This window comes from Periophthalmus magnuspinnatus, chromosome 14, assembly GCF_009829125.3.
Source record: "Periophthalmus magnuspinnatus isolate fPerMag1 chromosome 14, fPerMag1.2.pri, whole genome shotgun sequence".
NCBI lineage: Eukaryota > Metazoa > Chordata > Actinopteri > Gobiiformes > Gobiidae > Periophthalmus > Periophthalmus magnuspinnatus.
Window position 1 is genome coordinate 3,162,214 of NC_047139.1, and position 70,013 is coordinate 3,232,226.

The 70,013-nt window shown below is 41.3% G+C and overlaps 10 protein-coding genes and 1 long non-coding RNA gene across 11 annotated transcripts; 8 read left to right on the plus strand and 3 right to left on the minus strand.

Moving 5' to 3' along the window:
- Positions 1-1,862: 1,862 nt before the first annotated feature.
- LOC129456793 (uncharacterized) lies at positions 1,863-2,408 on the plus strand. Its single transcript, XR_008648945.1, has 3 exons — positions 1,863-1,919; positions 1,994-2,139; positions 2,281-2,408. It is a non-coding gene; the product is annotated as an uncharacterized LOC129456793 (long non-coding RNA).
- Positions 2,409-5,577: 3,169 nt separating this feature from the next.
- LOC117381568 (arf-GAP with Rho-GAP domain, ANK repeat and PH domain-containing protein 1) lies at positions 5,578-23,983 on the plus strand. Its single transcript, XM_033978549.2, has 26 exons — positions 5,578-5,792; positions 7,767-7,858; positions 8,517-8,581; positions 9,349-9,735; positions 10,434-10,514; positions 10,588-10,696; positions 10,848-10,940; positions 12,067-12,171; positions 12,424-12,484; positions 13,390-13,510; positions 13,587-13,851; positions 13,935-14,137; positions 14,417-14,499; positions 14,741-14,923; positions 15,178-15,246; positions 15,331-15,430; positions 16,513-16,569; positions 16,638-16,764; positions 17,539-17,638; positions 19,586-19,769; positions 20,542-20,587; positions 20,686-20,951; positions 22,032-22,241; positions 22,492-22,597; positions 22,881-23,022; positions 23,870-23,983. The coding sequence occupies exons 2-26, from the start codon at positions 7,767-7,769 to the stop codon at positions 23,906-23,908; spliced, it is 3,294 nt and encodes a 1,097-aa protein (XP_033834440.1). The 5' UTR covers positions 5,578-5,792; the 3' UTR covers positions 23,909-23,983.
- A 3,666-nt stretch (positions 23,984-27,649) lies between these two features.
- LOC117381376 (histone H1-like) lies at positions 27,650-28,251 on the plus strand. Its single transcript, XM_033978336.2, has one exon. It carries the CDS (start codon positions 27,652-27,654, stop codon positions 28,246-28,248), a length of 597 nt encoding a protein of 198 aa, XP_033834227.1. The 5' UTR covers positions 27,650-27,651; the 3' UTR covers positions 28,249-28,251.
- Positions 28,252-29,176: 925 nt separating this feature from the next.
- Positions 29,177-29,591, plus strand: LOC117381377 (histone H3). The gene has a single exon (XM_033978337.2). It carries the CDS (start codon positions 29,181-29,183, stop codon positions 29,589-29,591), a length of 411 nt encoding a protein of 136 aa, XP_033834228.1. The 5' UTR covers positions 29,177-29,180.
- Positions 29,592-30,172: 581 nt separating this feature from the next.
- Positions 30,173-30,555, plus strand: LOC117381378 (histone H2A-like). Its single transcript, XM_033978339.2, has one exon. The coding sequence runs from the start codon at positions 30,173-30,175 to the stop codon at positions 30,548-30,550; it is 378 nt and encodes a 125-aa protein (XP_033834230.1). The 3' UTR covers positions 30,551-30,555.
- Positions 30,556-31,377: 822 nt separating this feature from the next.
- Positions 31,378-31,772, plus strand: LOC117381380 (histone H2B 1/2-like). Its single transcript, XM_033978341.2, has one exon. It carries the CDS (start codon positions 31,389-31,391, stop codon positions 31,761-31,763), a length of 375 nt encoding a protein of 124 aa, XP_033834232.1. The 5' UTR covers positions 31,378-31,388; the 3' UTR covers positions 31,764-31,772.
- A 7,497-nt stretch (positions 31,773-39,269) lies between these two features.
- Positions 39,270-39,600, plus strand: LOC129456149 (histone H4). Its single transcript, XM_055226661.1, has one exon. It carries the CDS (start codon positions 39,285-39,287, stop codon positions 39,594-39,596), a length of 312 nt encoding a protein of 103 aa, XP_055082636.1. The 5' UTR covers positions 39,270-39,284; the 3' UTR covers positions 39,597-39,600.
- A 4,353-nt stretch (positions 39,601-43,953) lies between these two features.
- Positions 43,954-44,324, minus strand: LOC117381383 (histone H4). The gene has a single exon (XM_033978344.2). The coding sequence runs from the start codon at positions 44,307-44,309 to the stop codon at positions 43,998-44,000; it is 312 nt and encodes a 103-aa protein (XP_033834235.1). The 5' UTR covers positions 44,310-44,324; the 3' UTR covers positions 43,954-43,997.
- Positions 44,325-51,225: 6,901 nt separating this feature from the next.
- On the minus strand, positions 51,226-51,620 carry LOC117381379 (histone H2B 1/2-like). The gene has a single exon (XM_033978340.2). It carries the CDS (start codon positions 51,607-51,609, stop codon positions 51,235-51,237), a length of 375 nt encoding a protein of 124 aa, XP_033834231.1. The 5' UTR covers positions 51,610-51,620; the 3' UTR covers positions 51,226-51,234.
- A 1,050-nt stretch (positions 51,621-52,670) lies between these two features.
- LOC117381381 (histone H4) lies at positions 52,671-53,049 on the minus strand. Its single transcript, XM_033978342.2, has one exon. The coding sequence runs from the start codon at positions 53,047-53,049 to the stop codon at positions 52,738-52,740; it is 312 nt and encodes a 103-aa protein (XP_033834233.1). The 3' UTR covers positions 52,671-52,737.
- A 10,611-nt stretch (positions 53,050-63,660) lies between these two features.
- LOC117381569 (cornifelin homolog B-like) lies at positions 63,661-68,946 on the plus strand. Its single transcript, XM_033978550.2, has 4 exons — positions 63,661-63,720; positions 65,448-65,561; positions 66,871-67,025; positions 68,655-68,946. Exons 2-4 carry the CDS (start codon positions 65,459-65,461, stop codon positions 68,775-68,777), a joined length of 381 nt encoding a protein of 126 aa, XP_033834441.2. The 5' UTR covers positions 63,661-63,720; positions 65,448-65,458; the 3' UTR covers positions 68,778-68,946.
- The last annotated feature ends 1,067 nt before the right edge of the window (positions 68,947-70,013 follow it).

Consider the following 70,013-nt stretch of genomic DNA (forward strand, 5'->3'; position numbering starts at 1 on the left):
AGATCTGGTCTTGACCAGGATCATAACCAGATCTGGTCTTGACCAGGATCATAACCAGATCTGGTCTTGACCAGGATCATAACCAGATCTGGTCTTGACCAGGATCATAACCAGATCTGGTCTTGACCAGGATCATAACCAGATCTGGTCTTGACCAGGATTGTCATTCCTCATTTGAGTCAGAGGTGAATTGCATCAAAAGTGTCTCTGCACATGCTCAGATGTTTCTGCACAAACACTTGTCACTACGGCAACACAAATGGACAAACTGCATGTGATATTCTATTTATTTGTATTATTCTTTAAATCTGTTTATTTGAAGTGATCTGAGCCCTGCGCTGGTGTTAACAGCTCAGTTAACTGTTAAATATAAACCTCATCAAACTGTATTTGTGAACTCAGTTTCACTTAAATGAAGAACTAAGTTTTAACTGACAGAAATATTTCACTTTTTATAAAATAATGAAAACAAAGTCAAGCTAACGACACGACTGACACAAGTCGTCAAATGACTCAGATTAGGGAATGACAAGGATCAGATCGGGAGGTTTTCTTGTGGTGACCTTTGACCTGTGCTTCCCATTTCCTATGAGTGCACCAGAGGCGGAGCAACAGCTGGGGGCGGGGCTTCAACTTCTTCAAGGCTCGGGATTGGTTATTGATATGAGCAGCTTCGGAGTGACAGGTGATTAAAATTTCAATTCATCCACTCACTCATCTGCTCCTGTCTGCTCCTGTGTGCTGCTGCTTTGGGTTTGTGACTAAATGTGGGTTGTGTATTTTTATCTTCATTCAGGCAAAGGAGTCATTTCGACCGCCTTTGTGACGCCTCCCACCTCTGAGACCCCTCCCACCTCTGAGACCCCTCCCACCTCTGAGACCCCTCCCACCTCTGAGACCCCTCCCACCTCTGAGATCCCTCCCACCTCTGAGACCCCTCCCACCTCTGTGAGCCCCAGCTCTTCTCCAGGTGAGTGCCGCTTTATGATATAAACTATAAAAAATGAACACCCAGGTTTCCTTACCTCAGATAATCACGGACCATTTATTTTGTGAATGGCACGAAATTTTGAAATTTAAATGGCAAGGCCCAAAACCCTGGATTTGATTCAAAACTTTAAAATGTTTTTTAAAGAAAATGATGTCTGGGGTCTGCCCTGCTCTGTCAGCTTCCTGCCCGGAGGGTCACATGCTCTGCTCTGACGGCTCAGGCTGCGTTCTGATCGATCGATTCTGTGACGGACACGATGACTGTCCCGATGGATCTGACGAAGACCAGCACACCTGTGGTAAAACATCTGTTACACACCTGTACCTGTCACACACAGACACACACACACCGGCGCATCTGTGGTAATAATTAGTTCTGTGGTAATATAAGTTAGTAACAGTAGTCAGGGCCGGCCCAGACTATATGCAGACTGACCAGCTGCTTGGGGCCCCGAGGCCACCAGAGGGCCCCCAAGAGCCTGTACATTTATTACATTAATATAATATATAATATTTTATTGTGCACAGGGCTTGTGTGTTTACAGCAGCCTAATTTATATATATATATATATATATATATATATATATATATATATATATATATATATATTAAACAATTAGGGTTAGGGTTATTTGTTTTATATCTATAGTAGTAAAATCTCTGCTGCTGCTACATTTGTTTTTGAGTCGGGCAGAGGTGAGGGCAGCTCTGTGTTTACACCGGAGCAAGGACCCCACATAATGTAAATGTAAACTCACTGTCATCAACTGGAACACATTAAATTCCACCAAAAACCTGTCTAGAATTCCTGCCCCCCTGTTCTGTTCTTGTGACTGTGGTAGTTGTGACATTCTGTTCTTTGAGACGGAGGAGGGGAGGGACTTCCTGCGGCTGTTCGAGGGCGTGGGGGCAGACCGGCAACTCATTGGTTCGTGCTTGCCTTACATTTGGACGTCCTCTCACCTGCTCTTCTGATTGGCTCTCGTCATTCTCTCTAATCAGCTGACCTCTCAGGCTCCACCCCTCCAGGAAGAGTGTGGCTCCTGAGCGACCAAACAACAGTGGAGTTTGTGTCAGATGACCTGGGCGAGAGGCGGGGCTTCAGGGCCACATTCAACACTGAAAATTTAATTTAACCGACATCAGCAGTAAGATACATTATCCACATCTTGCAACATACTGACCCTATCCCGCAATATACTGAACCTATCTCGCAATACACTCACCCTATCCTACAATATACTGACTGAAGGATGGGTCAAACGTAGGTTTAACCCTCTGTGTCTCAGACGAGCAGAGGCTGAGCTGTTCCTTTGAGGACGGGTGGTGCTTCTGGAGACAAGACCCAGACCAGGACCAGGACTGGATCAGGACAAGAGGAAACTCCTTTCCCCCTGGGACTGGACCCAGCGTGGACCACACCACAGGATCCAGCTCAGGTCTGAACGAGAACTAAATCAGGATTGAAGTGACAATGAACCAGGACTAAACCAGGACTAAACCAGGTCTTGTATGTTTCAGGGTTTTACATGTCGACTGCAGACTTTCCGGATCCTGAGTCTTCCTTTGAGACCATCCTCTGGCAAATCCTGTCTGTCCTTCTGATAACTGCACTCACTGCATATGCACTACAGCTCTACCCCTGTGCCACCACACATTTCTTGTTTTTCACGTATATTTAATTAAACAGGAAGAACCAGACTCTTTCTCATGAGCGCCCTGTTTTATCATAAGAAAAGTGCATTAGTCTTTTACAGCGCTTTTCCACACGCTCAAAGACACTTGACAAGTTTTTTGCATTTTAATTCACTTCATACTTGGTGAACTATTATTGTAACCACAGCGGCCATGGTGAGGCTGCCAATGTGCGTCATCTGCCCCTCTAACCACCACCAACACTCACACACCACTTTCATACTGGGCAGTGTGGGTGAAGTGCCTTGCCTAAGGACATAACAGGTTTTTTTTTTGCCACTGTGCCACTCACTGTCACCTGGTATGAGATTAGGCTTTAACAAGGAACTTTGGCCACAACAGCATAAAACAGCACAAAACAACTGTATAGTATATTTATGTATTAGCAGAGGCAGGTTTTTATTTATACAACATTATAACTCTTTAACGCCTCATTCGTAGAGTTAGGCTCAGTTTTGTGTTGTATCTGTGCTATAAACTCTGCCATTTAAACCTAAAGATCTGTTCATAAAATAAATACTTTAATAACAAACTGTCAGAAAATCAGTTATTTACAACCAATAGGCACTTTGTCAGAACTTTAACTACTCATCTAGATAAGAGAATAAAACACAGAAGGCGGGTACTAGTTTTACTTGGGGGAGGGGGCAGAGCTTTCTACAGCTCGTCCTGCGCACAACCCGAGCATAGAGGTGTTAACATTTCAATAAGGGGTGGAAATTTACTGAAACAGAAAAGTCAAGAAAGCAGTGTCTGGGGTAGAGTGCAGATGTTAGAAGTCATAAGTCACGTGGTCAGAGCGGTGGTAAAACATGGAGAAATACACTGATAAAATAAGCATAAAATCTAAAATCCTTTACATGAACACTGTCAATTTTTTGTGAAAATGTGACTTTGTATACTCAGCAATAAACCAGAACTAGTCTAAAACTAAACCCACACGAAAGGAGGAGGAGGGGAGGTCTTAATGAGAGGGGCCTTAGTGAAGGAGGGAGAGGATGTTTTAATAAAGTAGGTCTTAGTGAGGAAGAGGGAGGATGAAGGGGGGAGAAAAATGATGAGGAGGGTCGTGTTAATGAGGGAGGAAGAGAGGTGAGGGGGTGTCTTTATGGGGGAGAAGAGGAGAAGCAGATAAGGGGAGGATGAGGGTCTGAATGAGGGAGAGGATGAGGAGGGACAGAGCGAGAGAGGAAAAATCTCCTTAACCCTTCCTCACTATCATCGTCATTTTCACCATCTTCTTTATCATCACACTCTTCATATTCAACATAACTGCATTGTCAGCATCTTCATCTCATCTTCATATCCATCATAATCTGCGTCATCATCTTCCTCTTTGCAGTTTATTCTTGTTTCCATTGAGAAAAAACCTGCACCGATAATTAGAGATAATTGTACCTCATTACAATAAAACTTTTTTTTATTATTTTTTTTTCCACTATGAATATGTAGCATGTGGCTCAGAAAGAGGGTGAATTGATATTTTGGACTTGGATATTGAGTTGGGCTAAATCAGAAGAATTAAGTATCGGCTCACTGGGAGAGCAGTGTAATAAACCAGACTGGAACAGATTTACTTTTGGTGGTTGGTACCATGTATTGCAAGTAAAACATAAAACACACAATATTTACAAAATCTGCAGAATTTCAGTATCAGTCTCAATATTTTACCCTTAGAGTAAGGCAAAGTGCACTTTCACAGTTTAGTTTACACAATACAACAAACAATGCAGCACTCAATATCATCTTCCAAAAATGGAGGCATACAATAGAACAAAAATCAGGTTGCCACTGATATGGGCTTAATTGTCCATAAAATCTCCCTTTTAGTCCATGTGTTAAGGTTGTGAATGCAAATGTTTGAGTCTATGGGAGGGACAGGCTGCAACAGCCTCCTACCAGACCGCAGGGGGCTGTAGAGTCGAATGTGATGTTCCAGTTCTTGGTAGGGCTCCTAACTCGCCATCAAAATATTGTGCCCAACCCGAGCACACCTGGCCTGTATTAAACAGAATTACCTTTTAGCAAAAGAAAAAAAAGCTATCATTTTTAGTATTAGCCGTCTTTAGTTTAGTGTACACAAAATCCATGTAAAATACTGTTTGTATAAATACAATTACAATTTAAATTCACTATATTGACAGTAATGCACCGCGGTATATTAACAGGCATGTATGTCATGCTAATACTTCGTAGCACTGAACAATCAAACAGACTCACCAAATCCCCGTGTTTGCGTCAGAACCCGCGGTCTTTACTCAGCGTCCGTGATAATAGTCGTGGCTCCTGTGAGTTTAAAACATGTAACAGTAGTTTTAGAAGACGGATGGTGTTTAGTTATTGCAAAAGTAGCAGAGACACTTTACCTGTGCAGCTGCCCTGATGCACGTCCTCCAGCTCTGACCGGAGAGGAGCAGCTGCAGTTTATGAAGGGCTATTAGCGCGTGATTGGCTGAGGTGGTCACGTGAGGGGGCTAAGGTTATACGGCGCGTTTACTGATATACGGAAAATGGGAATTTACACAGTTACTATAGGTAAGTGGATTTTACACCTGGGTTACAAATATATCATTACAAATAAGATTAAACAGTGTTTTATTAATATGACCCAGTCAAAGATCATATTAGTCATTTTATTGTAAATGTGTCAAACCAGTGCGGCTTTTGTCTTTGTGACAGTGAAGATCTGGGACATGTCTTTGTCTTTACACAAATAAGAAATGAACTAAAAGGACTGACCTTCTTGAAAAACCTGAATATTATTCACGTGACCCAGCAGACCCCCGCTGTGACGTGTGTTGTCATGTGACCTGAGTCACGTGAGCGGAGTCACGCGGTGGGCGTGTCCGACAGGTTCAGTGGAATGTGCTCAGGCGAGTTTCAACCGCACTGTGTTTACTGTCAATGCAGGAACTAAAGCATCAGAGCAGGATTACACCAGGACTAAACCAGGTATAGACCAGGACTAGCCCGGGTCTAAACCAGGACTAATCCAGGTCTGCCGCAGGTCTTACCCAGGTCTAAACCAGTACTAAACCAGGACTAAGGGAGGGGCTGCAACTGTTGATAAGGAGCTCCGAGTCCGAGACAGAGGAACAGCTCAGAGGTGAGTCCAAACCACAACTTACTCATGTTACAACTCTCATTTAAAGTACACATGTGATATACTACAGAGACATTTATAACTCATAAAGTACACATGTGATATATTACAGACATGTTATAACTCATATGAAGCACACACATGTGATATACTACAGACGTGTTATAACTCATTAAGTACACACGTGATAAACTACGAAACCCTTGCTCATGTTACAACTCTCATTTAAAGTACATGCATGTGATAAAAGACAGAGACATGTAATAGCTCATATAAAGTACACACGTGACATACTACAGACATGTTATAACTCATTTAAAGTACACATGTGATACATGACAGACATGTTGTAGGTTATATAAAGCACACACATGTGATATATTACAGAGACATTTATAACTCATAAAGTACACATGTGATATACTACAGAGACATTTATAACTCATAAAGTACACATGTGATATACTACAGAGACATTTATAACTCATTTAAAGTACACATGTGATATACTACAGACATGTTATAACTCATAAAGTACACATGTGATATACTACAGACATGTTATAACTCATAAAGTACACATGTGATAAACTGCGAAACCACAACTTACTCATGTTACAACTCTCATTTAAAGTACAAGCATGTGATAAACTACAGAGACATGTAATTGCTCATATAAAGTACACACGTGACATACTACAGACATGTTATAACTCATTTAAAGTACAAGCATGTGATAAACCACAGAGAGTGTCTGTATGATATCACTCCCAGGACAACATTGTAAATAAGAAATTGTTCTTAATGTTTTGCCTGGTAAAATAAAGGTTACATAAATAAATAAAAATGTCTCTGTATGTGTGTGTCTGTGTCTTTGTGTGTCTGTGTGTCTCTGTGTGTCTCAGTTTGTGTCTCTGTGTGTCTCTGCGTGTCTCTGTGTGTCTCTGTGTGTATCTCTGTCTGTGTCTCTGTGTGTCTCTGTGTGTTTCTGTGTGTCTCTGTGTGTCTGTGTGTGTGTGTGTGTGTTTATGTGTGTATCTCTGTGTGTCTGTGTGTGTCTCTGTGTGTCTGTGTGTGTCTCTGTGTGTCTGTGTGTGTCTCTGTGTGTATCTCTGTATCTCTGTGTGTCTCAGTGTCTCTGTGTGTCTCTGTGTGTGTCTGTGTGTGTGTCTCTGTGTGTCTCAGTGTCTCTGTGTGTCTCAGTGTCTTTGTGTGTCTCTGTGTCTCAGTGTCTCTGTGTGTCTCTGTGGGTGTCTCTGTGTGTCTCAGTGTCTCTGTGTGTCTCTGTGGGTGTCTCTGTGTGTCTCAGTGTCTGTGTGTCTCAGTGTCTCTGTGGGTGTCTCTGTGTGTCTCTGTGTCTCTGTGTGTCTCAGTGTCTCTGTGTGTCTCAGTGTCTCTGTGTGTCTCTGTGTGTCTCTATGTGCTTTTGTGTTCATAAAAACATCATATTTTCACAGTACTGAAGCGAGTTACGAGGGGCTTTACTCTTTACTTACTTCATTATTATCAACCAGTGCTGTGTCTTGGATATGTACATTTGAATATTTGTGAATATTACTATGAGATATGTGCAACTTTATAATGTATAAATGTATTTAATCTTCATAACACGAGGGTGAGAATAGATAAACACAGAGACATTATGTAGACGTGATATGGCCAAAATAAACAAATCATCACCATCAGGAATACAAATATAAGAAAACACATTTATTTTGTTTAATTTTGTTTGTGTCAACTTTTCTTCACAAATTGCTTCTTGACTTGTGTAAAAATATAATATAATATCTACAAACTTCAGTAAAAATGAGAGTCGTCAGAACCTGTCATTGGCCTTAGCAGCGGCGGATTATAACTCCGTCTACGACGCAGACCTGCCGTGTCATGTCACCTTTGTCTGTTATTATCACAGTGCATGCGTGAAACCGGTTTGTGGCGCCTCTTTTGTGTTTTGTGACGTTATTGTGTCTCCCGCAGATGACGTCCTTTCCCGTTTCTACGCCGGTGCCCAAACCCAGAAGCTGTTATTCCAGGAACAGCTTTAGCTCCGTCCCCTCGGCTGCGGACAGGTAAGGCGCTCACCTGGCTGATGTCACCGCGATGTCACCCTCATCTCTGTAACTTCCTCATGTTAATCATACTTTTATTACTCCTTTTGTCTTTGTTTCCTCTTTCCTCGTTCTGTTGACATTCGTGATGATTTCAGACTTAATTTAAATGTTTTTGTCGCATTGTTTGTGACTCAAACGTCTTAGTTGGATGTTTTGGTGATGTTTTTGTTGTTTTCAGATGGTAGAATGTGATGATATCTTACTCCCAGATGGGGGCAGTAGACAGTTTTCACTATTCATTACTTTGTATTTTACCGCAAAGTATTCAAAGACCGTAGAACTCACTGTGTTACAACAAAAAAAAAACAGCATTTGAACAATATAAATTTCAGCTGCACCCATCTGTAAAAAATATGATTGGCCAATGGAATGTTATGATGTCGTCTGAAACACGGGCATTGTGTTAATGACAGTCACTCCCAGTTTGACCTTTTGAAATCTAAGGGTTAGGATTAGTGTTAGAGGTTAAAGGTTAGTGTGAGGAGTAAAAGGTTAAGCGTTACGTTAGGATCAGGGATTAAGGATTAAGGGTTTTGCCTGGTCTCTTTCTGAGTTTCACTTTTTAACATTTGAAACCGTTAAAACTAAAGTCCAGGTTCTGTTCGTTTTGTTTCAGAGAAGAACCAGACTCGATCCGAACCAGAACTGAGACCTGGTCTGGACACAAGACCGAAAGCAAAGGTAGACCCCACACACACACACACGCACACACACACACACAAACAATAGTAGATAATAGTAGCAGTATTAGTAGTCGTATTAGTACTTGATAGTAGTTTCAGGTTGAGGTTGCAGTAGCTGAGGTTATGCAGATATTTTAAGCTCTTTATTCATTTTAAAATCATTTGTCTCTGCTTTTTATTTTTCATGGAGGTGTTAAAGTAAATAAATACACGAGTTTTAGCAAAGATGTTTGTGCTAAAATGATCAGTGAGTGTGCTAAAGGTGAATGAGCACCACCTGATGACATCACAAGGTGTAATAATAATAATAATAATAATAATAATAATATTGATGATGCCTTACACTTGTAATGTGCTTTACAGGCTCCACAAAGTCTCTCAAATCAATCCACTTTAGTCACGATTCATTCACTCCACACAAAAGTGGCCAATTTGCACCATCGGCCCCTCCCACCACGGCCATTCACTCACGCTCACAAAACTTTTATACTCGGCAATTTAAATGTGGGTGAAGTGTTTTGCCTAAGGACACGACAGAACCTGATCCGAGCAGGAATTGATCCTCCGACCGTCGACTAAATGTGCAGGAAACTGAAACATGTGAACGAAACATAACTCCGGGGATGTTTCTGAGGATGACATTACATTAGAACAGAATTAAAGCCCCACTGCGGGATACCTTATCACGTTAGAACAGGGTTACAGAGAGGAGAGACAGTTTAGCAAAGTTTGTGTCGAGACTTTCAATTTATTTCCTGTTTGCAGATTGCGTCCCGTCTCTGGGCGGAGTCAGTGACCTCATCGCGACTCACATTCCATCTCTCTCAGGATTCGCTCTCTCTATCAAAGACTCCGCCCCCTCAGCTCCCCGGGCCCCTCCCCCCTCAGCCCATCCTCCTTCAGCTCCGCCCCCCTCTGCACTGGCCAATAGCATCGCGGCGGGCATCCCGAGCTTAGCGGCTGAGGCCAACACTGTGGCTCACCCGCAGACCGACATCTTCAGCAGCTTCTCGGACGTCCGCAGTTTAGCCGGACTGGTTAGCAATGTGACTAATGCTAACGCTCCTACAGCCACGCCCCCTGCCGATAAGTCCCTCCCCTCTGCAGACAAGCCCCTCCCCTCTGTAGGGCCGTTCACACCTGGACTCACAGGTAACATGACCGTCTGACACACACAGGGAGGGCATCTGACGCACACAGGGAGGGCATCTGACGCACACAGGGAGGGCATCTGATGCACACAGGGAGAGCATCTGACATACACAGGGAGGGCATCTGACACACACATAGGGAGGGCATCTGACACACGGGGAGGGCATCTGACACACATAGGGAGGGCATCTGACACACTCAGGGAGGGCATCTGACACACACACAGGGCATCTGACACACACACAGGGCATCTGACACACACAGGGAGGGCATCTGACACACACAGGGAGGGCATCTGACACACAGGGAGGGCATCTGACACACTCAGGGAGGGCATCTGACACACACAGGGAGGGCATCTGACGCACACAGGGAGAGCATCTGACATACACAGGGAGGGCATCTGACACACACATAGGGAGGGCATCTGACACACACAGGGAGGGCATCTGACACACAGGGAGAGCATCTGACACACAGGGAGGGCATCTGACACACATAGGGAGGGCATCTGACACACACAGGGCATCTGACACACACAGGGAGGGCATCTGACACACAGGGAGGGCATCTGACACACATAGGGAGGGCATCTGACACACACAGGGCATCTGACACACACAGGGAGGGCATCTGACACACAGGGAGGGCATCTGACACACACAGGGAGGGCATCTGACACAGTGTGTTTGTTGCAGATGTGAACGCTCTCTCAAATCTGGTGAAGACAGTGCTGCAGCCAAAAGTCGTGGGGGTCCCAGAGGTCTCGGGTCTGGACGGTTTGTGGATTTATTTTATTATTTTTTTTATTTTTCTTGTTCATCATTTCTGAAGTAAACCTGTTTTTTTTAGACTCGTCACAGGCCAAAGTGGAGTACCTGACCATGCTCTCCCACTGGACGAGCCATGAGGAGGGAGAGTCTGAATCCTCCAATGAGGACGAGGAACCTGCAGCTGCGGCGTGAGTGACATCACCATCAACCAATCAGAACGCTTTATAATCTCACTCTCATGAACGTGTACATTAGTCTGTTTATTTTACTCTTCTCCCTTCGCTCCACTGTAATGCTGAATATCCAAGTCTAATTCCACCTCTGTCACGTGACCCACAGCCCGCCTCCAGGACGCCTCACCCCCTCGCACCCGGCCCCGCCTCCTCCCATTCCTCCCAGCCAATCAAAGAAGCCCAAAGCTCGAATCCCCAGGTGAGTCAGTGTTTCTCATTTAAAGTGCCTATGACAGGTTGAACTACTCATTTTACTAAAACAATGTTAAGATCATTACATAAAAAAAAGAAAATTACCATTGCAATTTTTTAGGTTTCAAATTTTACTTCCTGGTTGGAAATCACCTTAGGGAATTTCACGAGCGTTACCTAGCAACCAAGCTGTACAGTCGACCAAAACTCCTCTAATATCCATCCACTCACAAAAATTATGATTTCACAAATACAAATATAAGAAAACACCTAAATATTGTTAAAACGATGTTACAGGTATTTGGGAAAATTTGTTTATTTTGTAAATTGAGCAGAATGTTTGGATAAAATTTCCCCAGTGTGATGTCATCAGTGTGGGACTCTCTGAAACAGAACACTCTACTTCCTGTCATTTTCAGCATATTTTTCAACTTTTCTTTACAAAGTGCTTCTTTATAGCTGTACAGTGGTCCCTCGAGATATCGTGGTTCACCTTTCGTGGCCTCGCAGTTTCGCGGATTTTATTTTTTTACATTATATGATTGTGCATTGTGTCGTGCGTCCTGATTGGCTGTTGGACTGTAGACCATTGTGTTGTGCGTCCTGATTGGCTGTTGGACTGTAGACCATTGTCCATCAGTCTCCTCCGTGCCGTGTCTCCTGTCCAGTACAGAATGTGTTCAGACAAATTTACATAAACGTTGGATCGCAGTGTGACTCTGAAGTGCTGTACGTTTGCAATTTGTTTTCTCCCCGACAAAAACCCACAATGTCGATGAAACGTTCTGCACCGACAAAGACGCCTACGAAGGTTTGAACTTTGAGAGAGTTTAAACGAGAGAGAAATGTGAGAAAATATTAACGCCTGTGTGACAAAAGTGTATAAAGTGTGTGGTGAGGGGTTTTACAGACAAAAACATAGAGAATAATTGTAAAAATAAAGCTGGATTTCGCCAATTGCGGGTTATTTTTAGAACGTAACCCCCGCTATAAACGAGGGACCAGGGGACAGGTTTTCTCCCACCAAGTTAAGTAACAATTTGAGAATCATCCAAACCTGTCGTACGCACTTTAAGAGTTTGAACTGAAGATCATATGGTGAAATGTTCTAACCTTCATGTTTGTTTTGTCAGAACTGCTACGCTGAGGGTCTCCAGGAAGAAGGGGTCTGGGGGTCCTCCCGCTCAGAGCCCGTCCGTGGCCCGCAGCAGCTGGCTCGACGTGTGGAAGGGCATCAGGTGTAACTCATCAAACATATTTACTACAGTCACGTACAGAGGAGCCGTGCAAACAGGACAAAATTACACTTCCTAGAGGTGATAGTTTTGTAGAGAAATGTCCACAGTATGACTTTAAACAGCTCGATCTCTACGGAGACAAGCAGTCCAAGTTACAGGAAGGTGGTGGATCCTCTCCCAGAAAAGTTACATAGTGCCCCTTTAAGTGTAAAAGTTGTGACCTCACATTTTGACCCGTGTCCTCTGTTACAGACACAACGTGGTGTGGGCCACCTTTGATGGACAGGTCATGGCTCTGTGGAAGAAACGCACCGTGAGTCTCACCTTTCACACAGCAGAGGGCGCTATGACACTAACTGTGACCCTAACTTCTACCCCTTACCCCTAACCTCTAACCCTAAAACTACCCCTAACGCCCCTGTTTTTAGGTGGACCTGTTTATTTGTCTGTTTGCTGGATTAGATTTAGTGGTGTGGTGAGTCTCTGCCCCAAGTGGAGGAGTTCAAGTATCTCGGGGTCTTGTTCACGAGTGAGGGAAGGATGGAGCGGGAGATTGACAGGCGGATCGGTGCAGCGTCTGCAGTGATGCGGTCGCTGTATCGGTCCGTTGTGGTAAAGAAGGAGCTGAGCCGGAAGGCGAAGCTCTCGATTTACCGGTCAATCTACGTTCCTACCCTCACCTATGGTCATGAGCTTTGGGTAATGACCGAAAGGACAAGATCGCGGATACAAGCGGCTGAAATGGGCTTCCTCCGCAGAGTGGCCGGGCGCACCCTTAGGGATAGGGTGAGGAGCTCGGTCACACGGGAGGAGCTCGGAGTAGAGCCGCTGCTCCTACACGTTGAGAGGAACCAGCTGAGGTGGCTCGGGCATCTGCTCAGGATGCCTCCTGGACGCCTCCCTAGGGAGGCGTTCTGGGCATGTCCCACCGGGAGGAGGCCCCGGGGAAGACCCAGGACACGCTGGAGGGACTATGTCTCTCGGCTGGCCTGGGAACGCCTTGGGGTCCCACCGGGGGAGCTGGAGGACGTGTCCGGGGTGTGGGAAGTCTGGGAGTCCCTGCTTAGACTGCTGCCCCCGCGACCCGGCCCCGGATAAGCGGAAGAAAATGGATGGATGGATGGATGGACTTAGTGTGTTTTAGATGAGCTTGTTTCTTTATTTGTTTGTTTGTTTGTTGGAGAGTGTAATTTGAGGTGCGTTTGTTTTGTCCTCCAGGATCGCTTCAGTGAGGTGATGTTCCATGTGTCAAACATCACAAACATAAAGCGTCAGGACAAAGGGCGATTCTCCGTTTACCTCGGGAAGAAACACTACGACTTCATGGCCCACAACGACGGTCAGAGCGCCCCCTGGAGGACAGTGTTTATGCTGTAGCACACAACACAATTTAAACTTTCCTCTGTGTTTCACAGATGTGCAGGAGGGCTGGGTCTCCTCTCTCCAATTGGCTCGGGGCTGTCCAAGCCCCGCCCCTCCTACACATCATGGGCAAATCACGTTGAAGGAACCTCGCAGTCGGGCGTACGCCGCGGTGCAGGGCTCAGAGCTCTGGGTGTTTCCAAATAAGGACAGTTTTGCTGTGGGCGTGGCTTCGTTTGCAGTTCCACTGAACGTGGCGTCAGTGAAAAAGAGCGGGAAACACTCCCTCAGCCTCATCACGCCATTCAAGACCTTCAGGTTTGATCTTAATATAACAGACGACATGAAACATGTGCAAAAAGCTTCAATATGTCAGTAAACTAGCCCCACCCTCTGCACAGTGTCTCCATTGATTCGTCTAAAGAGCTGACCGTCTGGATGGACGCTCTCTCCTCCACTATCAGTAGTTCCATGGGCAGCAGCCAGGTGGCGTTGCGTCTCTGGGACCAGAATCCCAGCACTAAACTGTGTGCAGACTGTGGGGCACCAAATCCTGAGTGGGCGTCGGCCAATCTGCTGCTTGTGCTGTGCCACACCTGCGCAGGTGAGAGAGTAAAGTTTAATCAAAAAACTGTAGCTGTAAAATAAGAGCTATTAAAGTGTGTGGCAGATTTGTATTTTTCTCTCATTTTAACTTAATTGGTGGAATAAAATCTAAAACCTGAGACACAGAGAAACAAGAGTGAGATGAGGTCAAAATCAGAGAGTCAGACCGGTCAGAACAAAGCTTTAGACAAATATGAGGTCAGAGGGGGGCAGAGGTCAGAGGGTCAGAATTCTGCCCCACTCGAGAGATAATATTTGACATGTTTTCACATTGCAGGAGTTCACAGGTCTCTGGGACAAATATCCAAAATCAAGAGTCTGACGATGGACAACAAAGTGTGGACCGAGGCCCTCATCCAGGTCTGAGGCTTCTACAAACCCTTTAGATCCCCTAACCCTGACCTATGACCCTCCTCTGACCCAAGACCCTCCCCTGACCTTCCTCTGACCCCTGACCAATGACCCTCCCATGACCTGTAACCCTCCCAATCCTCCCCTGACCCATGACCTATGACTCTTCCCTGACCTCCCCAGAGCCTGACAGAACCATTTTAGGTCCATGTCTATAACTGGACCATAAATCTGTTTCCTCTGACCACAGCTCTTCGTTTCCCTTGGCAACCAAGCAGCGAACCAGATCTGGGCTCCTGTCGTTCCAGCAACGGAACAACTGAGCCCTCATTCATCAGACGAAGAAAGGTCAAAGTTCATCCATGACAAATACGCCAAAGGACGATACAGACGCCTGCACGCTCTGTCGTCCAGCCAGGACCTAATGGACCAGGTACAGAACGAGGCTAAACCAGGACTAAACCAGGTCTAAACCAGGACTAAACCAGGTCTAAACCAGGACTAAACCAGGTCTAAACCAGGACTAAAGCAGGTCTAAGAGTGACAGACATGGGTTAGACAGGTTTAAAGACTTAAATCATGAAATGCAGCTTTAACAATCTTTCTGCAGAAACTGAGAGAGGTGACAGTGTTTGCAGTATTTTAACAAAGTACTTTGCTGGTACTTTAATAGTACTTTCTCCACAGAGGCTCAGGGAGGTGGTGTGTGGAGATGATGTGGATGAAACTCTGTCTTTGATCTGCTCCGGAGCAAAGGTCAGTGCATCTGTGACCTTTCACTTTTCACCCCTCACCCTAAACCTAAACCCCACAGCTGACCCCGCCCTTTTGTCTAACCAGGTGACCCAAACCGACCTGCTCAGTCCCAGCCCCATTCACCTGGCGCAGAGGGCGGGGCAAGCTCTGCAGGTGGAGCTGCTGCGACTCAACGAGTTCACAGGTCAGTCCCTCCATCGAGGAACTCCCACAGACTGTAAAGAAGTGTGAGTGTGACGTCACCTCTAGCGCTCAGCTCCAAATGAAGCTCATTGAGGCTAGCAGTTATAGCGGCTAATCTGGAGCCCAAATCTATATTTGGAATTCCAACCCCGAGTATCATAGCAACCAAAGAGCCAATCAGGAGCGAGGCTGTTGAAGATAACGCCCTCCTCCCACCCGCACTGTTTGGGAGGGCGAGCACTTAGCAAACCTGCATAAATTTCCCTGAAATTCATATATATATTATATATATAAAACTTTAAAATGAAATTAATTAAATAAATAATAATTAATAGATCAGCAACATTAACAAGAAAAACAAAAATGAATAAAGGCATATCTTATCTTATCTCAGCTCCTGCTCAATGTTTAGCTGGACTTTATACGTCTCATTACCTCCGTCTATCTCCTCCTTTCTTTTCATCCCTGTTTAATTTTTTTTCTATAGTGTCTCTTTATCAAAAGTGTCTCTTGTTCATTGTGTCATGATCTGTTCGCTCTCTCCTGCTCTTTGCTACGTACGCACGACCTACAGTGTAGGGTTTGTGCACGTACATAGTCTTAGCTCTATGGTGTAGGGCCTGTGCACAATCTGACGAGAGCGCAACTGCCACCTACAGTAGTGGACGTGCAATTACACTTTATTCTAGTGCGGCAAAAGACAAGCATGTTCCCGGAGTCATACACACCCCCTCTGGCGTTGCCCCCCAGAGGGGGCGCGCCCCACTGTTTGAGAACCACTGATTTAGGGACAAAATAGTGTCATAAAAAACCTCAAGATCATGTAGAGCAGATAAAAAAACAACATTTTAAGGTCCAAATAGCCAGACAGCAGCAGTTACAGAGAGAGGGGCCACGTTTTTTCAATAGAAAGTGAATTGGAGCTGATGAAGTTGGAAGTGCACCCATTCTCACTTTCTGCTTGGAACGCAGTGACTAGTGGGTTAGTTATGTCCATTTATATTTACAGTCTATGGTCAGAAGTCTCTGAATGCTGCACGAAGCTGATCTTGTAAATCCTCTTAAAATGATTTTTTCTAACAGACGTCCCACCTCCACATCCACTGAAGGCCAATGACAGCGCAGTCTCTGCCACGTCAGGTAACTCCCCACATACTGGTACTGGCTCCTGATTGGTCCAGAGCAGTTACCTGTAATTACCTCTGCAGGTGAGGAGGAGGAGGAGCTTCACGCGAAAGTGGAGGACGACCGCTTCCTCTTTTCAATGGAGAACGATTCTGCGGCGTGTGACGTTTTGGACCTGAGAGAAGTGCACTCCATGTTTTTCCAGAGCGGGTCAGAAACTCACCGTAACATTGAACATAAAAACATCACTGATACTATTAACAAAACTCTTACCAAAAGCATAAGGTTAATTAGGAGCACCCTAAAAACTCATTTTGTTGAGAGTGGGACTTAACTTTCTATTGTTGCCATGGTAACCCATTTTAAACAGTGTTTTCTATTCGCCTGAGCTGCCAAGTTCAAAAACAGACTTTTGCAAAACAAATTTTAGACCTAAAATTATTACAAAACACATCCGGCTTTTCTTTGACTTTCTGTTGATGCATCAGAGACAAACAATAGACTCTGTGTTCGTGACGATTCTCACAAATGCTGCTTTTTGTCAATATATATTAACTCTCAGGTTAAGGTTAGGACCAGGGTCAGGTTAACGAGCAGGTAAGTTTAACCAAGTCTTGGCAAAACTGAACAGCATTTTTTAGTCAAAAGAAAATTATAAATAAAGATATTAGTCAACTGTATTTAACAGATCACAAAATTATGTCAATGTGGCTGATTCTTACCATTTGCTGATTATGAAATGAACTCACTCTCCAGGGAAACGCAGCACACACCAGTGTGATAGCGTTCATTGAAATTGAACACTAAGCCCCACCCCGAAAGAAACACTCTGTGTTTCTGCTCTACGAGTCAGTTTTGTGCAGGGTTTCGGTTAAGGAGGAGAGAGCCAATCAGAAAAGGTTCTGACTGTTCAGTGGGTGGGACTTACAGCCCATTGCAGGATTTGGACATAAGTCTAACAGCGCCTCCTTCTGTGTGTTCCAGGGACAGACCCCAGTTCCACATCCACACCTTGAACGGGCCTCTGGTCTGTGGGTCCGACTCCTTACAAGACCTGCTCACACACTACTACCAAATACTCAAGGTAAGACCAGGACTAAACCAGGACTAAACCAGGACTAAACCAGGACTAAACCAGGACTAAACCAGGACTAAACCAGGACTAAATAGGACGGAACCAGGACTGAACTATAGGCTCCATATATAAATGGACATAGCTCTCATGCTAGCTGCTGGGTTCCAAACAGTTAGTTAGTTAGTCTTTATTTGAAGGGACAGTGCACAGAGACATTATGCTCATAAAACAGAGATTATGCACCAGATTAAAGCTCAACAGCTCGTTTCCATCTGTAGTCCCTGAGGAACAAAGATAAATTATACAATGCAATTCACACATTCAACAATATAAAAACCACACATTAGCACATATTAATCAGCTTACACTCAACATTCACATTACAAAAGTTAAAACATATTATATACTTTAAAAACATAGCACACTGGGAACAAAAAGTGGGTCCTTCAGTGCTGAATCTGACCAGTCCATAGCCATTTTTTTTAGTTCTTTTGAAAATGACTCATAGTTGGGTTTATTTTTTATGTCGTCTGGGAGTTGGTTCCATTCTTTTATTGAACCAAAGGCTGACTGTGCAAAAGCAGTTTTTCTTTTTGGGATGGCACACTGCCCCCTGGTGGAGGCCCGTGTGACTCTGGAGGTTGTTGCTGATGTGAATTGGATGAATTGTTTTAGAGGTGCAGTGTTATGTAGGATTTTGTGAGCCATTCGAATAGACGTGTATTTCTGTATAATATCAAAGTTTAGAAGTGTGCATTTTTTGGAGTATATGGCAGTGATGGTATTGGCATGTTTTTTGTCCAGGACTTTTAGTGCCTGTTTATGTAAGAAGGGAGTTAGCATGGGCGCGATTCGGCTCCATCAACTCCATTTGGCTCTGTGCAGCGCCCGACAACATCACTGTTAGCTCCACTACTTCCTGTCCAGTTGTATCTCTAAGGCGTGTCACGTTCACGTTGGCCCTTTGGTTGCTATGATACTTGCGGTTGGAATGAGCTTCATTTTGTTGGAGCCAAACTCTATGGGTGACGTCAAACTCACTTAGGTCGTATTCACACTAGCACTGGTTAGTTCGCTTTAATCGAACTCTAGTTCTTTTGGCCACAAAGTCCGGTTCGTTTGGTCAGGTGTGAATGCGCAATCAAACTCTGATACGGTCCAAAAAAGCGAACTCTCGTCCGCCAAAAAACCTAGGTCTCGGTCCGGTTGAAGTGAACTCTGGTACGGTTCAAATGCATATGTGAACGTCAAGCGGACCACAGGCCGCTCCAAAGACAGGAAGCGGATTACATGCAGAGCATTCTGGGTAAATAAAACCAAAACAAACACGGGTGCAAAGCTAGCGGAGCGGAGAAATGGCTCGTGGTCAGATGTGGAGTGAAGAGGAGGTAAAAGCCCTCATAGAAATATGGTCTGATGAAAATATATGTCAGTTACTTGTGACCACGCACAAAAACAACGAGGTTTATAAATTAATAAGTGAAAAAATGAAAGCAGTAGGATTCCCCCGCACTGTAGCGCAGTGTCGGACAAAAGTAAAAAAACTTCGTCAACAATACATAAAAATACGTGACATGCAATAGACGAGCGGCGTTTCTTCTTCATGGTTTTTTGTCTCGTTTCCTTCCATGGTTTTTGGTACAGCGCCACCACATGTGAAGGATTAGACAAGCTTCTCAAAAGGTTTGGTTCGTTTGACAAAAAGCAGTGTGAAAGCAAACCGCTCCAGTTGAAAATGTTAACAATGTTTCAATTTTGGTCCCGAATCGAACCGAGTCTACTGGACTATTAGGTGTGAAAACGACCTTAGTCCACTTTATACAGCCTACCACTAAACCAGGAGTAAACCAGGACTAAACCAGAAACAAACCAGGACTAAACCAGAAACAAACCAGGATTACATTAAGTCTAAACCAGGACTGTTAAAGTCTTTAATCTGATGGTCGCTCTCCTCAGGTGATCCTGCCCTCAGGTGTGTCTGATGCAGAGGTGGGCGGGGCCTTAGCCGTGAGTAAAGTATGTGTGGTGGAGATGGGCGTTCACAGCAGCCAATCAGACGCCTGGATCCTGCTGTGGGTGGGCGGAGTCAGTCTTTACCAAAAACAGAGCTGCCTCCAACTGCATCCAATCACACGCCACGGTGAGTCGCCACTTTTCCAAGTACAAAAACATTAGCACTATGATTAGCATGTGGTATTTATAAAGAACAGAGAGCTTGTAGGTTCGTCTGTTTCCATGGCGAATGCGTTTCCACGTCTTGTGAGTTGAGGAATGAGCATAACAGTTTACGTTCAGGTTCTTCAATTTGAAGATGACACTGGCTCCACAAACTTGTCATATTAATCTTATGTCTTAAAGTCCATTCAGCTGACAACAATCACGTCTAGGGTTGATTCATTTTTATTAGAGGGGGCCCATGTGAGGCTTTTTGCTCTGGGCCCCCGAATTTCTGTTGATGGGCCTGATGCGTTGAGAGAGAAGATGTTGAACTTTGTGCTCAGTAATTACAGAGTAAGTTACAAGTAAAATACATCATATTGACTTAACCAGTGATAATTATTCGGTTCACTTCATGCCTATTACTATAAAATAATTTATTACATAAAATCTTTAAGAATTTTTCAAGATTTTTTTTTTTTTTTTTACATTAGATAAAGTACAAAACACCAGAAGTGCCAAGTATTAAAGAGGAAGTTATCATGAAAAAATCTAGATGCTTGTTAATTTGCCTTCTTGGGCGGAATGTTACAGTCACAAAATGGCCGCTGTGACTCTAGGTTGGTTACTATAGGTTACCATGACAACGAACTCTCTAGCCTTTTTAATGTCTTTTTAATGTCTTATTGGCACTGACCTCAGCTAATCGTGCCCTACACCCTGTTTGAATTTACTCTTTATTTTGTGTTTTGCAGAAATGGATCCGTCAGAAAACACTGTGACCCTGGACACCAGAGACAGGTAACTCTTTAACCAATCATGTTACAGAGAATAGAGGACCCTCATTGGTCGATTTCTTTAATGATAATGCACTCTGTCCTCTCATTGGTCGGTTTCAGGAGTATGTCCTTCCGATTTGAGGACAGTTTGAGCTGCTCTTCCTGGTTCAGTCACTTGTGCTCCGCCCTCAACGCGCAACAAGCCAATCAGAGTCCGGCACTTAAACCAGGAACCAATCCAAGCTCAGCCCCATATCCAGCAACCAATAAGAATGCAGGAACATATCCACAAGCCAATCAGAGGGGAGGGCTGTACCCGGTGAAGTCAGTGAAGGGAAGAGTTCCTGCGTCAATAGAACGCTGCATTTCTCATGTCACAAGCCACGGTACGAGGACTAAACCAGGACTAAACCAGGACTAAACCAGGATTAAATCAGGACTAACCCAGGTCTAAACCAGGACTGAATCAGGACTAAACCAGGTCTAAACTAGGACTATATTAGTACTAAACCAGGACTAACCAGGACTAAACCAGGACTAAACCAGGATTAAATCAGGACTAAACCAGGATTAAATCAGGACTAAACCAGGACTAAACCAGGATTAAATCAGGACTAAACCAGGATTAAACCAGGATTAAATCAGGACTAAATCAGGATTAAATCAGGACTAAACCAGGACTAAACCAGGATTAAATCAGGATTAAATCAGGACTAAACCAGGACTAAACCAGGACTAACCCAGGACTAACCCAGGACTAAACCAGGACTGAATCAGGACTAAAACAGGTCTAAACTAGGATTAAATCAGGACTAAACCAGGACTAAACCGGGATTAAATCAGGTCTAAACCAGGACTAAACCAGGACTAAACCAGGACTAAACCAGGACTAAACCAGGACTAAACCAGGATTAAATCAGGACTAACCCAGGTCTAAACCAGGACTGAATCAGGACTAAACCAGGTCTAAACTAGGACTATATTAGTACTAAACCAGGACTAACCAGGACTAAACCAGGACTAAACCAGGATTAAATCAGGACTAAACCAGGATTAAATCAGGACTAAACCAGGACTAAACCAGGATTAAATCAGGACTAAACCAGGATTAAACCAGGATTAAATCAGGACTAAATCAGGATTAAATCAGGACTAAACCAGGACTAAACCAGGATTAAATCAGGATTAAATCAGGACTAAACCAGGACTAAACCAGGACTAACCCAGGACTAACCCAGGACTAACCCAGGACTAAACCAGGACTGAATCAGGACTAAAACAGGTCTAAACTAGGATTAAATCAGGACTAAACCAGGACTAAACCGGGATTAAATCAGTTCTAAACCAGGACTAAACCAGGACTAAACCAGGACTAAACCAGGACTAAACCAGGACTAAACCAGAACAAAATCTGTCCTATTTAAAACAACGGCAGAGCATAAAGTTGTGTTTCGTGCGTTGCTCAGGCCTGAAGGTGGAGGGCGTGTACCGTCGCTGTGGTCTGACAAACAAAGTGAACCGTTTGGTGGAGGCCCTGATGAGGTCACCAGACTCCGCCCCTCTTGAGAGCGATGAACAGGGAGTCCTGGACGCGGCCGCCACCCTCAAACGCCTCGTGCGACAAATGAACGGGCTGATCCCTGAACACAACATGCCCCAGTGGATCAAAGCTGCAGGTGAGCAGTAGTAACAGTAGCAGTAGGACTAGTACTAGGGGCCGTAAATAGCAGAGGTGTTAGTAGTAGCAGTAGTAATTGTAATACTAGTTGTAGTTGCAGCAGTAGTAGTAGCCTAATAATAGTATCAGTAGTAGTAATGGTATTAGTACTAGCAGTAGTAGCAGTAGTAGTAGTAGTAGCAGTACTGAGCCGTCTTTAGTGAGTCTTAATTAAATCCACATTTTTGTTTTGCTCTGTTCTGCTACAGTGATCTCAGACGAACGCTCCAGATTCGCCGCCTACAAAGGTTTACTACGAGATCTGCCCGACGACAGCAGAGCCACCCTCAACGCGCTGTTTGCACACTTTTACATGTAACTGCCCCTAAACACTCACTTATTCTTATTTTTATTTTAAAAGAGGCATTCAAAAAACATCGCTGGGGTTTTCAACCTCAGTCAGCGAAGGGTTTCTTTTATTAAGTCGGTTCAGATCAATATTAATATTACAACAAAAGTGTATTATGTCTGAAACTTCCACATGTCTTTAGTGAGTCCTTTGTTCCTCTGACAGGGGCGGGGCATAGCCTACACCTGTGCTCCGCCCTGTCTCACCTGTGCTCCGCCCTGTCTCACCTGTGCTCCACTGTGTCCTCAGGATCCAGGTGTTCTCGCAGGTAAACCTGATGTCCGCTCATAACTTGGCCTTAGTCCTGATCCCGACGCTGTTCCAAAGTCTGAACCAGGATTTAGTCCGACTGCTGCGAGAGTTCATCATCCACCACACGCTGCTCTTCCTGGTAACCTGCCTAACTCCTCCTCTTTCTTCCTAACCCCGCCTCCTAACCCCAAACTTCACCTCCAAACCTCTAACAACGTCTCCTATCTCCTAACTTTGCTTACTCACCTTGTCTCCTCTCTCCTTTTTGTGTCTCCTTTCTCCTCATTGTGTTTCTTCTCTCCTAGTTGTGTCCTCTCTCTCCTTGTTGTCACTCCTCACTCCTCGTTGTGTCTCCTCTCTCCTCGTCGTGTCTCCTCTCTCCTCGTCGTGTCTCCTCTCTCCTTGCTGTCACTCCTCACTCCTTGTCGTGTCTCCTCACTCCTTGTCGTGTCTCCTCTCTCCTCGTCGTGTCTCCTCTCTCCTCGTCGGGTCTCCTCTCTCCTCGTCGGGTCTCCTCTCTCCTTGTTGTGTCTCTCTCTCCTCGTCGTGTCTCCTCTCTCCTCGTCGTGTCTTTTCTCTCCTCGTCGTGTCTCCTTTCTCCTAGTTGTGTCTCCTCTCTCCTCATCGTGTTTCCTCTCTCCTCTTTGTGTCTCCTCTCCCCTCATCGTGTCTCCTCTCTCCTCGTTGTCTCTCCCTCCTCGTCGTGTCTCCTCTCTCCTAGTTGTGTCTCCTCTCTCCTCATCGTGTTTCCTCTCTCCTCTTTGTGTCTCCTCTCCCCTCATCGTGTCTCCTCTCTCCTCATTGTCTCTCCCTCCTCGTCGTGTCTCCTCTCTCCTAGTTGTGTCTCCTCTCTCCTCATCGTGTCTCCTCTCTCCTTGCTGTGTTTCCTCTCTCCTTGTCTCCTCTTCCCTCTTTGTGTCTCTTAGCCTCTTTTGTCTTGTGGACATTTTAGACTTTAAGTATTAATAATACTTCATGTTTTTCAGAGTGGGGAGGACAGTGAGGAAGTGATCACTTTTTTCTGAGGACGTCAGTTTTTTTATTCATAATTCATGTTTTGGTGCAGGATTTTGGTACAAAATAAAAACCTTTGTAAATGATTTCCCATCAGTTGTTTAAATTACTCGGTAAAGGATTTTCTGTGACTATAAGATCAATTAAAAATATAATTTCAGTCCGTGGTGGGGCCATGGACTGGATTCTATTATAAAACTGTGTTGGTGACATAATCAGTTCAATCAGATTAGACAAAAAGTCAAAATGAGTCTGGTTAGATTTAAACTTCGTCTTTTTCTCTGGTTAAATGGTACACACTAAGAATGCTGGGTAAACAGTAACCCAGCCTGTGTAAATGAATGACCCAGCGCTGGGTTTCTATCGGATGAACTCAGGTTTATTCTGACCAGCAGTTTGGGTTATTATTTTAATCAAATTTTCTGGATTATTTTTTTCCTACATAATTCTGGTTGATGTTTAAATTCTCTGCTGGGTTAATTCTACCCAATCATTTGGTTAAATACTTGTACTGGTCAGTTCAGTGCTATTTAAGAAGCATTTATTTTGAAGGAACGGGAGGTGGAAACAGGAATGGAGGCCGTAGACAACATCTATCACCTTTTTATAACTCCAACCTCAGACCTAATCTAAAAAAAACAACAACAATAGGCCTTGTCAGAATGCTGATGGGTGTGAAATCACTCATTAGGGGCTTGTATGATTATGCTAATTATGACTCAGGCACAGTGCACACTTAGTGTAGCTCAATAGACCTAGCATAGAAACGGAAACTGTAAACAAACAGGTGTTTTTAGTTTCAGTGGCGTTAGCTCCTCCTTCAGGCCGTGTCCAGCAGAAATCTGACCAGAACTGAAGAAGAAGCAGCCAAACGTCTTTACTCCTACAATGTTTTGGCCAGTTGACAGATTTTATATTTTTCTTTTATTATGGATGACGGAGGGATTAGACAGTCCAGGGGTCGATGACCTTTAACCCCCAAAGAGCCATTAAGACACAGTTTCCATGGAAAAAAAGAAAACACCGGGAGCTGCAAATACTAACACTGTATATAGTTTTTTATTTTATTTTTTTATTTTTATTTTTTACCTTTACTCTTACTTATAAACAACTATAGTGTTTCAAATGAATTAAAAAGCTGGACTTAAATTATCCATGTAGCAAACAAAAAAAAAATGACAACGAAAAATACTAAAATATAGATAAATTTTAGTATTTCAAGATCACATTAATCTTCCAATTTAGAACTACAATTTAAAAAAAAGAAACTAACACAAATAAATTACACTTCAGTTGAACTTTTAATGTATTTTCCCAAGCCACCGACTCCTGACACAGATGCACAGACAGTTAAAGCACATTCTGGAGTAAAACATTTAGCCTCTAAACTCCTGAAGCAAAGATAAAACTCACGTGACCTTCGGACTTTCGGACTACACACCTACACATCTTGGTTGGTAAAACATAAAACCTGTCTATTGTATCTGTGTGATCCCTCAGTCGTCCAGGTCTGAGCCGTAGTAAAAGAAAAATATATAAAATCTGTCAACTGGACAAATCGTTGTAGGAGTGAAGACGTTCGGCTGCTCATCTTCAGTTTTATAGCAGAATATTACAGAGTCTGAATGAACCAGATGACTTTAGGACACTTCTCAAACGTTCAGTTACTTCGCATCACTGATACTGAGTCATAAACCAGACGTAGAGTGCGTGATCATCATCCGATTCAAAGCAAATGAACGCACACAGGTCAAAGGTCACACAGTGAATCTGACCTCCGACCTGCGCAGGAGAGCCACACGAGTCTCGGATAACTCACCACAACGGCTTGAGACGCATCACGTTTAGGCAAGGCAAGTTTATTTGTACTGCACGGCTGGTACAAAAAAGTAATTCAAAGTGATTTACAGAATAAGAAAGACATTAAAATCACAATACAACAAATGAACATACAATGAAGATTAAAAGAGAAGAGGCAGAATACAAATGTACACATCAGTATTCACTCAATTTTGCGATTACTTTCATAATTAGTGCTATTTCTGTTATGTTCACTCTGTAATGTGACTTGACGTCCTAGGCCTGTATGACGGGATAACAGACCATAAAAGAAGAACATTTAATACTTTTATAACATATCTGTGTAATCCCTCAGTCATCCAGGTCTAACTTTGGCTTTTACGACTTATAAAATACAACATTTTGTTTCTTGTCTTGTTCATTTTTGGAGTAATTGCCCTTTTAAAACGTGAAATACCATAAAATAAGCTTTTGTCCCATTTACCGATCCTAATACAGTTATTATTGTTGACTTGTTGTATTGTGATTTTAACGTCTTTTTTATTCTGTAAAGCACTTTGAATGACTTTGTGTATGAATTGTGCTGTACAAATAAACTTGTTTTGCATTATTGTTCGCTTATACTGTACTGCTTATTGTATTGTTAGGTGACCACATCTAAAAATAAAACAAAACTGGTACAAATTAGGTTATATTTTTGGTCAGAAATGCAATTTTGTAGTAAAACAGAAAAAAAATAGCCTATAGATATCATTCTAAATTGCAAATGACCAAGTTAAACTCGGCCTATATAACCAAAAATCATCATATCAGACCTAAACAGATCTCACCTGTAACTTCTCACATGTTTGTCTCTATGGATATATACGTTTAATACCATATTTCAAAATATTGTAGGAAAAGGAAAAAGTTCGGCTGCGAGATTGACTGTGATTGCGTTAAAATACTATTCCATTCAATGAGCAAATCACAAAGGCCACACTAGTACCATAATTTCCACAAAATCTCCTGTCTTATTCTGCATAAACGGCTAACTCTGTCATTTAATTTGACGTAAAATATGAACAGAATTATTAAAACAAACTGTATTTTCATTCATTTTTATTCATTTTGTTGTTAAAAATAGCCTAGATTTACAGATATTGTTTTAAATTGAAAATCCCAAGTTGAATTAGACCTGTATAATTATAGCAACATAAAATAAATTGAGTAAATAAAATATAAAGCAGCACATGACACCTGCACATGTCATATCTGTTTATCTGCACATCTTAAACCCACTTTAAATCAAACTGGATCCACACTGTCCTGATTCAATACACTCGCCATCAGCCTGACTTTAGAGCTCACAGAGTCATTAAAAGTGTGAATATTTTCATCTAAACGTTTATAAATGATCCTAAATTCAGCGTAAAGACAGAAACGTGAAAGGTTTGAGCTCAAGAGCTTCACTGAGACTGAGCCGCCACCGCAGTTGTGTTTACTACCACCAAAATCTGACGTAATTACACGTAAACGCCACATCCAAGACCCGAGTTTAAAGCACGAGTTTACTCTTTGACATCTCCTCTTATGATATGAACGCAAATATTTTATCACAAATCAAAGTTTAGACAAATATGAAGCAAAATGTGGAAAAAAGTCGACGCCGAGTATCATCGCGCACGGGGTTTGAGGACGGTTTGGTGGATTATATTTAAAAATAAACATTACTCTGATTATTTAAATGTGTTCAACGGAAAGACGAGACTCTGCGCTAAACGTAGATGTGAAAATTATACGGAACAAAACGCAATCGTTGTGTATTTTTGGGTTTAAAGTGCGAAGAGAAAACACAGAGCGGAGACACGGCCGCTCAGCTCACAGGGTTGAGTCTCTACGGTTCTCATGGCGGGTATAAGTGACGTGCGCGCGCGTCCCGGCTCAGACTCAGATCTGAACCGTCACTCGAACAATGGCAGAGACAGCTCCCGCACCGGCCCCCGCTCCGGCCAAAGCCAAGGCCCCCAAGAAGAAGGCCGCGGCCAAGAAGAACGTCGGGCCCAGCCTCCAGAAGCTCATCACCGGAGAGATCGCAGCGTCCAAGGAGCGCAAAGGCGTCTCCGTGGCCGCTCTGAAGAAGGCACTGGCCGCTAAAGGCGTGGACGTGACCAAGGCCAACAAGCGCATCAACACCGCCCTGAAGAAGCTCGTGACCTCAGGCGCCGTAAGCCAGACCAAGGGCACGGGCGCATCCGGCTCCTTCAAACTGGCCAAGACCGAGGCCAAGCCCAAGACCGTGAAGAAGACGAAGCCCGCCGCCAAACCCAAGAAGCCCGCGGCGAAGAAAGCAGCGAGCCCCAAGAAGAAGGTGGCCGCCAAGAAACCCGCGGCCAAGAAGCCCAAGTCCCCGGCCAAGAAAGCGGTGAAGAAAGCAGCGCCCAAAAAAGCAGCGGCCAAGAAGCCCGCCAAGAGCCCCAAGAAAGCGGCTCCCAAAAAGCCCAAGGCGGTGAAGAAGAGCCCCAAGAAAGCACCTGCGAAAAAGGCCGCCCCCAAGAAAGCCAAGAAGTAAAGTCACACCTGACTCCTGCTACACAAAGGCTCTTTTAAGAGCCACCACCTCACTAAAAGAGCCGCTAACACTACATCACTATGAGCCACCACCTCACTAAAGAGCCTCAACACAGTGAGCCGTGTTTTTATTCCATTCTCATTACTATTACTTGTTTGGAGAATGTTTTTTAAAACCAGCCCCCGCTCATTTCACATTTTCTCCTCCACTCTCTGCCCCGGTCCATTCCAGTTGGGTGGGAACATTCACTTTTAGTTTTTCTGATTTTCAGTTAGTGTTTAGTTTGTCTGACGTGACACACACAATCTGATATATTAGCACTGATTGATTGACAAATTGACAAATGTTGTTTTTTGTTGAAGTCTCTGATTTGTACTATTGCTAAATGCATTTCCACTTTTAATGTATTATAAAGGTCGCGTGGGAGTCATCTGGTGACCCTTGTGTCCCACTCACTGAACTCACACCCACTCTGGGTGGGTGGGGGGGTTTGTTTGTGTGTTTGTATGTGTGTGGTGTGGTGTTTGTGTTGTCAGTGACTCCAGAGCTCCTCCTTCAAAGCTCTTTACCTGAAAATGTGTTGTTTGTGTACTGTATGTACATTAATCATACACTGAGAGGGATAAAATGATTCTTTAAATTGTTTATTAATCAAAATGTAAAATTAAGCCTTTAACGTTTTAAATGCACATGCTCATTGTGGACATGCCCCAGAAAGTGCCCATTTCAAACACATCACGGACCTTAAGTCCTCAAACTCACATAAAAGCCCGTTATTCATGACAGAGCGCGCGGGACGGGGAGGGCGTGGTTTAGTTTGAATTCAGAGCGCGAGCTCCGTGGAGCCAATCAGCTTCGTCCTGGTTTGTATAAAAAGCCACTGCCTCAGACTGAGCCTAACAGTCTCAGGTTGAGTACCCAGAGCAAAGAAAATGGCCAGAACCAAACAAACCGCGCGTAAATCCACCGGAGGAAAAGCTCCACGGAAACAGCTCGCCACCAAAGCCGCCCGTAAGAGCGCCCCGGCCACCGGCGGCGTCAAGAAGCCTCACCGCTACAGGCCCGGCACCGTGGCCCTGAGGGAGATCCGCCGGTACCAGAAGTCCACCGAGCTGCTCATCCGTAAACTGCCCTTCCAGCGCCTCGTGAGGGAGATCGCTCAGGACTTTAAGACCGACCTGCGCTTCCAGAGCTCCGCCGTCATGGCTCTGCAGGAGGCGAGCGAGGCGTATCTGGTGGGACTGTTCGAAGACACCAACCTGTGCGCCATCCACGCCAAGAGAGTCACCATCATGCCCAAGGACATCCAGCTGGCCCGGCGCATCCGCGGAGAGAGAGCTTAAACTGACCCCCTCCACCCAACAACGGCTCTTTTAAGAGCCACCTACATGAACGAGAGCCGCACTTCAATGTACATACAACATTAACAAATTACTTATTTCTAAACCCAAACAATAGCTGCTCCCTTAAGATGTATTTGGGGGGAAAAAAAGACAGGAATAGGTTAATAGTTATGCCAAAGAGCAAGTCTTCCCTAACCCTGTAAAATATGAATCATCAATGAATCATATTTTTTTTTTCTATGGATTTTGCAGATATAATCCAGTTTGCATATAAATATTTCCATCTATGTTTTGGGGAACGCAAGCTTTGAAACTCGTTTCCCCGGCTCACTGTGTGGTGTGGAGGTGCATGCTGGGATTGCGTGGCTCAAGAGCAGGTTTTGTGACTTTATTTTCAGCTTTATTTTATTTTCAAGGTAAATTTGACTGTAATGAAAAGCGCTCGCTCTGCTCAAAGCGTCTGTCTGTCTGTCTTCTCATTGGAGGATTCTCTCTCCGACGGACCAATCAGCGCTGAGCAGGGCCTTTATAACTCCACTGAGCGGAGCAGTGACGCAGTTGATTCTTCTGAAGTCTCAAACATGTCTGGACGTGGAAAAGGCGCCGGTAAAGCCCGAGCTAAGGCAAAGAGCCGCTCCTCCAGAGCCGGGCTGCAGTTCCCCGTGGGCCGTGTGCACAGGCTGCTGAGGAAAGGAAACTACGCTGAGCGCGTGGGAGCCGGAGCCCCCGTGTATCTGGCCGCAGTGCTCGAGTACTTGACTGCTGAGATTCTGGAGTTGGCCGGAAACGCCGCCAGAGACAACAAGAAAACCCGAATCATCCCCCGACACCTGCAGCTGGCCGTCCGCAACGACGAGGAGCTCAACAAACTGCTGGGAGGAGTGACCATCGCCCAGGGAGGAGTGCTCCCCAACATCCAGGCCGTGCTCCTGCCCAAGAAGACCGAGAAGGCCAAGTAAACAAACCACCCCCCACCAAATCAACAACACAACGGCTCTTTTAAGAGCCACCCACTCCTGAAAGACGCACTTTCTAATGTTAACGTCTAACATGTTTAAATGTTGTAAAATTATTTTAAGTCCTTTAGGCGGACTCCATCTAGCTCCTGATACTTTCTATGTAAATATGTTCATGGGTACAACATTAAAGGCGCTGTGTAGAAAATTTTCCCACGTATTTAGGCGAGAAATCTTGTCTAGATAAGTACAGTCAGGAACTGCTTATAAGCCTCACGAAGTGTGTGGCATGCTAGTTGTGATGCCTAAAATGAAGATAATTGAATACCTTTGGACCACTGCAACCTGTTTAAGTTTAATTTGTTCTATTTTTAAGACTAAAGGCCTTTAAAATAAATACTAGTTCTGAAATCGAGAAGGTGGAGTAATAGTTAAGTGTTCTTTAAGTTAGCGGGACACGGACAACCCCATGAGGACGAAGTCCAGCATTAGTTACATGTTTATTTGGTCTGGATCATATTCACGTTCATTTTCCATAATGAACGTTCATAATGTATTAGATTTTTTTTAAATATCTCGTAAATCAGTCATCATTGAATCCTGTTTGGAGGCTGTTACATCTGAAGATACAGAGCACAGTTTCCCCTTAATGTCAACATTAAAAGAAACAAAATTATTCTGTGTATTTTCACGTTCAGACAAAAGTGACGTAAAAGAGAGCGGTATAATATTTAACCAATGAGATTTGAGGACCTGCGCAGCTGCTTTACATGAGGCGGGTATAAATAGAGCGGACAGGCGCTGGGTGAGACACTCGTTCGTCTGTTCTCAGAAGAACATAATGCCTGATCCAGCGAAGACCGCGCCCAAGAAGGGCTCAAAGAAAGCCGTGACCAAAACGGCCGGGAAAGGCGGAAAGAAGAAGAGAAAGACCAGGAAGGAGAGCTACGCCATCTACGTGTACAAGGTGCTCAAGCAGGTCCACCCCGACACCGGCATCTCCTCCAAGGCCATGAGTATCATGAACTCCTTCGTCAACGACATCTTCGAGAGGATCGGCGGAGAGGCCTCCCGCCTGGCGCACTACAACAAGCGCTCCACCATCACCTCCAGGGAGATCCAGACCGCCGTGCGCCTCCTGCTGCCCGGAGAGCTGGCCAAGCACGCCGTGTCCGAGGGAACCAAGGCCGTCACCAAGTACACCAGCTCCAAGTAAACTGCGCCTGCGCAGACCAACAAAACAAAGGCCCTTCTCAGGGCCACCCACATCTGATAAAGAGCCGATTCTACGTGTTAAGACTGAACGACTGTTTAATAGTGAACTGAGATTTTTTTTAAATGCTTTAATTTGGTCAAATTACAGCGTTGGACGCTCACTCAAAAGTTTAGTGGTGGATGTTTTCACGTTTAACTCCTACTGTGGAGTCTTAGAGCGTCATTTGACTCTTTGGAGCGTATACAGAAATCGTAGGGCGCAGTACCTAAAAGTGAGCGGTGAAAATGTGAAGGCAAAGCACATGTGTCTGACCGCGCGCTACGGTTTTTATTTTCTTCAGCGAGCGCCCGCTTTGGTTATTTTTTCTTCAACAGAAATAGGTCATCAGAACAAGACTTGAACAGACGATCAAATTCAAGTTATCAGGGAAAATCATGGATCTATTGGGGGTAAAATGTGTAACATAAACTTAATGGAGCCATAATTATAAAGAATTAAACCATATTTTTTTTACATGCATTTGAAACAAAACTCAAAGTTCTATACCATGAATTTGTATTATAAAGTATATATTTGTGCACTACAACATTAAACGATTATTTTCTAAATTACATTAGTGTAATTATCTTGATTTATACACAGGCCTATCGCTTTTGTCCATTCATTTAAATAAAATAAATAAATCCCGCGGAGCTGTTGGGACGACAGTATGGAGAACGCACATGTAAGTTAATTTTTTTTTTTTTTTCACATAAATTACCACTAAACAATTTCCAAATCCCTATTTTATGCCATATGATGTTATCGTGTTAGTGTGTTTGTGTTTGTGCAAACTCTCAGCCGTCCATGTACTTAGCCCAGTGTCAGGTCACGACAGTTAGATTCATATATATATATATAGCCTATTGTCAGAATATAAACTAGGTCAAGGCTCCCCTTTGGTAATATACCAAGGCTATTATTACTGTTATTTTTTATCGACACAAGGTGGCGCTTCGTCTACACTTGTACTGCCTGTAAGGCCATAGGCTAATTACTTTTTTAAGAGTCATGGATTTATTAGGTAATAGTGCACGGACTGTAATGTATCTCTTCTTTAGTGTAGTTCTTCTTCGTAACTACATCCGTGATAACGACATGTAATACGGATTAATACTGTGCATGAGACAGTAGGACACGTGCCTGTGAATCATGTGATAAATAACTATCAGTGGAACTTGTAGCTTTAACTACCACTTCACATTACAGTGTGCAGAGTTACATGAGAAAAATAAGACTTGGGCAGTTTAAATCACAGTGGATAGTATTTAGGGAATAAGGAATTTGAAGAAAAAGGCAGGAACAGCAAAGAAATTTATTTAAAAATACTTACGAGTAAAAAGAGTAGAATCATGCATACTATACAGGCCTACATGTAACATCATTGTGTTGATGATTGAAAATGTATTTAATTAGTTTTTCCTAGACATCTATGAGAGAAATAGTGAGCACTGCTCAAAATTTGATGACTGTGATAAACAGAACTCTACAGACTCCATCTCTTCAGACCCAGGCTACATCTTCAAGGCTGTTATTCAATGAGCCACGACCGTCTGTGCTGCAGGAAATGATGAGGTTTGTCTGCTGTAGGATTTGAATTGCCCAGTTTATGTATTATGTAATGGCTCAATTTTGCACATTTTTTTTGTAAATGCATACAGTTGCCATTGCTAAGGAAATGTTGCATGACGCCTTCTTAAATGATCAAATATGCATATTATTACTGTTTTAGATCTTTTCCTGGTGCATTTGCAAAATTCCGTGGCAAATCCAGGTTTGTAGCAAAAAGAAAAGCCGGAGGTGATTGTCCGTTTTTACCTCCTCCCAAAAAATACAACTAAAACCCCAGAACCAAAGGATGAGTTCAAACTCATTCTGGGAAAAAGGAGTTTGGAGGTGACAGATGGCCACAGTGCAGAGGTAAGTTTGTTATAATGTTCTAATGTGTTTATAGGTTTATTCATTTCATAAGGGACTGTCTGTCTACACAGTATTTATTTATTTTTTTCCAAGTTGATAATAGAAATAATAGTAAGCAGCTGCAGTAAACTTGATCATCGACTCATAATCCAGATGGGCTCTGTGGGGAAGCTGGCCCGAAGTGGTCGAAGTAAGTCCCATTTAACAAAATTTAGTTGTGGTACACCGTGGACAAAAAAAAAATAAAAATAAAAATACATACTTACAAAAAATTAACTGTGCTCAACATAACAAACTTAAACAACTAAGGACAAAATCCACGTGTGCCCTGGCTACACTGATGTCTCTCCCTAATGTCTAATTAGCCCTGATTAAATACCCCCGGCTCTGGGTACAACATTAGAAATAAACAAACTTAAACCAGTTCCCCCCTCCACATGGCCCATGACCACACCCAAGCCAATAAAAATGGCCGACATAGGGCACGCCCCCTTTTGTCTGGACCGTGTGGAGATGCCGGTGAGTGGATTGCAGCATTAAACTGAATTAACTACATTTAACCAAAGGCTCATATTACTCTACTCTGATCTGTGATGTAATGTTTCCTCATCACAAACAGACCTGGAGTTGTGTTTTGTTTCATTCTCACATGTTTAACACTGAGTTCTTCTCTCAAACAGAAAACACTCTGTTCCACCTTGTGATGTCATCTGGTAATACAGGAAGTGCTCCACTTTGTGTTTAAACTGCACACACCTTCACTAGAACCAAAAAAAGACTTGAAAACTAGCACTACATGACATCACAAGGGGGAACAGAGCATTCTGGGCTTTGGAGATGGAGACTAATAATGGAGTGTTACATGTGTGAATGAAATAAAAAATAACTCCAGGTCTGTTTTTGATGAGGTACAAACATTATAACACGACTAAAAGCTCACCATCCATTTTGTGTGATTAGGACCTTAAAAAAACACACTACAATTAAAACCACCACTCGTCCAACACAATATTTACAGCAAACAGTCTCAGTACGGCACGCACTTTGACCTTTTCAATTAAATCAACTCAATTATAATATATATATATATATATATATATATATATATATATATATATATATATATATATATATATATATATATATATATATATAATTTAAAAAGTATATATAAAGTAATTCTTTTTATAGTTATGAGATGCTCTGCCTGGAATACCCAAAACTGTGGGATCTTGAAGGGGGGTGGCTTTTCTACAAAGCTGTGGGTAATTTTATATATATATATATATATATATATATATATATATATATATATATATATATATATATATATATATATATATATATATATATATATATATGGTGGTTTGAAACACAGTTCTTTTTATTGTGATGTTCTTACAGGTGGATGTGGACAGAGGCCTCAGTTGTGACACCAGAGGCAGAGGGGACACTGGGGCAAGTAACTGTGGCAAATCTACCCTTTTTATAGAGCCACTCCAAAAACATCTGGATTTGACACCATTGCCTCTAAGCTCCAAGGAGTTTCAGAACATGCCTAAAGGAAATTGCAGCAAGTGCAATTTACAGATGCCTCTGACATGTTTGGCTGAGCATGTTGCAGTGTGTGATGAAACTCCCAGTGAAGACGAGGAGCCCAATCAGGAACTTGATGTAATTTACTTCAGCGACTTTGCAGCTGATACATTTTTTCATTCAGTATAATTTTTGTTTTGTTTTTTAACTTCTAGGAATCCAAGGATGAGTGATTTGGCATATGTCCCACCAGATGTGGATGTTTTGCCTCCTGAAAAGGTCACCATTAATTTATGACATAAAGTGACATTTCTAAATCTTCTATACAATATTAAGTAAGACTCTATACTCGATACTTTCTAAAAAGTATTACACCCCGGTGCAGTGCTCAGAGACCCCTCTCCAGATCTTGAGCTGGGCTTGGTCAGAACTATCTGTGGGGATTTAAGTTATTGTGCATAGTTTGTGAACAAATCAATATTATATAACAGATATTAAATGAATTCTATGTAGCCTGTGCACTAGTTTTAAAAAACATATTAGTGGAAATTAGTAACAAAAATGAGACTCATTCTGCTTTCTGATTGAACGCCAGATTATAACATAAACAAATGTCTGATGTTTTTGTAATTGAGAATAAATCAGTATTACGATCATTATCCGTGAAAGTTACATTTGATTTGAATTTTACTTCATATTTGTGGACACAGTTGGGTCACGTTGACGAATTCCTTCAATAAAACATGTTTTGTGTCCTTTTCCAGATACAAAGGAACTTAGTTTGTTTAACACCCTTATAACAGAGCATTTGTGTTTCTATATAGGAGCTTTGGGGAAATCATGGCCCTGAGCCTGACACAAGGCCGTCCAGATGAACCGCAGATGATGTCACTGATTCAGAGGCAAAGGATTTAATTGAGAAGGTCTTTTCAATTATTTGTATTTTTGTGCCAATATCTATCGACCTATCACCCCCCCCCCCCCCCACACACACACACACACCATCCATCGGTACTGCAAAATATGATAGTTGTTCTTTTCTCTTGGTCTCCTTGGTCTATGGGATTATCTGTTAGCTTGTGGACATACGGGTCTGATAAACACGGACAAAAAGGACACCATAATAAGGTAATAGTAGTTGCATTTATCTCTCATACTCAAACTGACATTGTCGTTGTTGTACTGTTGTTGATCTATATTTTTAGAACTATCAGCCTTCACTCTTTGGCCCGACTTCTGCCCTCACTAGACCAGCTTGGAAAAGGCTTGCAGTTGTACAACTTTATACATTTAATGAAAAATAATGTGGATCTATGTCGCCCCCTTTTTGTTCCTCTTGAGGATAACAAGGTTCACTTTTTAAAAATGGTAATGCGTTTATCAATATATTACTTACTTATGTATTTTGCTATTCTTGTCTAGCCTGATGCCAACTTTATTATGGAAAGCTGCAAACCCGAGTTCAGTGAGGAAGGCTCAACAAAACGGACTCTTGAGCAAGACATTATTAACCACTTCCAGGATTATCTTTAAGAACTGGAAGATGGTAAGAGACCAGTGCATTTGTGTTTGTCAGGTTGGTCAGTGTGTCCAGGGACCTCATCTAATAGTAAATAAAATGTTTATCGTTTACATAAAGTGAAGAAGACACTGAAGAAACTCCAAACCACTCACAGTGCCAGCCTTGCTACAATGGACAGGCCAAGCACACAAAGTACTGCCCAGTGAAAGAAACATGTGTGAGATTCATGTAAAGTTTAACCATTTCTGCCAACAAGATCATGAAATCTGCTTTCCTGTAGTTAGTGCATGCACTAATACCAGAACATTCCCAGTTGCACATATGCTCACATACAGTGAATTCAAACATGTGCTATCACTTGCTGTGCGATTTGGAAACACATATTTGCACCTACAGCCGCTGATGTCCTGTTCTATAACTTAAACGTTTAAAGTGACTGGTACAGTAATTCATTTTGTCATAATATAAACATCTTCTCTCTTGATTGTAGATACTAAAAAATAGATTTGATTCCAATTGCATTTTTTAAAACAAACTGATTTATAAGTTTTTTTATTTGAGTGACAGTAATTTCTTCAATGTGTTCTTTTACAGATTTGATTTGAGTTTTAATACTTCTGACAGCCCAAATAAAATGCTGCAAAACAACGTTTTAGATGTCATCCATGCATGTTTCAGTAATTTAGTGATTTCTTGGGTCCTAATCGAACCCTCTTACAGTTCGCTGTAAGATTCTGTACGAGGCTCCGCCCACACGCCTACATCACCCACGTGACATCACTCCATAAATAAACAAAACTGCACACAGCAACTTGACAAACCTGATGTGCAGTAGGTTCAGGTAGTTTTGGGATGTTTGTCGATTGTGTAGTGATGGTGCTATAAACGAAAATGAAACTTACAGAATTGTTTTCAGTGAATATAGTATTTTCAGAAGAATAGAAGGTAACATGGTTACTTTCTAAATATGTTATGTGTTAGCAGTTTATACCACACAGAATTAAAATACCCTCTTATTAAGCACTTGTACCACTTTTGATTTTGTGTAGCTGAAGACATTTTCAGTTTCCCAAAAATTGATGCATGTATTGCACCATGTTCAAATGTCTTTTCCAAAGCACTGAGATGGTCCTCGAGGATCAATATTTCTTTGCAGCTGTTCCATTTCCTCAGGTGTAAATGGGATCAGAATCTCAGGAACCTCAATTCCACAACAGGATTCAGCGGGAATGCCCACATCCTCCCAGTGAACAGAATCGACCCCATCGAGCTGTAAGACAAAGGAAATAGTTTTGACAGTTTTTGAGAAACACATTTACAAATTTAGGGCTGTTTTTTTTTTTTTTTTACCTCCTGTGGGAGTTCTGGGTCCATAACTGGACTCTGAATATGGCCCATGGCCCAAAGCTGATGGGGGGAGAGGTTTTGTTCTGTGCGCAGTGGATGGTTGTTCCACCCATCAGTGAATTTGGCAAGATCATCATTCAGGCGAGGTAAAAAAACATAGTGAACACAATACATGTGGTAAGGGTTGGCAATCTCATAACCTCATAATATATTTGTGTGACAGCCATCCACACATCCCTCCACAATCGCTCTATTCTGAAATTATTTTGACATTTTATTTATTAGGGCTATAGTCAGTTAATACAAGGGCTGTAATTACTTAAAGTGTAAATTACCTCTGGTTATTTACGCTTTTCCCAGAGACAAAGCTGAGAACATGCACCGTGCTATTCCAAAGTTTTCAACCCCTTCATCTGCTCTTACTCTGTAGTAGAATGATGATACACTTAGGTGAAGTACTTATAAGTAATAAGTAATAAATACAGAATCGGTTAATTAGGTAAAATGGCTGACCTCAAAGGGCCAGATGTACTACTTTTTGCTAATGTGGCCCTCAGTGTTTAACACCCCTTTAAAGCAATATTACGGAACAGTATTACAGAACAGCATATTTGATACAGTTCTGAGTATGTATCTGGACTCGTCCAATCAAACAGGCTGGTTTATTTAGGCTCCGTTCTGTAACCAAACACTTCAATACTCCAATATTCCATTTTGTACATAGATGTAAATAGTGTGTGATTTTGTGAGATGATCTATTTATTTATTTTGTTTAACACTGACTTTTTATTTTTATTCTTAATTCTATCCTGTGGTTGTGGCATCTGTTAACTAAGAGAATTTCCCTTCGGGGATCAATAAAAGTGATTCTGATTCTGATTCTGATTATTTAAAGAGGGTCTTAAGTGGTACACGGTCCTGCGTGTAGAAGAAAATATCTGTTTTATTACTTGGACACCATGTTGTACCATGTGTGTTTAATTTATTTTTAAGGACTATTGTTTCTGCTGTGGACAGTTGAGATGGCCCTCTCTCTGGCACGTGCACACTGGTGAAACAACGGCCCCGCCCTCAGACTGTCTTCTCCAACGTCCGCAAAAGCCACATAACACCAGCGGCGCAGCTCAGTGCGCGTCATTTACAAACCAACTGCAAACATGAGCGGCCGCGGAAAAGGAGGCAAAGGACTCGGGAAAGGAGGCGCCAAGCGTCACCGTAAAGTTCTCCGTGACAACATCCAGGGCATCACCAAACCCGCCATCCGCCGTCTGGCTCGTCGCGGCGGTGTGAAGCGTATCTCCGGTCTGATCTACGAGGAGACCCGCGGAGTGCTCAAGGTGTTTCTGGAGAACGTGATCCGTGACGCAGTGACGTACACCGAGCACGCCAAGAGGAAGACCGTGACCGCCATGGACGTGGTGTACGCCCTGAAGAGACAGGGCCGCACTCTGTACGGCTTCGGAGGTTAAACACCTGAACCCCAACACAACGGCTCTTTTAAGAGCCACCACCTCATGTCAAGAGGAGACTTCATACTATTGTCAAAGTTTGAGCCCACGTTTGTCATAAGTGACAGGTCAAATTAAGATAAATTATAACACTCCAAACACACTTTGAGTTTAAAATTCACATGTGATTGTTGAGACGAATAAGGTTTTGTCTTGCTAAAGACTTGTGGGCTTGGAGCTGAGGCAGAGTTTGAACTGATGACCTGCACACACAGGAAGAGATGACAACTATATGCTGAAAATCGGAAAAGTTTTTATTATTGTGGTGTCAGAATTGGTATTGAGTTTCAAGTTTATTCCTTAGTTTCAAAATCAAGTTTGAAATGTTACACTAGTGACTGACTACACTAGTTCACCTTATGTAGTTTGTTCTCACAGTAATAAACCCTGTAATAACACTCCCATTGGTCATCAGGAAGTACAAGCAGTATGAGCAGTATTCATTGGAAACAAATCACAGGAAAAATACTATATTGTGGATATGTGAAATATTCCATGTAAATGTTTTAAACTTATGCAACGCTTATAGAATATTTCAATTAGGTAAGCTAAACAGACAACAGTCTCTTAAGTAATCAAAGTGTTCTTACTGAAGTAGTCTAGATCAGGGTCAAACACATTTTGACTGAGGGCCACATCAGCAAAATGTCTGCTCTCCAAGGGCCAGATGTAAAATAAATAAATCAACTCTTTCTGTATTTATTACTTATTCAAGTTCCTGATAAATTGAGATTTTAAGACCATCATACCTTTTAATTTACCCTGTTGAGGGCCACATTTGGCCCGTGGGCCTTGAGTTTGACATGTGGTCTAGATCATACTGTCCAGTCCAGATGGGTGTGTGTGTTGTATCGATGTGTGTGTTGTATCGATGTGTGTGTTGACGTGGTGACGTTCGAAGCCTCGGGGAGCGGCCGCACCACGTGACTGATTCAGGAAATGATTTGCAGGTTTGGAGCGTGATTCAAAATAAAAGAGTGAAACGCAATGGATTCCCCCTCACATTTTGTGTATTTGGGTTATTGCGCTTCTTTTGGCATTCTACTTGAGCTTTTTTTTTTTTGCGATGGAACCATCAAGAAAGAGAAGATTTTCCCCCGTTTGGGAGCATTTTGAGCTGATCTCACCTCAGAAGGTAAAGCACTGCAATAATTATGTAATAATCGCTTACACAAATATGACAGCACAGTGTATCATTGTTCACATTTCCCTTTTCTGAATACTTGTTTTTTAAGGTGAAGTGTCTGGTGTGTTACAACAATAACACCTCATCCATGCACCATGAGCCTTACAGAGGCCCCGGCTCAGGTCGGACATTTATATTCATGATTATAATTGACAGCCCTACAATTACACTGGATATTTTTATTGCACACTTTGTTAATTTGTTTAATTTGTATTTGCATTAAATTTACAAACTATGACACATGTATATGTAACTCCATTTATCTGAGGAGGTTTGGCTGAGGTGTTGGTGGATTTGGTGATGGAGGATTCCCAGCTCTTTGACATTGTGGAGGGCAGTGGGTTCAGAGGTTTGTAAAAGCTTTGGGCCCTTCCTCTGTTCTACCCACACGGCAGGTTTCTGAACACATGAAGCACCATTTCATCAGATTATCCATTTCAATATTGTACTTTCTTTTAGACTTTGAAAGCCACGGTGGAGAAGATGTACAAGGGCCAGGAGAAAGACAAAGCCTTTGTGGTGAAGGATATGTCAAGTAATAAAGCTTCTAAGTTGCATTACAAATACATATATCAAAAATATGGAATGCATATTGATTGAATAAAGTTTCTTAGGGCCATCACATATACATATATATCTTTTGATACTGAAATCATATAAGTTTTGAATATTATTATGTAATCACCATTTTTATACTGAATTTATATATTCTTTGAATGTTGTATCTTTTTGGAGGTTGTCTAACAAGCACCAGACTAAAAGTTGAATACCATCTACTAACACTGAAATTAGGTTAAAGGTAAAACGTGAATTATGGGAGACAGTTGGTCCCTTGCAGAAACTCCTTTAACCGAGTTAAGGCAACATTGTAAGAGGTGAATCATGCTGTTTGACAGCTACCAATGTTTGAACTAGAAGATCTTGTAATAATACTGAAACTATGTTAAAGGCGACATGGTGTAATATGAATTGAGGGAAACTGTTGGGGTGTGTAGACGCTCCTTTACAGGGACAGGGCGGTCGGATGAGACTCAAGGCCGGAAAAATAGACTGGTGCAGCCCGGAGAGATGAGCGAGGCCGGAGGGAGGAACCTGGTCGACAACCTACTCAACATAATATTTGCATATTCATGTTTCATGTTACATTTTTATGTTACGGGGCCAGGGAAAAGCAGACAGAGCCTCTGCACACACGAGGGATAGATCACATGACCTCGGGTTCTGTATTAGATTGTAACTGTCAGGGGAATAAAATTTTGAGATTTGAACTGATCGAATCCAGTCGTCATTTTGATAGAACACGCCTAACAGTGGCTAAAGCATCTGCTGTTAGTTTGATGTCAGATATGTGGACCTCTGTCAACACTGACACTTATCCAGCTGTGACGTGTCGTTTTATTGATGAAGGCGTCTCTGCAGTCTGTCAGTCGTCCTGGAGGAGCAGCATTTCCCTGAGGCACACACTGCAGCAAATATGGCTAGAATAAAGATTAGACTATGCTAGAATGGCTCTCATGTCTGAGTGGGGTGTAGCTGAAAAGGTGACATGTCTGGGGACTGATGGTGCTTGAGTCACACTGTCTGTGCGGCACATACTCTAAATCTGATGATAAAAAAACCCTCTTGACCAAAGTCCTGAATTGTCTGATATCCGGACTAACTGTTGTCAGATAGTTGACTATTTTAAGAGCAGCACAACTGCAAAGGTAAGCTCCTTATTTATAAAATATTTTTCTGCCTATGCATTGACACTTGCAATTTTGTTGGCTGTTTTATAGGAGAGACTAACACAAAGTTCAAATGGGCCTCCCGGTGCTTAAACTTATTTTGGTCGGTCTATGTACAGACCTCACCACTGTCAGCAGAACAATACAGCATTTTTAGCATTTTTACAGACTGTCTGAAAGTGTTAGCACCTTTAACTATGCTACAATCGAGGAGAAGAAGGTGTCCGGGTCAAAAGTGATTCCACTTTTATCCATGTTGCATCATTCTCTGGAAGAAGAGGAGATCCGGCTTATTCACACTCCTGAGAGTACATCTGTGGCTGAGTATCTGCAAAGAACAGCTGAAGAAGAGCGGAACAACCTCCAGTCAATGAGCATATTGTCTCTGGATACTCTGCTTGACCCAAGGTTAAAAAATAGGCTTCTTTAGCCCCAATGAAGCAGCAGAGGCAGAAAAAATGTGCTGCTATTATGAGGCGCACAGCGTCTTCATCTACTTTATCTCCATCATCATCTTCATCATCCTCAGAAGCTTCTCAGTCTGTGGCACAAGGTAATTAATATCTCCTAATTGTGCTAATATTTAGTCACTTACAGCCTGTTTGTTCTAGGAAGCAAAGGGTGGCATCATTTTGACACAATCCGGCCACAAGAACCACAAATGTCACTGCAAATGCAACAGTTGAGGTGTAAAAATACCAGGGGGCACCAAACGTTGCCAGAGTTGAACGTCGCCTTCAGTCCTGGGAAAGACAGAAATGTGCAAATTTGTACAAACTCGATCTCATTTCTGTGCACTCCTGCATCATCAGTACCATGTGAAAGAGTTTTTACAAAGGCAGGAGAAATCCTCTGAAAAAAACAAACAAAAAACGCCTAAGTCCAAATACTTTAGAAAAAATAGTATTTTAAATAAAAACGAATAAATTAATTTTTGTCTTTATTACACATATTCACTTGTTGCATAAGCACAGACAAAGTAACACAAGCACAATTTACATCACAACTCTCCAAATTCTCAATTTTTCTTCAGACCCCACCTTTTTATTGTAAGCACCAGCGTGTTATACACGTGTATGTCCACATGATGGCGTAGTGGAGCAAATAAAGCGCCTTGAAGCCTCCACTCGCAGGTGAAGCTTTTGGCTGTGATGCTTCTTCCCGCCATCACTAAAGTTCAAACAACTCAGAAGTTAAATTACAACAATCTTTAAGCTTCAGTTTGGTGTCGCAAGAGAAAAAAATTCAAACTCAGTTTCAACATGTGACTGGTGAGTCCATTATGAACGTTCTACATTAGTTGAAGAAACATGTTAAATTTTAGAAGTGATTATTAATTAGGACTAGTATTTAATATTTAACTTAAACTAAATAACTATTGAAGTTTGCGCTTTAGAGCCGGTGGGTGGCTCTTAAAAGAACCGTTGGTGTCGTTCAGGTCAGTATCGTTTAACCTCCGAAGCCGTACAGAGTGCGGCCCTGTCTCTTCAGGGCGTACACCACGTCCATGGCGGTCACGGTCTTCCTCTTGGCGTGCTCGGTGTACGTCACTGCGTCACGGATCACGTTCTCCAGAAACACCTTGAGCACTCCGCGGGTCTCCTCGTAGATCAGACCGGAGATACGCTTCACACCGCCGCGACGAGCCAGACGGCGGATGGCGGGTTTGGTGATGCCCTGGATGTTGTCACGGAGAACTTTACGGTGACGCTTGGCGCCTCCTTTCCCGAGTCCTTTGCCTCCTTTTCCGCGGCCGCTCATGTTTGCAGTTGGTTTGTAAATGACGCGCACTGAGCTGCGCCGCTGGTGTTATGTGGCTTTTGCGGACGTTGGAGAAGACAGTCTGAGGGCGGGGCCGTTGTTTCACCAGTGTGCACGTGCCAGAGAGAGGGCCATCTCAACTGTCCACAGCAGAAACAATAGTCCTTAAAAATAAATTAAACACACATGGTACAACATGGTGTCCAAGTAATAAAACAGATATTTTCTTCTACACGCAGGACCGTGTACCACTTAAGACCCTCTTTAAATAATCAGAATCAGAATCAGAATCACTTTTATTGATCCCCGAAGGGAAATTCTCTTAGTTAACAGATGCCACAACCACAGGATAGAATTAAGAATAAAAATAAAAAGTCAGTGTTAAACAAAATAAATAAATAGATCATCTCACAAAATCACACACTATTTACATCTATGTACAAAATGGAATATTGGAGTATTGAAGTGTTTGGTTACAGAACGGAGCCTAAATAAACCAGCCTGTTTGATTGGACGAGTCCAGATACATACTCAGAACTGTATCAAATATGCTGTTCTGTAATACTGTTCCGTAATATTGCTTTAAAGGGGTGTTAAACACTGAGGGCCACATTAGCAAAAAGTAGTACATCTGGCCCTTTGAGGTCAGCCATTTTACCTAATTAACCGATTCTGTATTTATTACTTATTACTTATAAGTACTTCACCTAAGTGTATCATCATTCTACTACAGAGTAAGAGCAGATGAAGGGGTTGAAAACTTTGGAATAGCACGGTGCATGTTCTCAGCTTTGTCTCTGGGAAAAGCGTAAATAACCAGAGGTAATTTACACTTTAAGTAATTACAGCCCTTGTATTAACTGACTATAGCCCTAATAAATAAAATGTCAAAATAATTTCAGAATAGAGCGATTGTGGAGGGATGTGTGGATGGCTGTCACACAAATATATTATGAGGTTATGAGATTGCCAACCCTTACCACATGTATTGTGTTCACTATGTTTTTTTACCTCGCCTGAATGATGATCTTGCCAAATTCACTGATGGGTGGAACAACCATCCACTGCGCACAGAACAAAACCTCTCCCCCCATCAGCTTTGGGCCATGGGCCATATTCAGAGTCCAGTTATGGACCCAGAACTCCCACAGGAGGTAAAAAAAAAAAAAAAACAGCCCTAAATTTGTAAATGTGTTTCTCAAAAACTGTCAAAACTATTTCCTTTGTCTTACAGCTCGATGGGGTCGATTCTGTTCACTGGGAGGATGTGGGCATTCCCGCTGAATCCTGTTGTGGAATTGAGGTTCCTGAGATTCTGATCCCATTTACACCTGAGGAAATGGAACAGCTGCAAAGAAATATTGATCCTCGAGGACCATCTCAGTGCTTTGGAAAAGACATTTGAACATGGTGCAATACATGCATCAATTTTTGGGAAACTGAAAATGTCTTCAGCTACACAAAATCAAAAGTGGTACAAGTGCTTAATAAGAGGGTATTTTAATTCTGTGTGGTATAAACTGCTAACACATAACATATTTAGAAAGTAACCATGTTACCTTCTATTCTTCTGAAAATACTATATTCACTGAAAACAATTCTGTAAGTTTCATTTTCGTTTATAGCACCATCACTACACAATCGACAAACATCCCAAAACTACCTGAACCTACTGCACATCAGGTTTGTCAAGTTGCTGTGTGCAGTTTTGTTTATTTATGGAGTGATGTCACGTGGGTGATGTAGGCGTGTGGGCGGAGCCTCGTACAGAATCTTACAGCGAACTGTAAGAGGGTTCGATTAGGACCCAAGAAATCACTAAATTACTGAAACATGCATGGATGACATCTAAAACGTTGTTTTGCAGCATTTTATTTGGGCTGTCAGAAGTATTAAAACTCAAATCAAATCTGTAAAAGAACACATTGAAGAAATTACTGTCACTCAAATAAAAAAACTTATAAATCAGTTTGTTTTAAAAAATGCAATTGGAATCAAATCTATTTTTTAGTATCTACAATCAAGAGAGAAGATGTTTATATTATGACAAAATGAATTACTGTACCAGTCACTTTAAACGTTTAAGTTATAGAACAGGACATCAGCGGCTGTAGGTGCAAATATGTGTTTCCAAATCGCACAGCAAGTGATAGCACATGTTTGAATTCACTGTATGTGAGCATATGTGCAACTGGGAATGTTCTGGTATTAGTGCATGCACTAACTACAGGAAAGCAGATTTCATGATCTTGTTGGCAGAAATGGTTAAACTTTACATGAATCTCACACATGTTTCTTTCACTGGGCAGTACTTTGTGTGCTTGGCCTGTCCATTGTAGCAAGGCTGGCACTGTGAGTGGTTTGGAGTTTCTTCAGTGTCTTCTTCACTTTATGTAAACGATAAACATTTTATTTACTATTAGATGAGGTCCCTGGACACACTGACCAACCTGACAAACACAAATGCACTGGTCTCTTACCATCTTCCAGTTCTTAAAGATAATCCTGGAAGTGGTTAATAATGTCTTGCTCAAGAGTCCGTTTTGTTGAGCCTTCCTCACTGAACTCGGGTTTGCAGCTTTCCATAATAAAGTTGGCATCAGGCTAGACAAGAATAGCAAAATACATAAGTAAGTAATATATTGATAAACGCATTACCATTTTTAAAAAGTGAACCTTGTTATCCTCAAGAGGAACAAAAAGGGGGCGACATAGATCCACATTATTTTTCATTAAATGTATAAAGTTGTACAACTGCAAGCCTTTTCCAAGCTGGTCTAGTGAGGGCAGAAGTCGGGCCAAAGAGTGAAGGCTGATAGTTCTAAAAATATAGATCAACAACAGTACAACAACGACAATGTCAGTTTGAGTATGAGAGATAAATGCAACTACTATTACCTTATTATGGTGTCCTTTTTGTCCGTGTTTATCAGACCCGTATGTCCACAAGCTAACAGATAATCCCATAGACCAAGGAGACCAAGAGAAAAGAACAACTATCATATTTTGCAGTACCGATGGATGGTGTGTGTGTGTGTGTGTGGGGGGGGGGGGTGATAGGTCGATAGATATTGGCACAAAAATACAAATAATTGAAAAGACCTTCTCAATTAAATCCTTTGCCTCTGAATCAGTGACATCATCTGCGGTTCATCTGGACGGCCTTGTGTCAGGCTCAGGGCCATGATTTCCCCAAAGCTCCTATATAGAAACACAAATGCTCTGTTATAAGGGTGTTAAACAAACTAAGTTCCTTTGTATCTGGAAAAGGACACAAAACATGTTTTATTGAAGGAATTCGTCAACGTGACCCAACTGTGTCCACAAATATGAAGTAAAATTCAAATCAAATGTAACTTTCACGGATAATGATCGTAATACTGATTTATTCTCAATTACAAAAACATCAGACATTTGTTTATGTTATAATCTGGCGTTCAATCAGAAAGCAGAATGAGTCTCATTTTTGTTACTAATTTCCACTAATATGTTTTTTAAAACTAGTGCACAGGCTACATAGAATTCATTTAATATCTGTTATATAATATTGATTTGTTCACAAACTATGCACAATAACTTAAATCCCCACAGATAGTTCTGACCAAGCCCAGCTCAAGATCTGGAGAGGGGTCTCTGAGCACTGCACCGGGGTGTAATACTTTTTAGAAAGTATCGAGTATAGAGTCTTACTTAATATTGTATAGAAGATTTAGAAATGTCACTTTATGTCATAAATTAATGGTGACCTTTTCAGGAGGCAAAACATCCACATCTGGTGGGACATATGCCAAATCACTCATCCTTGGATTCCTAGAAGTTAAAAAACAAAACAAAAATTATACTGAATGAAAAAATGTATCAGCTGCAAAGTCGCTGAAGTAAATTACATCAAGTTCCTGATTGGGCTCCTCGTCTTCACTGGGAGTTTCATCACACACTGAAACATGCTCAGCCAAACATGTCAGAGGCATCTGTAAATTGAACTTGCTGCAATTTTCTTTAGGCATGTTCTGAAACTCCTTGGAGCTTAGAGGCAATGGTGTCAAATCCAGATCGTTTTGGAGTGGCTCTATAAAAAGGGTAGATTTGCCACAGTTACTTGCCCCAGTGTCCCCTCTGCCTCTGGTGTCACAACTGAGGCCTCTGTCCACATCCACCTGTAAGAACATCACAATAAAAAGAACTGTGTTTCAAACCACCATATATATATATATATATATATATATATATATATATATATATATATAATTGAATTGATTTAATTGAAAAGGTCAAAGTGCGTGGCATACTGAGACTGTTTGCTGTAAATATTGTGTTGGACGAGTGGTGGTTTTAATTGTAGTGTGTTTTTTTAAGGTCCTAATCACACAAAATGGATTCTTGTGAGCTTTTAGTCGTGTTATAATGTTTGTACTTCATCAAAAACAGACCTGGAGTTATTTTTTATTTCATTCACACATGTAACACTCCATTATTAGTCTCCATCTCCAAAGCCCAGAATGCTCTGTTCCCCCTTGTGATGTCATGTAGTGCTAGTTTTCAAGTCCTTTTTTGGTTCTAGTGAAGGTGTGTGCAGTTTAAACACAAAGTGGAGCACTTCCTGTATTACCAGATGACATCACAAGGTGGAACAGAGTGTTTTCTGTTTGAGAGAAGAACTCAGTGTGTTAAACACGTGTGAATGAAACAAAACACAACTCCAGGTCTGTGTGTGATGAGGAAATAACATTACATCACAGATCAGAAAATAGAGTAATATGAGCCTTTGGTTAAATGTGTCAATTCAGTTTAATGCTGCAATCCACTCACCGGCATCTCCACACGGTCCAGACAAAAGGGGGCGTGCCCTATGTCGGCCATTTTTATTGGCTTGGGTGTGGTCATGGGCCGGACCATGTGGAGGGGGGAACTGGTTTAAGTTTGTTTATTTCTAATGTTGTACCCAGAGCCGGGGGTATTTAATCAGGGCTAATTAGACATTAGGGAGAGACATCAGTGTAGCCAGGGCACATGTGGATTTTGTCCTTAGTTGTTTAAGTTTGTTATGTTGAGCACAGTTAATTTTTTGTAAGTATGTATTTTTATTTTTTATTTTTTTTTGTCCACGGTGTACCACAACTAAATTTTGTTAAATGGGACTTACTTCGACCACTTCGGGCCAATTTCCCCACAGAGCCCATCTGGATTATGAGTCGGTGATCAAGTTTACTGCAGCTGCTTACTATTATTTCTATTATCAACTTGGAAAAAAATAAAAAAATACTGTGTAGACAGACAGTCCCTTATGAAATGAATAAACCTATAAACACATTAGAACATTATAACAAACTTACCTCTGCACTGTGGCCATCTGTCACCTCCAAACTCCTTTTTCCCAGAATGAGTTTGAACTCATCCTTTGGTTCTGGGGTTTTAGTTGTATTTTTTGGGAGGAGGTAAAAACGGACAATCACCTCCTTGACGGCTTTTCTTTTTGCTACAAACCTGGATTTGCCACAGGATTTTGCGAATGCACCAGGAGAAGATCTAAAACAGTAATAATATGCATATTTGATCATTTAAGAAGGCGTCATGCAACATTTCCTTAGCAATGGCAACTCTTAGAACTTACTGGAGGCACTGTATGCATTTACAAAAAAAAATGTGCAAAATTGAGCCATTACATAATACATAAACTGGGCAATTCAAATCCTACAGCAGACAAACCTCATCATTTCCTGCAGCACAGACGGTCGTGGCTCATTGAATAACAGCCTTGAAGATGTAGCCTGGGTCTGAAGAGATGGAGTCTGTAGAGTTCTGTTTATCACAGTCATCAAATTTTGAGCAGTGCTCACTATTTCTCTCATAGATGTCTAGGAAAAACTAATTAAATACATTTTCAATCATCAACACAATGATGTTACATGTAGGCCTGTATAGTATGCATGATTCTACTCTTTTTACTCGTAAGTATTTTTAAATAAATTTCTTTGCTGTTCCTGCCTTTTTCTTCAAATTCCTCTTATTCCCCAACTACTATCCACTGTGATTTAAACTGCCCAAGTCTTATTTTTCTCATGTAACTCTGCACACTGTAATGTGAAGTGGTAGTTAAAGCTACAAGTTCCACTGATAGTTATTTATCACATGATTCACAGGCACGTGTCCTACTGTCTCATGCACAGTATTAATCCGTATTACATGTCGTTATCACGGATGTAGTTACTAAGAGGAACTACACTAAAGAAGAGATACATTACAGTCCGTGCACTATTACCTAATAAATCCATGACTCTTAAAAAAGTAATTAGCCTATGGCCTTACAGGCAGTACAAGTGTAGACGAAGCGCCACCTTGTGTCGATAAAAAAGTAACAGTAATAATAGCCTTGGTATATTACCAAATACCAAAGGGGAGCCTTGACCTAGTTTAATATATATATATATATATATATATATATATATATATATAGCCTATTGTCAGAATATAGTCTATGAATCTAACTGTCGTGACCTGACACTGGGCTAAGTACATGGACGGCTGAGAGTTTGCACAAACACACTGCCTAACACGATAACATCATATGGCATTAAATAGGGATTTAGAAATTGTGGTGGAATAGTGGTAATTTATGTGGAAAAAAAAAAAAAAAAAAACACCAAATTTAACTTACATTTGCGTTCTCCATACTGTCGTCCCAACAGCTCCGCGGGATTTATTTATTTTATTTAAATGAATGGACAAAAGTGATAGGCCGACACAATCTGACCTGGGTATAAATCCAGATGCTAATGGCTAATGTAATTTGGAAAATAAAAAAAAAAAGCGTCAGTACACCGCATTAATCAGTCTTACCACCGTCAGTAAACACAGAATCGGCTCTTTATCAGATGTGGGTGGCCCTGAGAAGGGCCTTTGTTTTGTTGGTCTGCGCAGGCGCAGTTTACTTGGAGCTGGTGTACTTGGTGACGGCCTTGGTTCCCTCGGACACGGCGTGCTTGGCCAGCTCTCCGGGCAGCAGGAGGCGCACGGCGGTCTGGATCTCCCTGGAGGTGATGGTGGAGCGCTTGTTGTAGTGCGCCAGGCGGGAGGCCTCTCCGCCGATCCTCTCGAAGATGTCGTTGACGAAGGAGTTCATGATGCTCATGGCCTTGGAGGAGATGCCGGTGTCGGGGTGGACCTGCTTCAGCACCTTGTACACGTAGATGGCGTAGCTCTCCTTCCTGGTCTTTCTCTTCTTCTTTCCGCCTTTCCCGGCGGTTTTGGTCACGGCTTTCTTTGAGCCCTTCTTGGGCGCGGTCTTTGCTGGATCAGGCATGATGTTCTTCTGAGAACAGACGAACGAGTGTCTCACCCACCGCCTGTCCGCTCTATTTATACCCGCCTCATGTAAAGCAGCTGCGCAGGTCCTCAAATCTGATTGGTCGAATCAGATATTTACGGTTTCTTAATTTCTGTCTTTCTTTTCTTTTTTTCTTTCTTTCTTCCTTCCTCTCTTTTTTCTCTCTCTCATAAACGTCACTTTTCCCATAATTCACTGTTCTTCTCTTAAACCATAGACGCCTCCAAAATGTGAAGCACGTCTTGTGTTTGTAGTGATATTTGTGCACGTGCAGATTTTTACCTTCACAAATAGTGTTGTGTTTTTAACAGCTGCTTTTCTAAAGTCACTGTCCAAACATTTCCTTTTTTCTCACATAATAAAAAAAAGCACAAAATGTGTCCACAAATAAAACTCTAAACGAAATAAGGCTCGAGCATATGAAACAAAGAGTGGCAGTTTCGTGCTCACTTCCTTCTCCAATTGATTCATCTCTGTATATTGTAAAGAAGAAAAAAAAAAAAAAAAAACATATTTTTATAGAAGCTCAAAAATGTTTTAATAATCAGGCAGAGTGAATGAGTCCAACAGCAAAAGGTTTAATTCAAATGTATTTTTTATTTTCTTATTCAACAAAGAGCAGAGGCTCCTCTCTTCTGATTGGCCCCGCGTGAGTCCAGGCGTCCAATCAGAGCGAGTCCAGCGACAAACTGACCATTTTACCATTTTCATTGATTTACGTTATTTTGTACATGTTCCATGTTCTTTGTACCTTCATACTGGTCTGCCAGTTAAAACATGTTAAAACATTTGTAGCCGTTTTGGTGAAAGGGTAAATAAATAAAGTAAATAAAAACATGGTCTTTGGTGTTAAAATCATTATGACTGAATCTACAGTATGAAACATTAACAGTGGAAATAAAGCTCTCAGCTCAGTTTGTTAAAGTGTTTCAGAGGAAAGTGAAAGGCCCAGTGAACAAGCATAAACTAAACTGAAACAAAAGTGTCAGGTGTGTGAACCTCCACCATAAAGTGGACCAAAGCTTAAAAAGAACCACGTTGAAGTTTGCGCTTCAGAGCCGGTGGGTGGCTCTTAAAAGAGCCGTTGTGTTGGGGTTCAGGTGTTTAACCTCCGAAGCCGTACAGAGTGCGGCCCTGTCTCTTCAGGGCGTACACCACGTCCATGGCGGTCACGGTCTTCCTCTTGGCGTGCTCGGTGTACGTCACTGCGTCACGGATCACGTTCTCCAGAAACACCTTGAGCACTCCGCGGGTCTCCTCGTAGATCAGACCGGAGATACGCTTCACACCGCCGCGACGAGCCAGACGGCGGATGGCGGGTTTGGTGATGCCCTGGATGTTGTCACGGAGAACTTTACGGTGACGCTTGGCGCCTCCTTTCCCGAGTCCTTTACCTCCTTTTCCGCGGCCGCTCATTTTCTCAGTTCACTGTTTCGTGATGAAGTAGCGCTCAAAAGGCGGTGCTGCTGGTTATGTTCCGCGTTGACGGACGTAAGGGAAAACAGACCAACTTGAAGCACAACTGCGCATGCGTGAGCGCTCCTACAGTTGTTCTATTTTCGGCCCTTGTTCTTGAGATGTTAAATGAGTTTTCTGTGCAGATTTCTTCTAAAGTGAGACACAGCTGTGAAAGAGGCGCTGGTGGAGCAGGTTATAGTGACTTTAGACCAGAGTTTACTTTGAAATGAACGGATCCAAAAGATTCTGAACCGACAAAGACCCAAAAAAGACTTTCTCTTTTTAGATTTATTCGTATCACAGAAATCCATGTTAGAAAACTTAACACTAGCCCATATGAACGTGTTTTGTACAGTTATTAGAGGACGGAAATAGTTCTTTATTAAAGACTTAAATACATAATTAGGCTGGAGAAAATAGCATCAAAAATATAAAATATGAAAGGTCAGTTTGGTTTAATAAAACGCAAAATACTGCATGAATCTGAACTGCAGCTGGAAGATTGATTATTATTTGATTACATTTTATGTGTTTAGACTGTCTAAAAGCATTTTTTTTTTTCATTTTTGCTTCCTGATTAAAATGGATAGGAGAGAATATAAATGTCAAATCGATGGGTAGTAACATGGACTTGAATATTTCCCAAGGATCTGTGACTGAAAGTACCTGGGCTAACACTTGTGCTCCATATGGACGATTACAACACACCATCAGTTAAAACATTAAACAAAAGAATCGTTTTATTATTTCAAAATTCTTCTAACACAACAAGTTTCTGTATTTTCACAAAGGCGTATTTCAGTTGACATTCTTGACCATCATCGTTTTACTTCTCGGCAATCGCTGGCAGCAAAGGGGCCTTAAACCGCCTGAAGTTTCTTGCGGTCGGTCGACATCCAGATCTCCACACTCGTACGACAGTTTGGCCGCCGTAAATGGTACTTCCTGTTTTTTTCTCCATACAAAGTGCATTTCCGTTGACGTGATCCGCTTGGTCAACCGTATCAGTCATTTTTCTGCTAACGTCTCGCTGCTGGTCTTTGAGGTCCTTTCGTTCAGATGACCCTGGATTCACGCCTTTGTTTTCGGTTGGTGAAGGTTCTTTGGGAGTGACTTGGTCGCTCATTTGCCACGTTTTATGGCGCCCTCCTCCTCGCAGGATTCGCGCCGCGGTGAGAAAAGGGTCCCCCATGTTCTCGTTTTTAGAAGAGGTTGAGGTTTTCAAGGCGCTTTTTGGCTCTTTGTCCAGTTTGCCGTCCATGTTCAGCTCCTGCAGGACAAAAGAGAGCGTGATGACGACATACTCCCAGATGGGGGCGCAAGAGACAGTTTTACACTGAAGTTTAGTCCCAATTTTAGTCTTGTCTTAGACCTGGTTTAGTCTCATTTTAGACCTGGTTTAGATCCGGGTTTAGACCTGATTTAATTTCATTTTAGACCTGGTTTAGATCCGGGTTTAGACCTGATTTAATTTCATTTTAGACCTGGTTTAGATCCGGTTTAGACCTGGTTTAGTCTCATTTTAGACCTGGTTTAGATCCGGGTTTAGACCTGATTTAATTTCATTTTAGACCTGGTTTAGATCCGGTTTAGACCTGGTTTAGTCTCATTTTAGACCTGGTTTAGATCCGGGTTTAGACCTGATTTAATTTCATTTTAGACCTGGTTTAGATCCGGGTTTAGACCTGGTTTAGTCTCATTTTAGACCTGGTTTAGATCCGGTTTAGACCTGGTTTAGTCTCATTTTAGACCTGGTTTAGACCCAGTTTTAGACCTGGTTTAGACCCAGTTTTAGACCTGGTTTAGACCCAGTTTTAGACCTGGTTTAGTCTCATTTTAGACCTGGTTTAGACCCGGTTTTAGACCTGGTTTAGTCTCATTTTAGACCTGGTTTAGACCCGGTTTTAGACCTGGTTTAGTCTCATTTTAGACCTGGTTTAGACCCAGTTTTAGACCTGGTTTAGTCTCATTTTAGACTCTGGTTTAATTCTGTTTTAGACCTGGTCCAGTCTCATTTTAGACCTGGTTAAGTCTCATTTTTGACCTGGTTTAGTCTCATTTTAGACCTGGTTTAGATCCGGTTTTAGACCTGGTTTAGTCTCATTTTAGACCTGGTTTAGTCTCATTTTAGACCTGGTTCAGTCTCATTTTAGACCTGGTTTAGACCCGGTTTTAGACCTGGTTTAGTCTCATTTTAGACCTGATTTAGACCCGGTTTTAGACCTGGTTTAGACTCATTTTAGACCTGGTTTAGTTCTGTTTTAGTCTTTGTGTGTGTCTTTGCTTATTGCTTCTAATCCATATCTACTGCATGACGACTTCTGCTACAACTTGCAGGTAACCCACTGACCTACTTCCAATAATTGTTCCATGTTGTTAACACTACTACTACTAATACTACTACTACTACTACTACTACTTCTACTGTTACTGTTGCTTGTACTACGATACTTCTGCTACTCGTATTACCGTTTCTTCTCACTCTAAATACAAACTGATTAGTCATGAAGCCCTTACCCCAGTCTCCTACAGCTGCAGTCTCCAGTCTTATAAAACCTTTTTCTTCTCTGCAGAATTTGACCCCATTGCCTTTTCCCTCTAAATCCCCCCTCCAATCTCTTAAAGCGACAGTTACACGATCTGAACGCGAGCTGGAAAAGTGTGGCCTTTATCAATGTCAACACGTCAATAACGAGATACAACAAAGGTATATTCAGACTTGAACTTTAACAGCCACATCAAACATCAAATCCGCACATCCGCAGCTTTTTACCATCTAAAAATCAAAGATAAACTGTCAAAACCAGACTTAAAGAGACTTATTCTGCATTTGTGTCCAGTAGGTGAGACGACTGTAACGTCCTGCTTCACATCTGTCCTGTTTATCCGACACTATCTCAGGTTCAACAAGTTTGTCTAAAGCCGACGGAGGAAAACACTTCTCTGTAAAATTATTAAAGGAGACACTGTGCAAAATCAACTTTTATGAGCTTTTTATAATGAAATATTCACCATAATTCACTCAGAGTTTTAGTTTGAGTGATGCACCTTTAGCTAATCCTGTATCGACTTGAATTTGACGTTTAAAATTTCTGTTCACCTTCCCCCTTTTCCCCGCCCACATCCCAGCGATCGTTGAGAAGTTCAGGCTCCATGTTGAGGAGAAATAGTTGAAAATGCGTTTTGTGCAAAGGTAAAATGTGCAAAGCGGAGGTGGAACAGCAGAAGATCATGATTTCAAACTGTTTTGTTGGGGGGTTTTTTAAGTAGAAGTCATTTTGGATCAATATCGTTATGAAAAATGAACACAAAATAAAGTCACGTGCGAAGAAACGATAATCGCTGCGTGTTTTCTACAACTGACTGTGGTAATGCAAGGCCACAAAACACGTAAAAGAAAAATTCAAATCTGTAACTGGACAAAATGTTTTAGGGCACATGTGTCAAACTCAAGGCCCGTGGGCTGAATGTGGCCCTCCAAATCATTTTATGTGGCCCTCGACAGAAATTAAAATAAATAAAAAAGTATGATGGTCTTAATATGTTATTTTATCAAGAGATACACCGTTACATAGCTATATTTTAACATCTATGCAAATGAATATGCAATACTTGTAAGTGGAATAAGAAATAAATGCACAAACAGTTAATTAAAAAGTTAAAAAAGCCATTTTGCTGATGTGGCCCTCGGTGAAAATGTGTTTGATGCTCCTGTTTTAGAGTGAAGACGTTTCTCTGCTCGTCCAATCCGCTTCTTCAGTTCTGGTCAGATTCCTGCTGGACACTGCCTTATTTCTGTCTGAAGGAGGCGCTAAAACACTGAAGCTAACACACCTGTTTGTGGCTCGGTCTAATGAGCCACATTAAGCATTTACTGCGTCTGAGTCATATTTTGCATAATCACCCAGGCCATTAATGTGTAATTATGCAAAATATGACTCAGTAGCTCGATTAAATGCCCAAACTGTGTTCACTTTGTTCTGGAAGTTCTGTGGGCGACGCCGTCATCATTGTTGTTGCATTTATTTATTTTTTTTTGTCGACTTGTTGGTCACATAAACATAGAACAGTTTCCACAAATCAAATCTACTTTATATCTGATTTTAGCGGCAAAACTTTTCCCAAATTCTCTACTGGAATGAACCGGATTCCTGCTTAACCGGAAAAGCCACCGCAAAGATCGTGAGGTTTAGTCATGGAAAAGTGGGCGGCGCCAAATAAGGCCAATAATGTCGCATAATTAAAAAGCTTTGTTAAGGGCTGAGGTGGAACGTAACGAAGTAAAAGTGGTAAAAGTGGTAAAGTACTGCACTTAAGTAAAATTTGTGGATACGTTTTACTTTTACTTCACTACATTTGAGGGCAGTACTTATACTTTTCTACTCACATGTTTGAACTGGACTGAAAAGTAAAGGTATTTTTTATTATTGTCTGAGTCTTTTGTTTGTTTTTTTGTTTGCTGAAAACTCTGAGGGTTTATTTTTAACACGTTTCTAATTTGAGCAAATAGAAATATACAAAGAAAAACAGCCAGAAAAACAAAAACTAAATGATTGTTTTGTTTGTTTCTGTTGAATCTTTATCAAAATTACTACATTTGAAACTTTCTTACATCTCAAAATCAGCGCAAAACACTTTTACTTTTTACTCTTCAAGCACATTTTTAAACAGATACTTGAATACTTTTACTTAAGTAGTCTGTGTAATCCCTCAGTTGGTTTCCTCTTTGTTTCCTTTGTTTGCTTTGGGTTTGATGATGGAGTTATACCTTATATGAGTTACATGTTACTTAAGTAGATTTTTCCATATGATACTTTTACTTTAGTATTTTTTGCTTCGGTATCTGTACTTTTACTTGAGTAACAAAACCAAGTACTTCTTTTGTCAATGTTTAACAGCCACGAACCAGGAAGTAAACCGTTTCCCTGTTGTCCGGCTGTTTGTCTGAGTTCATCTTCTTGTTCTATGCGACATTTTGAGGACTTTTTTCCATTCAAAAGTGATCACGTTTTGTTTTAAATTGCTACTCGCTACGGCAACTGTTCTAATCTCTCGTCATTCTGAAACCCGGGGATAGTTAAAGGCAAAATATTGAAGTATTTGTGATCTGATTACTGTCGTGATCTGATTTCTGCGGACGTCACGGCGCCGCGGAGCACATGGCGAGCGGAGGGCACTGGGGAAAGGTTCAAAAGAGGGGCAGATATCAGGGTGTAGTTTAGGTTATCAAGTTTGTGTGTAAATGTGACCGGGAAAGACAAGGACAGAACATGAGCAAACACGTTACAGCCTGTACATCCAAAACTGAAGGATTGGGAAATATTGACCAAAATTAATATCGTTTTTTTTATTATTATTATTATTATTATTTACCCAAATGAGGATATTCAGAAACCTGCAGAAACCATAGACTGTTTATATAAATGGACATAGCTAACATGCTAGCCGCCACGGTCCAAATTTGAAGTGAGTATGTTTATATGCGTGGCTCCAATTCACTTTCTATTGAAAAGCTGTGTCCTCTCTCTGTACCTGCTGCTGTCAGACTCGTCATTTTGGTCTTAAATGTTCGTATTAACCCGCTCTACATTGTGTTTTTGGTGTTTTTATTTCACTTTTGTGTCTGTAAATCAAGATCTGAACATTAATAACAGACAAATCAGGCGCTTTCGTTCTCCGCTGACATTAGCAACAGGTTGGATTGACAGTGTTGCTCAGTGTCCGCTCGTTTCACAGGAAGAAGCAGGCATTTTTCCTCCTCTTTTTCCTTTTTTTTTTCCTTGGTCTTTTTTCGCTTCTTTTCTCTTCTCTTTTCCTCTTCCCTTCCTACTTTTCCTGGTGTTTTTCTTTCTCTTTCCCCTCTTCTTTTCCTCTCTGTGACTGCTGCTGTCAGACTCGTCATTTTGGCCTCTCTCTGGTTCTCTTTCCCCTTTTTCTCTGTTTCCCTCTATTTCTTTCCTTCTCTTTCTTTCTCTATCTTTATTTCCCTCTCTTTCCCTTTCTATTTCCCCTGCTTTCTCTGTTTCCCTTTTTCCCTCTCTCTTTACATTTCTCTTTTTCCCTCCCTCTCTGTAACTGCTGCTGTCAGACTCATCATTTTGACCTCTCTTTCTCCTTCTCTCCCTCTGTTTCCTTCTCTCTCTCACTCTGTTTCTCTCTCTCTCTTTCCTTTTTTTCTGTTTCTCTCTCTGTCTTTCCTCCTCTTTCTTTCCTTCTCTTTGTTTATCTATCTTTCTTTCCCTTTCTATTTCCTTCCTTATCTCTGTTTCCCTTTTCCCCTCTCTCTTTACATCTCTCTCTTTCTCTCTTTCTCTCTTTCCCTCCCTCTCTCCTTGTAACTGCTGCTGTCAGACTCATCATTTTGACCTCTTTCTCTGTTTCTCTCCCTCCGTTTCCCTCTCTCTCTCTCTGCTTCTCTCTCTCTTTCCCCTTTTTCTCTGTTTCCCTCTATTTCTTTCCTTCTCTTTCTTTCTCCATCTTTATTTCCCTCTCTTTCCCTTTCTATTTCCCCTGCTCTCTCTGTTTCCCTCTCTCTTTACATCTCTCTCTTTCCCTGTCAGACTCATTATTTTGGCCTCTCTCTCTCTCTCTCTCTCTCTCTCCTTTTCTCTCCCTCCGTTTCCTTTCTCTCTGTTTCCCTCTCTCTTTCCCCTTTTTCTCTGTTTCCCTCTTTCCCTCCCTCTCTCTCTCTGTAACTGCTGCTGTCAAACATTACATTACACGCTTCATTTATTTTATTTTATTATCGACTATTTACTTAATATATTAAAAAAAAAAAAAAAAAATTACAATATTCATTTTCTCTCGAGTCTACTCTATACTAATCAGATCTGTGGAGAGGAGACCCCACTCACACTAGGAACACACGTTTATTTCTGCGCAATACAAACGTCTAAAATTGAACCAACGCAAGATTAAGCTTAATGCCATACTTTGGAACATTTCAGTCAAAGCAAATAGATGGAGAAACAGGGTGCAGATACCCTCCACCAGAAAAGTTACATGGGGGACCTTTACGTTTGACATGGCCAAGTTTTAGTCAGTGAGAGCGGCGAATTTGGAGATCATAACAACCAAAGAGCGCTGTCAATCAAACCTGTTGCTAACGCTAGCTGGAGCGACCTCGGGGAAAGAAGGCGTCTGGTTTGTCTGTTTTTAATGTTCATATTTTGAATCACAGACAAAATAGTGAAATAAAAACCCCAGGATCATGTAGAGGGTTAATACGAACATTTAAGACCAAAATGACGAGTCTGACAGCAGCAGGTACAGAGAGACGACACAGTTTTTCAATAGAAAGTGAATTGGAGCCAGAGTTAGCTATGTCCATTTATGAATAGAGTCTATAGTCAAGGCAAATGCATTCAGGTAAAATCATTTAAATTCAAAGGGTGACAGTTTCCAGAGCTGTGGGCCTTTAGTGGATTTGTCGATTAATCGGTCAAAATGCTTATTAATCGAATAATAACTGTACAACTGGGACAAGAGCAGAAGATGAGCTGAAGATTTAGTGATTTAGTTTAGTTTTTTTGTTTGTTTTTAAGTATTTGTACGTAAAAATACATTTAAATAAATACCAAGATTCACAAGTTTAATGTGTCTTTATTTAAATACATAGTTTCCTAGTAATTTCTTCTGTATAAATAGTTGCATGAACGCCCCCTGCAGGTGCACTTTTGCCACGCCCCCTTTAGCATAAATAAACCCAACATAAATAAACCTGCTCTAAATACTTTCAAGGGTCAAACCACAGTCAATCAGTCAAATTAGTTCATGAAAATATGCAGTTCCCTTTTGTGCTTCGGAGAAAATACTCGTGGTTCTGCGTCGACAAAAGAATCCAGAGCCACTCCTTTTTATCCTGTTTGTAGTTGAGCGTCATTAAAGTCTATGACAAAAATAACCTCCGAGTGCGATTGTGTCCGAGCCGCTTTAATGTGGCTCAAAACGATCCAGCGACAACAAAAAACTCCACAAAAACAACGTCTGCAGCTGATAACATCAACCTAAAGCTGCACTGTGTCACTTTTCTGTTGGGGGGGGTCTCCCATCTGCTCGTATCCATGGAGATTTTATTGTTTGTGGACTGTTTCAGCGTATAACTTTAATCTGTTTTGTATTTAGTCATTTGCACATCTCCTCGTCAGCTCGGAAATGTCACCTGCTCGATTTCTTTAAAGCCACACTGTGGGACATTTCAGGTAAAGCAGAGAACAGGGGGCGCACGCTTCGCCAGAAAAGTTACAGAGTGCACCTTTAAAGGCAAGGCAAGTCTGTTTGTACAGCACAATTCGTACACAAAGAAATTCAAAGTGTTTTACAGAATAAGAAAGATATAAAATATAAAATATATAAAATCACAATACAACAAATCAACATATAAATAATCACAAATAATCATCATAAAATGAACATTAAAAGAGAAAAGTGCAGAATAAAAATACGCACAGCAAACTGTTTTGAGCCTGGATTCAAATATTTATTGGGTTTAAAATGGCCAATATTATTATTTTATGCACAGACGGAGCAGTTAAAATTAATATTGTTAAAATGCTGATTTTTGTTGTAAAACAGTGAGTTATTGGGTCTAAAACAGGAGCATCAAACACATTTTCACCGAGGGCCACATCACCAAAATGGCTGCTCTCAAAGGGCCAGATGTAAAATAAATCTGTTTTTTTTACTTGTTAATTAACTGTTTCTGTATTTATCAATTTTTCAAGTTACAAATATTACATATGCATTTGCCTAGAAATAAAATATGACATTTTAAGACCATCATACCTTTAAATTTAACCTGTCGAGGGCCACTTAAAATGATGTAGAGGGCCACATTTGGTCCACTGGCCTTGAGTTTGACACATGTGATCTAAAAGGTTCAAGTTCAAACACAAACTGTATAAAGAAGTGGACTGAGTGTGACGTGACCCGCAGCGTTCAGTCAAATGAAGCTCATCGAGGCGAGTTGTGAGTTGTGTATTAGGAATTCTGACCGCGAGTATCATAGCAACCAAAGAGCCAATCAGGAGCGAAGCTGTTGAAGGTAACGCCCTTTCTGCTTAGCAACGCTGTCAATGAAACCTGTTCACAGTAGCTCACTACCTCAGGGAAAGAAGGTTTATTTATTTATTTATTTGATACAACATGAACGTAAACTCACCACATTATAACCAAAGGATCTTTTCCATCTGATTTGACATGAGCAGGACGCGCCTGATTTGTCTGTTATTGATGTTCATATCTTTACTTACAGACACAACAGTGAAATAAAAACCCCAGGATCATGTAGAGTTGGTTAATATGAACATTTAAGACCAAAATGACGAGTCTGACAGCAGCAGAGACAGAGAGAGGGGTCATGGTTTTTCAGTAGAAAGTGAATTGGAGCCAGAGTCGATGGAGCAGGAAGTGCGCACACGGTCACTTCCTGTTTGGAAAGCAGCGGCGGCTAACAGGTTAGCTACATCCATTTATATATACAGTCTATGGATTGAACATTTGTGAAATTACCTTTTGGATATTTCATGATAAAGTCAAATCTAATCTAGAGTCTGAAAAACACCAATAAGATCCAACTTTTTACATTAAACTTTCATTTTCTACAACATCATCTCTGTTTTTCCAGTTCACCCGCATGTCCTTTTGTGCCATACTGTGGGAGATCATGGCCAAAGGAAAAACAACAACAACATCTCCATGGAAACGAGCAGGTCAAATAAGAGTAAGGTTTGTGGAGATGCGAGCACTGGATGTAAGTAGGTTATAGAATGTGGTAAAAAATGTGAATAACTCGGGTAGAATGTGTGATTTGTAGCTGTCAGACACTTTTTTCTGTCAGTCAACCCCAGGGCGACAGCAGTTATAGAGACGAGAACAACCAGAATGTGTAATTTTTCAACGTAATATATTATAAAGTCCTCAAAATGTCGCCTTTAAACACGACGCTGTGCTGTTAAAGGTCTCCTGTATCACACAAACAGGACTCGTGCAGCTTTAAGTCACGTCCTAACGCTGTTTCCTCCTCAAAAACAGACCTGGAGTTGTGTTTTGTTTCATTCACACATGTTTGACTCACACTTTATTATTAGTCTGTTACATCTCCAAAGCCCAAAACGCTCTGTTCCACCTCGTGATGTCATGACGTGGCAGTTTTCAAGTGAACATCTGCCTTTTACCTTCAGTTCAGTCGAAATAAGCGGCAATTCCAGATGTGAAATGATCCAAATGATTCTAGGATTTTAAAGAAACAGTGGAGCACTTCCTGTATCACCACATGATGACATCACAAGGTGGAACGGAGCATTTAGAGTTTGACAAAAGCACCTTCACGCTTAAATCTGCAGGTTTATCCGTGCGTTAAACATGCGCGAATGAAACAAAACACGACTCCGGGTCTGGGTTTTGTTTTTTTTTTGACGAGGAAACGACATTATTCCACAGTTGGACCACAAATCCAGAGCTGCTCTTTAAAGTTTCCTAAAACAAACCACACCTCAGACTTGAATCTTTGACGTAGCCAAACCTGCCGGTCCAGTTACTCATCAATCTTTTATTCACCAGCGCTTTTGATGAAACTGCACTAAGAATCAGACTGAGCCAAGACACAACGAGGCACAACTATTCAAACAGGTACGGAAAAAATACGTTTATTTTTTTTCGCTAAATATCCATAGGTTTTGTAATGATTCAAAAATGCGATTTATAAATTAAAATGAAATATTCTATGCGTTGAATTGGAAAAACTCCTCAAAAATAACAGAAAACTGACACCTGTGAGTTTGATTTAAATCTGTTTATTATAAAAACGGCTGCGTTTCACATGACGTCACTCTGTTTTATTAGTAAAATTTTTATTACAGATGGGAGCGGCTGACATTTCTATTGTTAGAAAGCAGATTTGTTTTGTTATAAAGTGAGTTTTTTTGGGTTTAATCGTGAATATAAATGATCAGGTTCAACGTTTGTGAGTTTGTTGTGAGTTTTTGTAGATTAAATGTAGCTTGTGTGGATTTTGTTTGTAGTTAATTACGTTTAACGCTGTCACAATGCCGGATTTCTAAACTGTGGGAAAGGCTGAATGTATTTTTCAGCTTAACATATTATAGTAACTGTATAAAGTCCTCAAAATGGCGCCTGTATTACACAAAATTGACAATTGTGACTATTTAGTCATGTTCCAATGTTGTTACCGCCTCAAAAACACACCTGGAGTTGTGTTTTGTTTCATTCACGCATGTTTGAGTCACACTTTATTATTAGTGTGTTACATCTACAAAGCTCAAAACGCTCCGTTCCACCTGGTGATGTCATCAAGTGGTAGTTTTCAAATTAAGAGCTACTTTTAACCTTTATTTCTTTAGAGATCGGCAACTCCAGAGCTGAAATTATCCAAATGATTCTAGAAATGAAGGTGTGTGGAGTTTAAAAACACAGTGGAGCACTTCCTGTATCACCACATGATGACATCACGAGGTGGAACAGAGTGTTTTCAGTTTGAGAGAAAAACTCAGACTAAATCTGCAGGATTTTTGAGTTAAACATGTGAATGAAACAAAACACAACGACTCCAGGTCTGTTTGTGACAAGGAAACGACATTAGAACAGATCAGAAAACAGTGTAATATGGGCCCTTTAAACAGTGTAATATGGGCCTTTAAACAGTGTAATATGGGCCTTTAAACAGTGTAATATGGGCCCTTTAAACAGTGTAATATGGGCCCTTTAAACAGTGTAATATGGGCCTTTAAACAGTGTAATATGGGCCTTTAAACAGTGTAATATGGGCCCTTTAAACAGTGTAATATGGGCCTTTAAACAGTGTAATATGGGCCTTTAAACAGTGTAATATGGGCCCTTTAAACAGTGTAATATGGGCCTTTAAACAGTGTAATATGGGCCTTTAAACAGTGTAATATGGGCCTTTAAATCTTTAAATTGGTGTATAGATTTTATCTGTCTTCTATTGGAGTTGTCAGGTGTAGTATATTATATAAAAAGCAGGAAGTAGCAGTGACTTTTAAAATAAAACAGAATATCTATGTGACAAGGACATTTTTCCAGCAGTTTAAACGTTAAAAAAGGTCTTTTTGTTCACTTTTATCTGCCTAATTGTAACATTTGTGCGTTTTATGTTTGTTTACATTATGGGACCAGGAATGTCCAACCAGGAAGTAAAATGATCAAAATCTTCATCAACATTTTTAAGATTAAGAAAACTTTAGCCAAATCTTAAATATAATGATGCACTTCCTGGGTCTTAACTCAAACACAGATAATATCAGACAAGATTTATGACTGTTTCTTGTGTAACTTGTGGCTTTTAAAAATAAATGTTCTGGTTCTGTCTTTATTTTCAGAAAACATCAAAATGTCTAAAATGGTGGTGCGTCAGCCTCAGCCGGTGATGGACTCACTGGTGTCCAACGACTGGAGCTCCGGGATCTGCGACTGCTGCCAGGACGTCCCGGAGTGTATGAGACAAACGAGAGACAAACATGAGACAAACATGAGACAAATATGAGACAAACATGAGACAAACATGAGACAAACGAGAGACAAACGAGAGACAAACATCAGACAAACATCAGACAAATATGAGACAAATATGAGAAAAACATGAGGAAAACATGAGACAAACATGAGACAAACGAGAGACAAACGAGAGACAAACACATGAGACAAACACATGAGACAAACACATGAGACAAACATGAGAGACAAACATGAGAGACAAACATGAGAGACAAATATGAGACAAATATGAGACAAATATGAGACAAACATGAGGAAAACATGAGACAAACATGAGACAAACATGAGACAAACAAGACAAACGAGAGACAAACATCAGACAAATATGAGACAAACATCAGACAAATATGAGACAAACATGAGGAAAACATGAGACAAACATAAGACAAACATGAGACAAACACATGAGACAAATATGAGACAAATATGAGACAAACATGAGACAAACATGAGACAAACATGAGACAAACATGAGAGACAAACATGAGACAAACATGAGACAAACATGAGACAAACATGATACAAACATGAGAGACAAATATGAGATAAACGAGAGACAAACAAGAGACAAACATTTGAGACCAACAAGAGACAAACAAGAGACAAACATGAGACAAACATGAGACAAACATGAGACAAACATGAGAGACAAACATGAGAGACAAACATGAGAGACAAACATGAGAGACAAACATGAGACAAACGAGAGACGACAGGAGCAGAGCAAACTAAATTGACTCTGATCACGTTGGAACATGTTTTTTGGACAGACGCTGTCACTCGTGTCATCTGTGAAAATCACAAACAGCCTCTGGTAAAAATGCAAACAATTTAGAAAGAAAAAAAACTCGATTATTTTAAAAAATTTGATCCGGTTCGAACCATTCACATTAAAGGAGCCGTTCAAAAGAGTTCTCTTTCACAAATGTCACATAACTAGTCACAGATCAAACTTTATATATTTTTTGGAAACTCTATGAGAACATTAATGGGATATTTACTTCCGGGACTGGGAAAAATGGTCTAAACTTTTCCAGGACACGTCTCTACTGGTTTGTTGGTGGACATGCAGATTTATTTTACGTATTTTTTATTGCAAATTCATCTATTCTCATATATTCCGAAAGACCGCTTGGAATTCCGACGTGTCTCGCTCCTGTCGGCTTCTCCGGATCGACTTACTGTCACATACTCCAAGGAAATAGTGCAAAAATAAATAAATAAATGTGATTTCCTCGTTGTTTCCAGGCTGTTTAGGCGTCTGGTGCTGCCCTTGTTTTGCCTGTGTCATCAGCAAGAGGTACGGCCAGTGTCTCTGTCTCCCACTGCTGGACATGTTCGGCTGCATCCCTCCCATCGGAATGTCCATGAGAATTTCCATGAGACACCGATACGGAATCAAAGTAAGAGCTAAAGGGAAATGTTCACGCAAATCTTGTGCCTGTAATGACAATGATTTGTTTATATAAATGGACATAGCTAACCTGCTAGCGCCGCTACGTTCCAAACAGGAAGTGATCATGTGCGCACTTCCTGCTCCATCGACTCTGGCTCCAATTCACTTTCCATTGAAAAACTGTGTCCTCTCAGACTCGTCATTTTGGTCTTAAATGTTCGTATTAACCCTCTACATGATCCTGGGGGTTTTATTTCACTATTTTGTCTGTAAATCAAGATATGAACATTAAAAACAGACAAATCAGGCGCCTTCTTTAGATTTAGAACCAGGAAGTAAAATTTGAAACCTAAAAATATTGCCAACCCAGGGAAAAAAAGCAAAGTTAATATGCTAAATCTTGAAAAATAATGATCAGGACTAAAATAATACAGCGTTGAGGCGTTACCTTCAGCTGCCTCGCTCCTGATTGGCTCTTTGGTTGCTATGATACTCTGGGTCGGAATTCCAAATATGAAACTCGGCTCCAAATTCGTCGCCATAACTGCTCCGTCCTCGATGAGCTTCATTTTCCTGGAGCTGAACGCTGTGGTTGACGTCACACTCACTCAGTCCACGTCTTTACACAGTCTGTGGTTCATATTTCAGTCTTTTCTCAAATATTAATGCTCTTTACTTTTTAATATTGTAAAAAAAAAAAAAAAAAAGTGCAGCCCTGGTTCAAATCTGTTCTCTGTTATAAACGTAAAGCTCTTTCTACAATCTGAAATTTAAGATGCAGAATGAGTTTTCTTATTTCAACACAGGGCCTGACAGTAGTTTACACAGGACACACATGTACTGAGAGGGGCCACTTGGGGGCGCTGTGGTTGTTGTAATGAGAGTCATGTGGGGTCATTGTTTTGTCAATAAATGGATCACACGTGTTGTAATGACCCAGCGAGGGAGCAAAATTAACAGGATTTTTATTTTTTTATTATTATTTATTTATCAAATTAAATTGTATTATTATTATTATTATTATTATTATTATTATTATTATTATTATTATTATTATTATTATTATTATTATTTCATTTCTATTTATTTTGATTTTATTTTCATTTTATCCTTATTTATTTATTTAAATTTTTATTACATTTCTATTTTTTTCCATCTATTTTTATTTTTTATTTTTTTATTTTTTATTTTTTTCTATTTTTTTTTTTCTACAACCTGAATTTTAAGTTACAGAATGAGTTTTCTTATTTCAACATAGAGCCTGATCGAACTTTACATCAGGGAGTTTTGACCTTTTTGATCAGAGGACAGACACGACCAGTCAAAAGTTCAGTGTTTTGTTTTGTTTTTTTGTTTTTTTTGCTACTTTCTACTTTTTATACACACAGAAGACATCAACCATTTGAAGCGAGCTGTATGTACTCATGAAAAAAGTGTTTACTACATAATTAAATATGTCTTACTTCATGTATTTGAGGTTTTCTGTGTGTATAAAAAGTAGAAAATTGTTTAAAAAAAATAAAAAAAACACATCAAATGAGAGGGTGTGTCCAATACGCTATAATATTTTGCTTTAAGTTGTTAATCGCTATGGTAACGGTCCTTGCGTAACAAACCCGTGTGTTGCGTGTTCCAGGGCGACATGTGTAAGGACTGTTTGTACGCCTACTTCTGCATCCCCTGCAACTGGTGTCAAATGTCCCGAGAGATGAAGACCAGGCAGATCCCCGTGGTCCTGGTCAACGCCGCGCACAGATGAAGCGCTCGGAAAAAAAAGACATGAACGAAAATAAAGAGAATACTTTCAAAATGTTCCTGGACACAGTCGGTTTCTGTTCTGCTGCGTGAAGAACCGGCACAAAACTCAAAGTGTAATGTGTTTATAATGTTTACGTCACATGGGCCAATCAGAGTCCTGTGTTCTGTATCAGGGGCGGAGCCAGGGGTGGACGGGGGGGGGGGGGCTGGAGGGGGGCTTAGACTTCCCTAGAATTTCTTCCTTCCTTCCATCCTTGTATCCTTCTATCCTTCCTTCCTCCATCCTTCCTTCCTTGCGTCCTTCATCCATCCTTCCTTTCTTTTCCTTCCTTTCTTTTCCTTCCTTTCTTTTCCTTCCTTCCTTCCTTCTTCCATCCATCCATCAATCCATCCATCCGTTCTCCCTTCCTTCCTTTCTTCCATCCATCCTTTCTTTCTTTCTTTCTTTCCTTCATTGCTTCCTTGTTTTCTTCATCCTTCCTTCCTTTCTTACCTCCTTCCTTCTTCCATCCAGACATCCATCCTTTCTTCCTCCTTCCTTTCTTCCATCCTTCCTTCCTTCTTTTCCTTTTTCCGTCCATTCTTTCTCTAGACTGTCCAGTTCTCTCCTGTTACATACATTTTTTTTCCCACTTTCCTAAAACATCCAGTTTCCACTAGGATTATTCAAATATAAACCAAACTGTGGAGCTGAGCCCCCAAACAAACACATCTGGCTCCGCCCCTGTTTTTACACAGTTACATTTTATTAAAGTGAAAAAACACGACACAGAATCATAAACAGCTTCATTTTTGTTGCTCTGATTCTTCTGCATTTGTTTATTTCTAATTTGAGACAATTAATCCCACGTGAAAGAGCCATAAAAGTGCTGTTTTTCACACCGAGCTCACGACTGAAGCTGAACTGGATTATAAAAAGCTGTAATGCATTTAAAAAAAAACTACTTTAATCACAACACGTGTATATTTTATGATTACATTGCATTTAACTGTAATTTATTTCTTTTTTTTTCTCTCTCGATAAATATATATGTGTGTATTTAATCATCATGTTCTAATAATGTTGCTTTTACAGTTTAAGGATCAATCTTTACTAATCTTGCATAAATGTATTAAGATTTTGCACTTTAATCAATGAATATTTATGTCTTATCATGTTATTCCTCTAGGGGGCGACACACTCTGCACAATGATTATACAAATATATATTTTTATAAATAAATAATACTGTTGATTT

What these genes read in the sequence shown, in the direction of transcription:
- LOC117381568 (XM_033978549.2), top strand. Translation starts at nt 7,767, where the DNA reads ATGACGTCCTTTCCCGTTTCTACGCCGGTGCCCAAACCCAGAAGCTGT. An exon ending in GTTCACACCTGGACTCACAG is followed by an intron (nt 9,736 to 10,433) that starts GTAACATGACCG and finishes TGTTTGTTGCAG; the next exon opens with ATGTGAACGCTCTCTCAAAT. An exon ending in GCATCCAATCACACGCCACG is followed by an intron (nt 19,770 to 20,541) that starts GTGAGTCGCCAC and finishes TGTGTTTTGCAG; the next exon opens with AAATGGATCCGTCAGAAAAC.
- LOC117381376 (XM_033978336.2), top strand. Translation starts at nt 27,652, where the DNA reads ATGGCAGAGACAGCTCCCGCACCGGCCCCCGCTCCGGCCAAAGCCAAG.
- LOC117381377 (XM_033978337.2), top strand. Translation starts at nt 29,181, where the DNA reads ATGGCCAGAACCAAACAAACCGCGCGTAAATCCACCGGAGGAAAAGCT.
- LOC117381378 (XM_033978339.2), top strand. Translation starts at nt 30,173, where the DNA reads ATGTCTGGACGTGGAAAAGGCGCCGGTAAAGCCCGAGCTAAGGCAAAG.
- LOC117381380 (XM_033978341.2), top strand. Translation starts at nt 31,389, where the DNA reads ATGCCTGATCCAGCGAAGACCGCGCCCAAGAAGGGCTCAAAGAAAGCC.
- LOC129456149 (XM_055226661.1), top strand. Translation starts at nt 39,285, where the DNA reads ATGAGCGGCCGCGGAAAAGGAGGCAAAGGACTCGGGAAAGGAGGCGCC.
- LOC117381383 (XM_033978344.2), bottom strand. Translation starts at nt 44,309, where the DNA reads ATGAGCGGCCGCGGAAAAGGAGGCAAAGGACTCGGGAAAGGAGGCGCC.
- LOC117381379 (XM_033978340.2), bottom strand. Translation starts at nt 51,609, where the DNA reads ATGCCTGATCCAGCAAAGACCGCGCCCAAGAAGGGCTCAAAGAAAGCC.
- LOC117381381 (XM_033978342.2), bottom strand. Translation starts at nt 53,049, where the DNA reads ATGAGCGGCCGCGGAAAAGGAGGTAAAGGACTCGGGAAAGGAGGCGCC.
- LOC117381569 (XM_033978550.2), top strand. Translation starts at nt 65,459, where the DNA reads ATGTCTAAAATGGTGGTGCGTCAGCCTCAGCCGGTGATGGACTCACTG. An exon ending in CTGCCAGGACGTCCCGGAGT is followed by an intron (nt 65,562 to 66,870) that starts GTATGAGACAAA and finishes CGTTGTTTCCAG; the next exon opens with GCTGTTTAGGCGTCTGGTGC. An exon ending in GACACCGATACGGAATCAAA is followed by an intron (nt 67,026 to 68,654) that starts GTAAGAGCTAAA and finishes TGCGTGTTCCAG; the next exon opens with GGCGACATGTGTAAGGACTG.